The sequence below is a fragment of the Nannobrachium achirus genome (assembly GCF_963921795.1).
Source record: "Nannobrachium achirus genome assembly, chromosome: 8".
Lineage (NCBI taxonomy): Eukaryota > Metazoa > Chordata > Actinopteri > Myctophiformes > Myctophidae > Nannobrachium > Nannobrachium achirus.
Genome location: NC_137817.1, coordinates 4224384 through 4296472, shown reverse-complemented (window position 1 = coordinate 4296472; position 72089 = coordinate 4224384). Strand labels below are relative to the sequence as shown.

General features: G+C 43.4%; 3 protein-coding genes across 4 annotated transcripts; 2 read left to right on the top strand and 1 right to left on the bottom strand.

Annotated features, from left to right (window-relative positions):
- Positions 1-2430: 2430 nt before the first annotated feature.
- Positions 2431-6003, top strand: ostn (osteocrin; the record flags this gene model as incomplete). The annotated part of the gene is made up of 3 exons (XM_080731150.1): positions 2431-2442; positions 3892-4103; positions 5919-6003. 3 exons carry the CDS (start codon positions 2431-2433, stop codon positions 6001-6003), a joined length of 309 nt encoding a protein of 102 aa, XP_080587276.1.
- Positions 6004-20863: 14860 nt separating this feature from the next.
- iws1 (interacts with SUPT6H, CTD assembly factor 1) lies at positions 20864-58173 on the bottom strand. 2 transcript variants are annotated; one of them, XM_080731626.1, is made up of 16 exons: positions 58021-58173; positions 56277-56356; positions 55315-55756; positions 52559-53233; positions 49826-49894; positions 48230-48431; positions 43925-43979; positions 42789-42892; positions 41605-41755; positions 40789-40871; positions 39888-40017; positions 38528-38645; positions 37543-37654; positions 31798-31854; positions 27639-27750; positions 20864-22854 (listed from the first exon to the last, which is right to left on the bottom strand). In XM_080731626.1, exons 1-16 carry the CDS (start codon positions 58058-58060, stop codon positions 22729-22731), a joined length of 2556 nt encoding a protein of 851 aa, XP_080587752.1. In that variant the 5' UTR covers positions 58061-58173; the 3' UTR covers positions 20864-22728. The 2 variants fall into 2 exon arrangements, with proteins under 2 accessions (XP_080587752.1, XP_080587753.1); XM_080731627.1 differs by having other exon boundaries at positions 55321-55756.
- Positions 58174-59406: 1233 nt separating this feature from the next.
- On the top strand, positions 59407-67092 carry wdr74 (WD repeat domain 74; the record flags this gene model as incomplete). Its single annotated transcript, XM_080731149.1, has 5 exons — positions 59407-59485; positions 61651-61915; positions 63572-63934; positions 65850-66152; positions 66844-67092. The coding sequence occupies exons 2-5, from the start codon at positions 61652-61654 to the stop codon at positions 67090-67092; spliced, it is 1179 nt and encodes a 392-aa protein (XP_080587275.1). The 5' UTR covers positions 59407-59485; position 61651.
- Between the last annotated feature and the right edge of the window lie 4997 nt (positions 67093-72089).

Below are 72089 nucleotides of genomic sequence, written 5' to 3'. Positions count from 1 at the left end.
TTGACAAAATATTATATTTAAGTTAATATATTCATTGTTGTTGATTGTTGGTGTTACAGGGGTTGTTGGAAATGTTCATGTGTGCTTTCCTTCATTGAATGTTGTATTATATCTTATATTATTATTATACGTTCTGGCAACATTTATTGTAGGCAAAGTAATGTTATTTGATTGGACAAATAAGCCACCACAGATGGCCTTTGTCTGGACAAAATAAGGTGCTGTCTGTGGTGCTGAAACAAACAAAAGACTGACTTTGCATTTATACGTAGCTAATTATCAGACACTTATCAACAGACTTACAAGTTCAGAATCAGAATAAGCAAAGCAAGCATGAGCTCTGGTTAAAGAATAAGGTCAACTAGAAATGCACTCTGTCTAGATGCCAACTTGTGCCTTGCGCACAAGTAGGCCATGAGGTAGTGAATGAGGTGCACTAACTACTGGCATCACCACCTCCAAAAAAAAAGAAGAATACATTATGACTAATGTCTGTCTAGTACAACTGCTGTTCTAAATGCTGAGACTACCTGGTATACAACTGCTAGTCTAAATCCTCTTTGGGATTGAAGTAGAGACGTCATGAGGTGCGCTCACCACTGGCATCACCAGGAATACCAGTCCCTCATTGGCTGTTAATGATGACACTGCCAGAGATGCTGGTCCCTGATTGGGCTACGGTCTTAAACAAGAGAGGACACCGACATACATACATACTGTACATACTGTACATGCCCAGCTGATCGCAGTACTTGCACACTCTAATTTAAATAATAATAATGTTAAGGTTGGCCAATGGAATGGCTGGCAGCCCACGTCACTCTGACTTAAACAAACAAACCTGATACGCCCATAACCCATATATAGGCATATGTCACTATGACTCACATATAACCATAGATAAACCTGATATGCCCATGAATGGGGCATATGTACTGTATGCCTATAGTTCAGGCATATATGGAGATCCAGTTGTCCAGAACCACTGTTCCGTCCCATATGCCCCATATGGTGCATATGGGACTGACCAACTTCAAACTTGGCGCATGCATCGGCAAGGACTCAAGGTAGTGGAGTGACTCAAGGGAGTGGAGTGACTCAAGGTAGTGGAGTGCCCGTGCCTGCCATCAAGTCGTTTAGATATTTGTTATGAGCATGCCAATATATGGGCATACACTTGACGTCAGGGATCTCCATATATGGACATAAAAGGGACAGAGGTACTGTAGACAGATGGATTCAGAGATCTCCAGATATGGGTACAAAAGGGACACAGACAGAGGGGTTCAACAGTGGTTGGATCGGTGGTGTGAGGGCCGCTACAAACTCTAGATGTGAGGATCATGTAGGAGCTCTAACCTAGCCGCCACTTTGCACAAGATTGTTGGCACTGATCGGTCCAGCGAAATATCTCCAGATCGATTCTAGTTTCCTCCAGAGCCACACCCTAAAACCTGACATTAGGGGGTATGGTGGCACAGTCAGTAGAGCTGTCGCCTCACAGCTAGAGGGTTCGATTCCCGCCGGGGGACGCTGTGGGCGTGTTCTCTCCACGTCATCAGTGCCCATACCCTATGTGGGGTTGGTGAAAGGGCCTTTCTGTGTGGGGTTTGCATGTTCTCCCTGTGTCAAAAAACATGCAGTAATCCTGGTCTCTATACTGCCCCCCCTGGTATTCTTTCCATGCGTTATGTCCTACTGGGGAAACTCCCCCTGTCAGTTGATAAGAAGCGGCTTGCTCACTCCTCATGCATTGAAGGAAGCCTTAAGTTTAAAGATGTAAAACAGGAGTGATTTTATTTTTTTTCTCCAACAAGCCTCCATGAATTGGAGTAACAAAATAGATAATCATACAAATAGGTATGTCAAATAACAAGTCAGAAATAGGGTCAATGACATAAAGCTAGGGGCACGGTGGCGCAGTGGTTAGCACTTTGCCTCACGGCTAGAAGGTCCTGGGTTCGATTCCCACCCGGGGGATGCTGTGGGTGCTGGGGGCGTGTTCCTCCCTCCGCGTCATCAGCGCCCACACCCTAGGTGGGGTTGGCGATAGGGCCTTACTGTGTAGAGTTTGCATGTTCTCCCCGTGTCTCCTAGGGTTGATACCCTCACAAAAACATGCAGTAATCCTGGTCTCTATAATGCCTCCCCCTGGCCAGCCGGGGCGCCTGATGGAGGGGAAAGTAACTGGTTGGAATAACGTGTTCCTTCCACGCGCTACGTCCATCCCGGGGAAATCCCCCCTGTCAGGTGGAAAGAAACAACTTGGACTACTCATGCATTGAAGGAAACTAGAGGTCAGTCCGTTGTCTCCCCAGGCGCGGCAGAGGGAGAGCAGAGCACAGGATTACATAGGCAATTGACACTGGGTGAAAATGGGTTGCAAAATCGTGGGATAAAAATTATAGAAATAAAAAAAGAAATGACGTGATGCTGGCCTTGGTACTACACTTTTATTTTCTCGTATCCTTACATTACGTGCTCAAGAAGTGAAGCTCTGTCTTCACCATTCATCATGGATTAGAACGTTGTATTCCAGTATATAGACACATATTAAACATATTGTAAAGTATTGTATTGTAATATATTGTAGTATTGTATTGTAACATATTGTATTGTATTGTATTCCAGCACATAGACAGAGGTATTGTATTGTATTGTTGCGACCGTAGGGAGCTACTTACTGTAGAAACCTCCACCGGCTGTCCGTGGGTGAGTCAGTGAGTCTGTCAGTCCTTTGCCCTGCTCATATCTCCACAACCGGTGCCCCCATCCATGCCAAATTTTGCACACACACTCCTTGACTGCCAAACTACAACCTCCAAGGACCCCCGGAGCCCCAGGGACCCCCAGGTCCCTGGGGGACCCCCAGATGTAAAAAATGACCAAATGTGCTCACACGGCACACGTCACACTTTTTCCCTGCTTATATCTCCGCACCCGTTGACCCGATCCATGCCAGATTTTACACACACACTCCTTGCCTGCCAAACTACAACCTCCAAGGACCCCCGGAGCCCCAGGGACCCCCCCCCCCAGGTCCCTGGGGGACCCCCAGATGTAAAAAATGACCAAATGTGCAAAAATGACCAAATGACCACCCCAACGGGGCTGCTCACGGGGAATTCCCGGGGACCACCGACTCCTGGTGCTCCAGAACGGATGCAAAAGTGGTGGCGCCCCCAGTGGAGGACCCCCTGCCACTGCAGCGCACATAAAATGCCGTAACTCGGGCTAGGAGCGTCCGGGAGAGCCGGGGCCGGTACCTATTCGTCCGCCAAGGCAACGCGGAGACCCCACCCCTCATTTCTCACATGGCCCTATTGTAGCGCCACCTTCAGGCCGATTTTTAAAACACATTTTTGGACACTGCTCCTACAGTTTTTGCCCTAAAATCACGAATATCACTACACAGCATGTCTACACTCATGTCATCAACATGGATCAGGAAGATTTTGGAAAAACAAATTTTTGCCCTATTTGTGGAGATAAGCCACCTACGGTCGCTTATCTCCCGATTAGGGAGTCTTACTGGTAATATATTGTATTGTATTGTAACATATTGTATTGTATTTTATTCCAGTACATAGACAGAGGTATTGTATTGTATTGTAATATATTGTATTGTATTGTAACATATTGTATTGTATTGTATTCCAGCACATAGACAGAGGTATTGTATTGTATTGTAATATATTGTATTGTATTGTAACATATTGTATTGTATTGTATTCCAGCACATAGACAGAGGTATTGTATTGTATTGTAATATATTGTATTGTATTGTAACATATTGTATTGTATTGTATTCCAGCACATAGACAGAGGTATTGTATTGTATTGTAACATATTGTATTGTATTGTAACATATTGTATTGTATTGTATTCCAGTACATAGACAGAGGCGTGCCACTGCAGCCCCGGCCCACAGCAGAGAAGACGGGGGAGGAGCTATCCTCTAAGCTCCTCCTACTGGACCACATGGTGCGGATGGAGAACGAGGTGATGGAGCCGAAGAGGAAGAGGAGTTTCCCCGGCAACAACACGCCGCTAGACCGCCTGTCAATCAGCTCCATGGAGACCAAACAGGGGACAAAACAGAGGTAACGGACGGGCCGCTGGTTCCAATGTTGTTCTTGACAGCAGTTTTAGTCCTAGTCTAGTAATCATCTAAAAAGTTTTAGTTTTAGTCTAATTTTAGTCGACTAAATATCATAAGGTTTTAGGCAACTAAATCTACAGTTGATTTAGTCGACTAAAATGTATTTTGGCAGGCCTTGATGGGATCGTAATGACTGATTTTACACTTGGTTGCGTGCTGAAAATAGCAGATCTACAAGCTCACAACGCGTAGGATCTACAAGCTCACAACGCGTCGCAGCGCGACGCGTTGTGAGCTTGTAGATCGGCTATTTTCAGCACGCAACGTATACCTGAGAGTAACCAAACATAAAATGACTCTCTTCTCCCTAACGTTTTAGTCTAGTTTTTATTTTGTTGACGAAATTGTCAATTTATTTAGTCTTAGTTTTTCAGTCGACAAACATTTTTCGTCATAGTTTTAGTCGACGAAATCAACACTGGCTGGTTCTCAATGTCGGGGTTTATTCACAGTCATCTTTATTGTCACGTCTGTGGGTGAAATTAGCTTTTGTGCAAGCTCCACCATTTTGATTGTTTCCAGAAAGGAGAAAGAAGAGGCGGCGTGAGCTTGTAGATCGGTTATTTCCACTATAAATGTTCTTTTTCCAAGTGTAAAGTTGTCAAATATGTAAGTAATTCCTTAGTATATTTAGGTTATGTGTCATATCTGCCATGTGCAACCTCAAAGCCTACAAGCCAAACAGGAATGTAATTGTCAAAAACACAATTAAATCGTTAATCGCAAATTATTTGAGTGACAATCAATCATGTAAAATGTCATAATCGTGACAGCCCAAAGCACATCCTGACATGTACAGTAAATGGAACCAAACAGTCCATTTGGTCCCCAGAGCCACCAACTGTACCCTTGGTGGGCCCTGTAACCCACCATTGGGAAACAGATCATTCGGAGGCACGTGACGTCCTGCCCCTGCCAACATGACAGATCTCGACAGATCGATCTCGCTATGAAACATCAGCAGCAGACATGTTTTACTGTGTTTGATTATTAGTTCGTAGCGCTCCTATTCTGCCAGTTTCTTTGGTTAGCAAGTAGCAAGCAATAGGCTAGCCAGTCACATAGCTTTGCTACTGTTGTGATTGGTCAGGCGGTAAACCAATCGCAGAAGACTGCCACTTTGGCACCGCCCCCCATCCCAGAAACGGCTGTAGTAGGAAGGGCTTTCAGACTGAATAATGGAGTGAAATTTAGGCCTAGAATTATTGAATGCTTTAACCAGTGAAAAATAGCAGATATACAAGCTCACAGCGCGGCACCGAGTGCCGCGCTGTGAGCTTGTAGATCTGCTATTTTTGAAAAAGTCGTGAAAATGTGTGCAAATCTTGAGATGGGGGGTCCGTGGCTAAATACATATCATTTTGGGGGTCCTTCACATGAAAAGGTTTGAGAACCACTGACATAGTAGTCTCTCAAGAACAGACTAACTGAGCTCCAGTTAAGTGAAAATGACCTTTTCTTTGACGATGGCTGGCCAGATTGCTGACATAGAAACATAGGGTTTTTCAAAAAATCTTAGAAGGATTCAAAAGACACTTATAGAATCGTGTCAAAATTCTAATTTTCAAGATTTTTCAAAAATAGCAGATCTACAAGCTCACAGCCGCGCTGTGAGCTTCTGTATCTGCTATTTTTCAATAGTTAAAGCATAAAATAATGATACACAATAATGTGTGCCCGTTCTGAATGGGTTATTAAATGAACCTTCAGGCTGAGTGTCAGGCCAGGTTGAAATGGAATCCCACCTGTTTTTCAGGAAAGTGCTGGAGTCGCCCAGACGGCGGGTCAACGTTCCCATCGACAGGATCGGCATCAGTCGTCTACCCAACAGCCGAGGATAGGCCACGCCCCCCTCGGTTAACTGGCTCTCCGCTGCCCTCCACTGGACAGGTAGAGTACTACGGGACCTCAGACACTAGACAGTGGATCAGGCCGATAAAGAACCGCCTTAGCTGATGAGAGAGAGATGTAGCATGAGGGACCCTCCACTTAAACACAAATTGGCCTTAGCAACCTCATGGTGGCGCTAGAAGAAGAGGGGCATGTGAGAAATCAGGGGTGGAGGTTGTGGTTTGCCAGCCAAGGAGTGTGTGTGCAAAGTTTGGCATGGATAGGGCCAACGGTGACGGAGATAAGAGTAGGGACAAAAGTGTGGCGTGACGTGATGGACAGACAGAGGGACTGACTGAGCAGGGACTGACTGACAGCCGGTGGAGGTTTTCATAGTAACTTGCGTCCTGATGGTCGCAGACTTTGTTGACAGCACTATCATCAATGTAGTGTAAATTTATGTTTATTCTTTCTTTGTAATATTTTCAATCGATAGGTTGGATTCATGTCAATGTGTTTTTATTATACATTGAACCACTTAAACCATCGATACTTAGTAAACTTTGCTCTGTACTTGGTGTAGCCTACTCTTTTTTCCCCTCTACCAAACCTCTTAAAATAAAATAAGCGATCTACGAGCTCATAACCTGTCGAGCTGCGACACATTATGAGTTTGTAGATCTGCTATTCCCCCCGTAATAGGCGCTGGGATGCTAGGGTTCAAATGGTTCATGTATAAGAAAGAATCCCACCCAGTGTCAAGTGAGTGGTGCTATTTATCTACATGCGTTGCGAGCATGTAGATCTGCTATTTTCACAATGTCTAATATTTGACAATTTGCCCAATGTTTAATTTATATTATATTTTTATTATTTTAGAGGTATTAAAAAGTCACTTTAGAAATGTGCAGAAACCTTCTATGTTATGTTATGTTATGTTATGTTATGTTATGTTATGTTATGTTATGTTATGTTTTATTTGACATGGACATCACAATCACATTGGACGAACCAGATGCATTGATATAAGTGATTATAGCATAAGTGCTAATTCTCATCACCTGTCCACAGGAGGCTTTTCTATTTTACAATAATCAAATCTAACACCCAGTCAATTACAGTAAACATTAATACTAGTCTAAAACCCAATCAAGTACAAAAACAATAATACTATTCTAAAACCCAGTCAAGTGCAAACAATTATTGCGACCGAAGGTCGCATATACTCTGAAGAACCATGTCGCTTGAGTGACCTTCCGTATCCTCGTGACCGTCCTTCCGTATCCTCTGTGATGTCAGTGTGATGTCAGCAAGTTGTGACATCACTTCCTGTACAGGGCGGCTACACGAAATGTGGATAACACTATATATGGAGATAGTCCAGTCCATCATGTCATATGGGACTACCGTCATAGAAAGTAGCCATTGTTAGGCCGGAGTCAATGGCTGTCTGTCTGACTGTCTGTACAGGAAGTGATGTCACATGACATACTTTTTATATAATATGTAAATATGGGGGCGTCTGTGTTAAAAACGTTTCGTTGTCAAGCTCAACATTGGGCATTTGGACCTATACATGGAGAAATGGAGCGAATCTGTTTGGCCTAAACATGGAGATGTGGAGAACACGTTGACAGTATTAGGCCTGGATCCAACTTTAAGTCGACGCACATGATTCCAGAAGTGTAGTGCTTATTCGCTCTTGTATCAAACCAGTACTCGAAACGTACTTAGAATTTAACATATTTTCTAAAGTAAATATGGGGCGGCTGTGTTAAGAACGTTTCGTTGTCAAGCTCAACGTTGGGCATTTGGACCTATACATGGAGAAATGGAGCGAATCTGTTTGGCCTAAACATGGAGATGTGGATAACACTATATATGGAGATAGTCTAGTACATCATGTCATATGGGACTACCGTCATAGACAGTAGCCATTGTTAGGTCGGAGTCAATGGCTGTCTGTCTGACTGTCTGTACAGGAAGTGATGTCACATGACATACTTTTTATGCCCATATATGAGTCCTTCTGTACCACATCTCCATGTTTAGGCAAACTCCACACAGAAAGGCCCTATCGCCAACCCAACCTAGGGTGTGAGCGATAGGGCCTTTCTGTGTGGAGTTCGCGTGTTCTCCCCGTGTCTCCTAGGGTTGATACCCTCACAAAAACATGAACAAACTCCCCCCAGAATGACAACAACTAGAATCGTCAGAGAAACGCTGTGGTTGGCCAGATTGTCAAGAATTGGCGCGACCTCGCCCTTTAGGGCGAGGTTGCATGTCACCCTGAGGTCGCATTCCACCCTTGGGTGTCTTACTAGTAATATGCGATTACTAATAAGAACTAACAATCCACAATCTGACCCATCAGTCTGTAGGACATACAAAATCATAAGTAGCCATAATCAATTCACACAGCAGGTAAGGAACAGAAACTATTCATGTGAGCACAGTTGATTTGATTTCAACCATAACTTGAGTCCTCTGTAAAAGACATTACCATCCGTCTCTAGTTTTAAGACGGTTGGTAAAGAGTTCCAAAGGTCTACCCCCTTTACTGAGAAATAGAGAGATAGGCCTACACTTAAACTTTATGTTGGTTTGTTTTCTGTCGAGTGAGAAAACAATGTTGCGCATTAAGTTAATCATCTGGGGACCCCCCCCCCCCCTCCCCCCAAATAATGTGGGGGGGTCCCCAGATGTGGGGACCCCTGTTGAAGAACCATACAGTAGATTCACGTTCCTGTTCATTTGTTCTCATGTCTTCTCAGGGGATTTCATCACAGAAGCATGAAATGCACATCAGTAGCCAACAACCAACCAATCACCTGCCTTCACCCGCCGCCTCCCACACCACACACACACACACACACACACACACACACACACACACACACACACACACACACACACACACACACACACACACACACACACACACACACACACACACGTATTTAACCTTATAGCCTGTGGGAGCAGGTTTTATATTCACACACGTTGCTCACAGCTGACTGGAGGTAAACGCAGCTCTTCTTGCCTCGACGCTGCTTGTTGTCAATCTGAATGTGACTCGACTTGACTCCACAGTCTGTCTAGAATACTGTCTCTAAATGTCTCTAAATCCAGACTGGATTAACACATAGAATACTGTCTCTAAATCCAGACTGGATTAACACATAGAATACTGTCTCTAAATGTCTCTAAATCCAGACTGGATTAACACATAGAATACTGTCTCTAAATGTCTCTAAATCCAGACTGGATTAACACATAGAATACTGTCTCTAAATGTCTCTAAATCCAGACTGGATTAACACATAGAATACTCTCTAAATCCAGACTGGATTAACACATAGAATACTGTCTCTAAATTCAGACTGGATTAACACATAGAATACTGTCTCTAAACATCTCTAAATCCAGACTGGATTAACACATAGAATACTGTATCTAAATCCAGACTGGATTAACACATAGAATACTGTCTCTAAATCCAGACTGGATTAACACATAGAATACTGTCTCTAAATCCAGACTGGATTAACACATAGAATACTGTCTCTAAATCCAGACTGGATTAACACATAGAATACTGTCTATAAACATCTCTAAATCCTGACTGGATTAACACATAGAATACTGTCTCTAAATGTCTCTAAATCCAGACTGGATTAACACATAGAATACTGTCTCTAAATCCAGACTGGATTAACACATAGAATACTGTCTCTAAATCCAGACTGGATTAACACATAGAATACTGTCTCTAAATCCAGACTGGATTAACACATAGAATACTGTCTCTAAATCCAGACTGGATTAACACATAGAATACTGTCTCTAAATCCAGACTGGATTAACACATAGAATACTGTCTCTAAATCCAGACTGGATTAACACAGTGACACTCAGCCTGCCCAGAGGGGCAGGGCTGCTAGCACAGACACTAACAATGCTTCAATTAAAGGACTTCTTCATCCCCAAACGGAGTCAGTTACTCACCCTGAGAAGCCTTGAACTGATGGGGGAGTATTTCTTTGTGCTGCATTCCTTCAAAATGAAAATATTCGCTGGATTGGAAGAAACAAATAGATGAATAAATCAACTACAACGATAATGACAGTGATAGAGGTCCAGTGTTAACAAAAGTAAAACTAAATGAAAGAAATCTGCAACACAGAGACTCAGAGAATACATCATCCAAGTGTTTCGTATCCAGCCTCACAGTCTGTGTCCTCATTGCATCTAAAACACAGAATTTGTTATAAGACATGAGCCTTTTCAAAAATAGCAGATCTACAAGCTCGCAGCGTGGCACCAGCGAGCTTGTAACTCTGTTTTTCAATAGCTAAAGTATAAAATAATTAAGGCCCCTCCACCTTGGGACCTAATAACTTAACTCAGTCCCACTGTTACCCCCCTTGTGACGCCCATGGTGTAGTGGGATCACAACGTGTTGCATCACAACCCGTTGTGAGCTTGTAGATTGACTATTTTAGGGGGAAAAAGGGATAAACTCTGAGAGTGTTGGCGTTTATAAACAGATGTTTTATATAAATGTAGTTTCAATTCATCATCACTCACTGTGAAGGAATGTGACAATACGAAACATGTGGGAATGCAAGGCTTCAACAGGGTGAGTTGCAATCTGTTAGAAAACCAATCAGTTTGGAGGTGAAATATTCATTTAATTGATGCTTCGCCGTACGGCGAAGAATGGCCGGTCTAAAGCTCATGACACGTTCAGTGTTGCCATGTCTGCTTATTATTAAGTGCCTTTGGGCTAGTTTTTCTGTAAAGCCTCTTGTAAATATTGGTAGGTGCGGTTTGTGTTTTTTTTGGGTTTGTTTGTTTCTTTTTATTTTTATTATTTTATTTTATCCTGTGGAAGTGAGTGAAATGAGACGAGCAGACGGAGTATGGGAGTCTCTGATCTTTACTTCCAAACAATTCAAGTTACACAGGCAGGTTCACCCCTCCCTCAAGTAACCTCGTATCTCCGCCCATACCACCCAACCAGTGTCCATTCTGAGGTGAGATACCTCCACCTAGTGTCCACCACACAGGCCCCCCCCGAACGCTCAGAATTGGCATTACATGGAACACATTAAACATTTTACCAACCCCCCAAAACAATACTACACCCCGTGTCAATAGTCCTTTTTAGGAGGTCTGACCACCCGGCCAAAACGACTGTATTTCACAGGCAACGTGGAAAGTTCAGGGGTCAGGGCAGGGGGGCGTCCCCGCCGCCGACGCGGAAGGGTAGGGGCCTCCATGGATGGAGAACATGGGACAGGGGCAGACTTGGGTGGCCGGCCGCGACGTGGGGGCTGAGCCAGCTCCACCGGCTCGTCTGGGATCACGTGAGCAGGCTTGAGCCGATCGACTGATATCTGCTCCTTATTCCCCCCCATGTCCACCACAAAAGTCTTTGGGCCTGCCTCCAGGACCCGGAAGGGCCCATCGTAGGGAGCCTGCAGCGGAGAGCGGTGAGCATCATGGCGGATGAATACATAGCTGGCAGCCATCAGGTCCTTCGGAATATAAGACTGGGGAAGGCAGTGATGTGTGGGAACTGGGGCAAAAGCTCTCGCTGCATCCTGGAAGGCGGACCGGTGAGATGTAGTGGCCCACGGTGTCGAGGGACCCGGGAGGAACTCCCCAGGGACCCTCAGTGGTTGACCAAAAACGAGCTCCGCTGAAGAGGCCTGCAGGTCTTCTTTCGGGGCCGAACGCAGTCCCAACAGGACCCACGGCAGACGGTCGATCCAATTGCTGTCAGTGAGAGTGGCCCGGAGAGCAGCCTTCATAGAACGGTGAAAACGCTCACACATCCCATTGGCCTTTGGGTTATAGGCTGTGGTACGGTGGAGTTTCACCCCAAGTCTCTCAGCCACAACGCTCCACAGCTCAGAAGTAAACTGAGATCCCCGGTCCGAAGTCAGGTCCAATGGAGTGCCGAACCGGGTCACCCAGCTGGAGATGAACGCCCTGGCCACCTCTGCAGTCGTTGTAGAAGAAAGGGGAACAACCTCCGGCCACCTGCTGGTCCTGTCCACCATGGTGAGGAGGTGCGTGAAACCTTGGGACGGGGGCAGCGGGCCAACCAGGTCCACATGGACATGGTCAAACCGCCTCTCAGGAATGCGAAACGGCTCCAGGGGGGCCTTAGTGTGACGGTGTATCTTGGCCCGCTGACACGCCACGCAGGAGGCCGCCCAGGCCCTGACGTCCTTCCTAAGGCCTGGCCAGACGAACTTTGCCCCCACCAGCTTCACCGACGCTTTTACCCCTGGGTGTGAAAGAGTGTGTATGGCATCAAACACCCGGCGGCGCCAGTCAGTTGGAACCATGGGGCGTGGCTGGCCAGTGGAGACATCGCAGAGGAGTGTGGCGCCGCTGTCGTGAAATGCCACATCCTCCAGCAGTAGTCCGGTCACAGCTGTCCTGAACGCCTGAAGGTCTGGGTCAGTGAGCTGGTCAGCGGCCATAGCTGCATAATCAATGCCCAAGTGCACAGGGCTGATGTGTGCCCGGGAGAGGCAGTCCGCCACTTGATTGTCTTTGCCTGCCACATGCCGAATGTCCGTAGTGAACTCCGATATAGCGGAAAGTTGACGCTGTTGACGCCCTGACCACGGCTCTGTGGTCTTGGCCATGGCAAAAGTCAAGGGCTTGTGGTCAACAAACGCAGTGAACTCCCGACCCTCGAGCAGGAATCTGAAATGACGTGTAGCAAGGAAGAGGGCCAGGAGCTCCCTGTCGAATGTGCTGTACTTCCTCTCTGTGTCACGAAGCTTCTTACTGAAAAAAGCTAGAGGCTGCCAGGCACCAGACACCCACTGCTCACACACCGCCCCTACTGCATAATCGGAGGCATCGGTCGTGAGAGCTATGGGAGCAGCAGGAGACGGGTGCGCCAGCATAGCGGCGCTGGCCAGAGCAGCCTTGGAGTCCTCGAAAGCCTTGATCCGCTCCGGGGACCAGTCCACGCCGTCGTTGTCTTTCTTCCCCTTTAGCGCCTCGTACAGGGGGCTCATCAAATGAGCCGCATGGGGTATGAACCGATTATAGAAATTAATCATGCCCAGGAACTCCTGGAGAGGCTTGATGGTGGGGGGGTGGGGGAAATCAGCAATCGCCTCCACCTTGGCGGGTAGAGGAACAGCCCCCTGAGGAGAGACATGGTGGCCTAAGAAATCAATGGCCGGCAGGCCAAACTGACATTTGGCCGGGTTCACAATAAGACCATGCTCGTTGAGCCGCTGGAACAGCTGTCGTAGATGTCCCCGATGCTCTGCTGCAGATGTGCTGGCCACTAGGATGTCATCGAGATAAACGAACAAGAATGACATGCCACGCAGCACAGAGTCCATAAGCCGCTGGAAAGTCTGCGCTGCACCTTTAAGACCAAATGGCATCCGCAAGAACTCAAACAGTCCAAACGGGGTGATGACAGCAGTCTTGGGCACATCGGGCGGGTGGACCGGCACCTGGTGGTAACCCCGCACCAAATCTATCTTAGAGAAGATGGTGGCCCCCGACAGGTGGACAGAGAAATCCTGGATATGCGGAACCGGGTACCGGTCAGGTGTAGTGATGTTATTTAGTCGACGGAAGTCGCCACACGGGCGCCACTTCCCATCCGCCTTGGGGACCATGTGGAGAGGAGATGCCCAGGGACTTTTGGATCGGCGCACAATGCCGAGCCGCTCCATTGTGGCGAACTCCTCCCTGGCTATTGCCAGCTTAGCAGCGTCCAAGCGGCGCGATCGTGCGAAAACTGGTGGCCCCACAGTGGGGATATAATGTTCCACGCCATGCTTGGCGACAGCGGCAGAGAAGGTGGGGACTGTCAGAGCCGGGAACTCGGCAAGTAGGCGCTGGTACAAATCCCCTGTGGCGAGCATATTGGCCAGGGCAGGCGGCCCGGGCCCCCCCAGTGTGCACGGGTATGTGCCAAATGACACAGAGTCAATGAGCCGCCGGTTTGCAACGTCAACTAACAGTCTATGAGCACACAAAAAATCAGCCCCCAGTATTGGCACGGACACAGAAGCAACAATAAAGTCCCAGCTAAACTGATGCCCATTGAAACACACAGTCACAACCCTAGTACAAAACGTACGGATGGCAGTCCCATTAGCCGCATCCAGCGGTGGTCCATGTGCGTTTCCCAACGTGTCCGCGGCAGATGCAGGCAGGATGCTCCTCTGCGCGCCCGAATCCACCAGCAGGCGCCGACCCGAAAACGTGTCCTCAATAAACAGCAGCTCATTGATAACGCCAGCGCTCATAGCCGCTAACGAGCGCCGGCTCTGGCGTTTCCCTGGTTACCAAAACAGCATGGTGGAACACAGCGCTTCGCCTTGGTGCCAAAACGGCGATGATAAAAACACAGTCCGCTGTCATCATCCCTCCGCGTCTGTTCCCTGCGCTCCGACACAGCAGCCACCGCTGGATCCGAGACAGCAGCCACAACGTACTGGCGAGAGGCCAGCAGTATCCTGTCCGCTTCCTCCGCTAATCCACGGAAATCCTTGGTGCGCACGAGAGGAGAGGTGGCCAGAACCGTGCGCACTGGAGTCGGGAGTTGCCGCAGGAACAGTTGTATAAAGAGAAACGTAGTGTCACCTGAACCCAAAAGTGCCAGCATGTTCTCCATTAGTTCAGTAGGTTTACTGTCTCCCAATCCGTTGAGTGACAGCAGGCGATCTGCGCGCTCCTCATCGGATAGCTGGAACAGACGCAGCAGCTGCTCTTTCAGAGCGTTGTATTTTCCGTCTGCTGGCGGCTCCCTCAGGAAACCCATGACGCGGCGGGTGGTTGAGGAATCCAACGCGGCGACGACATGGTAATACTTGGTGTCATCCACCGTGATTCCGCGGAGGTGAAACTGTGCTTCAATATGTTGAAACCACGGGGCAGGATCATGTTGCCAAAACTCAGGCAACTTGATTGTCGCCGCATACACTGCAGGAGCAACGACAGGAGCAACGTTCTCTCCGTTCATGTTCTTAAACTAAACGTCAAGGTCACCACTGTGGAAGTGAGTGAAATGAGACGAGCAGACGGAGTATGGGAGTCTCTGATCTTTACTTCCAAACAATTCAAGTTACACAGGCAGGTTCACCCCTCCCTCAAGTAACCTCGTATCTCCGCCCATACCACCCAACCAGTGTCCATTCTGAGGTGAGATACCTCCACCTAGTGTCCACCACAATCCCATGATTTTGTAACCCGTTTTTCACCCAGTGCCAATGGGCCTAAGCTGTAATCCTTCTGCCAACCTGGGGAGAACATGAACATGCTATCCCTAAATGCATGAGGACTGAGCAGGAGTGGTCTTCTTATGTCCTTTAAACCTGGTGGTAGTCAAACATTTTCATGTCAACGACCCCCAAATTAATATGTATTCGTCCACAAAATACTTTGTCCCAGGGACGCCCATAGATTTGTTTTGTTAAAATATTTCAAAGAATAATTCAAATGGGTCACTTTCTCTCCTTTTTTTTCCCAAGATTTTCTTTTTAAAATAGCCGATCTACAAGCTCAGAATGTGAACTCACACGCTGTGAGCTTGTAGATCGGCTATTTTCAAATGTATATGTTTAAAGTGCTCATGTGGCCTACAGTATAATAGTTGCTTCATTTGGGCTTGTTTTCATAGACCTCGTTGCTTATTTCTCTTGCCAAAATCTGACAACAGAGCACTCGTTGTGAGTTGGTACGACGAAGCATAAATCAGGCGTAATGGGATTACACGTAATGTAATCAAATGTGATAGGTTCTAATCGTAATATTGCTTTTATATAAAGAAAACATAAAATGACTTGACTTGATTACGCTTGCTGTGTTGTTGGGAAGGGGCCTGTCAGTGACTGTAAAAATGTCTTTACATTATGAATGCTAGCCTACTTGTGAAAACAAAACAAAGAAAGGGAATTACTTTTTGGATTTACTCTCGAGCATGTTTGAAGGGAAATGTCTGTTATTCATCGGTTAGGCCTACTTAAGACATTTGAAGGCGATTATTATTATTACTTTAAAGAGAGTGATATTTTTGATAATTTAAGTGTTAAATAGCTCTTTATCCTGTTAGTAATCACTGCTGTAGAGTGCTTTTCTCCCTTCTCTCCAGCACATTTGTAAAACAGAAAATAGGTTGGGATACCAGTTTTATCCAATCAGAACCCAACAAAACGTTATAGTTGTTCCACTTACATTCATCACTTCCAATTTCATTCATTGTTCCTGTGTCAAGTATGCGTTCTCTCTCCTGATTGGATGAAATTGGTATCCTGACTTGAAAATTTATTTTCTGTTTACTAAACAGCTGACAATTAGCCCTATTCACGACCCGCCCACCCAGCAAATTTCTCAGCATCCCCCGGGTGCTGACATCAATTTAGAAGGGGAAACTATAACAGAAATAGCTGGACTTAAAACCAACAAATCATTATTTCGAATGGTAAAGTAAAGTATAATGCTTTGTGCCTTTTACTATCATGTGTTCTTGATCATGCTAGCCGTATTTTATACTTTACTATTCGGAAATTGCATTAAATTTGCGATTTCTGTGTTAACTCTATAGGCTTATAGTAGGATTTTCCCCTTCAAAACGTGACTTCAGCACCCGGGGGATGCTGAGTGGGCGGGTCGTGAATAGGGCTAATAGCAATTATTACTATAGGACTATAGTTATACCGTTAACCTTTTTTATTACCGTTAACCCATTTTGTAATGGATTACATGTTGAAAGTAACTGACCTAAACACAGCACAGCCTAAAAGTAACCAGTATCTGATTACAATACATAGTACGAGTGCTGCGAGTAATCTAAGAAATGTAATCTACTACATGGCAGATTAAAATGTTAACACTTCTCTAGCCAGTCCTGGACAGCTCACATCTGGACGTAATCTAATCAATAATCCAGGGGTCCTCAACGTTTTTCAGACCACGGTAGGACCCCTTAGCTGAGAGACATGAAGCAGCCCCCCCCACCCCCCATATTACATATTGGATTTAGGGCATTCACCAAATATTCGAATATCAAAGTCACTATTCGATGTTGTTCACCAAAGTCGAATATTCGCTTTTTTTTTTCTTTAAAAAAAGATATGTTTTTTAAAGCTTGGCTAGATAGGAAGTCATGGTGGATGAATTTGTTAATGCTCTATACCAGGGGTTCATATTTGAACTGGGGGACCCCCACCCTGACAAGCACTTGGAATTGTAGTTATTACATTTAATGTGACTCGGTTCCGCAGATAAATATTGTGAAAATAGCAGATCTACATGCTCACAACGCCTCGCAACGTAGATCAGCTATTTTCACAATGTTCACCTCTTGCTTACTTAATATTTGACAGTTTGGCCAGTCCTGTCGAATATTCGAAAATTCGAATACTTTGAGGTCGAATAATTTGAATACTAAAAATCACTATTCGTGAATGCCCTAATTGGATTCATGTTAAATATGTATTTTCAGACACCACTTAAGCCCTCAATACTTGGTAAACCTGACTGGCTCTGGACTCTGTCTACTCTTTCTTTCCCCTGTACACCAAACGTCTTCGCCGAAAACAGCCGATCGATCTATAAGCTCGTAGCATGTCTTCTCGTAGATCAGGTATTTTCAGCTAATGTTCCCCCAGAATAGGGGCGCAAGTGGTTTATGTTATGTTAAAAAAAATGTTTGTTAAAAAAAAGAAATCCGTATCACAAAGATTTGAAAGGTTTTGGATGTAATGAAGACAGACTGTATACTGAGTGTCTGCTCAGTATGCTATATATATTTTTTTAAGTGCCTTTCTGTTTGTCTAATCTGAACTCTCTTGTTTCTGTGTGAATCCAGTGCTGTGTTCTGTGTTTTAATGCGTGTTACCAGCTGACAATAAAACTACACAATAAAAATATACTCATTCAATGTTCAACGTTTTCCTTTTTATGTCAAAGAGCAAATGTTTTGTTTCTTCAATATTATTGCAGATTAAAGCCCTTTGCACACAGAACAGTTGCGTTTTCTTTTCTTTTTTTTTTCGTTTGCTGCATGAAAAAAAAACACATTGGATTTGGTGTGCAATGCTGTGCGGAATCGGTGCTGCGGATCCCAAAAGGAGTGCTGAGTTTTTTACCGCATGCGACAAGACGCACAAATCGAACTGGGTTCGATCGAGAAAAAAACGCACGGCCGTAGCCACTCGTCGCACGGCTAATTCGGATCCGGTGTGCATGAGGTCGTAGAGAATCATTGTTTTCTTTAAAAAAAATGAAATTGTCTGTTTTATCCGTGCGGATAAACGCGCCTGTGTGCAAAGGGCTGAACAGTCCAACAACCAATCAACCTTATTACAGCCAGGTAACAATGTGCAGTTCAAAGAGTGATCTAAAAAGTTAGAATCCGCCCTCATAGGTCGAATTCTACTTTGGTGTGATTGGGGCTGTCATGATGATGACATTTTACATGACGATTAATTGTCACTCGAAGAATTGCGATTAACGATTTAATTGTGTTTTTGTCGTTGGCAATTACATTTCGGTTTGGCTTTTAGGCTTTGAAGTTGCACATGGCAGATATGACACATAACCTAAACATACAAAGAAATGACTGACATATTTGACAACTTTATACTTCAAAAAATAACGTTGATAATGGAAATAGCCGATCTGCAAGCTCACAACGCGTCGCATCGACGCGTTGTGAGCTTAAAGATCTGATATTTCCACTATTTTAGTTTAAAACATTTTTTTCAACATGGAAATGATTATGACGATTATGAAAAATATCACGATTATGTCAAATAATCGCGATTAGACGATTATGAAATAATTGTGACAGCCCTAGGTGTGACTGTACACGAAGGACACGGTGACTGTCTTAGATTAGAGGTTATCATGATTGATTATGTGTGACGTTATAGAGTAGATCATGTGTTCATTGATTATATTAATATCTAGGTCTGTATGATGATACTAAAACCTGATAGTTAGGAGTAGAGAGGCCTTCAGTAGGCCTCAGTAACTATTGTTTTGGTAAAGCCTATCTTGTTATGGTACAGCTCGTTCCAGAGGCATTGAAGCCACACAGTATAACTCTAGAGTTTGACCATTCTTCTTGCAGAACTACTTTACCACTGCCCAGTGTTAAACTGTACTTCTGTCCATGAGATCATGTTACATAAACTTGACCACCACCACCACCTACCTGTAATATAATTGTCTTGTCTCCTCATTTTCTCATGATTACTGATTGACCTGAATTCCACAGCAGTGACACTGCACTTTTATTCTACCTGTGAGGGCGGATTCTGACGATGCATTTCAATGGGAGTGGAGAGGTTTGCTGCCATTTGCAAAGACAAAAATCAGAAATAAAATGCAATGGCAGAGTCTGCCCTCATACAGTAGGTGGAATACAAGTGCGGCGCGGCCGACCGTGCCCTAAGACAACAATTAACAGTGATGGTTTTACATTGAGATTAGATTTCTGTCTAGATTTGGCATTTCCTCCCACATCAAACGGCAACGCATGCTAGATACTCCTGGCGGTAACCCATCCGGTCGCCCTCCCAGCCGTTCGCCCTGATTTTTGTATACTTGTATTGGTTTTACTGAGGATAAGATGAGAAATAAGTTAATGGTTGGACAGTTTAGAGTTACCAGCCATGCGAGCCAGCCACTGCAGAACAGGATCTAGACTCGGTATAAAATAGCCAATGACATGAAGAGTGGGGTAAAATAACTGTACTCAAGTAGAATTGAGGTATTTTTCACTTTACTTGAGTATTTCCAATATCCAATACTTCTAATCCACTAAATCTCAGATCAAAATATTGCACTTTCACTCCACTAGAATTATTTGAAAACGTCTTGTAATAATAATAATAATAATAATAATAATAATAATGTATTTATTAGCCAGACACATTGCACATTGTGATTTGAAATTTGTTCTCCGCCTTTGACCCATCTCTTGGAGCGGTGAGCTGCAGCCGTGCCGCGCTCGGGAATCAGTAATGGTGATCAGCCCCCCCCAATCCAACCCTTGATGCCGAGTCTTTGGTATGACCCGGCCGGGGGGAATCGAACCCTCGACCTCCCAGTCTCAGGGCGGACACTGAGCTCATGATGAGCCATGTCTGCACCGTGTAGAGGAGAGGAGACAGAGAATTCCCTTTATCAAGATTTCACAAAATGTATCTATATCATCCACACAAGTAGGCATAGGCCATGTTATAATAAGTTGCCTACCTTGTGTCAGTTAAGTTATAGACTATATCATCACCACCAGCCAGTCAAAGGATACGATTTGAAATCAAAGTGAGACTGATTTGGCTGAATGAAAAACGCCACGAGTCACTTCCCTCTCTCGGTTGTGGTGATTAGCCTAATCAATAACCAACAGGATTTAATATTGCCCGTCTTAAAATACAATGCCTTAGATTGCCTAGACAGATCTTCCATCAAGCCGAGGCTAACATTACCACAGGCATTCGTGTTGGGAACACACTGGAAAAGGAGAAAGTGTTTCGGACATGGTAGCAAACATTATTTTATTTCTTTTTTTGCTGCTTTTTGACGACCCTGAGCGGAGCGCGGAGTGCGCAGTGAGCGAGCGATACGCAAATCAAGGTGAGCAGCGGAGCGGAGCGGCGGGAGGGGCGACATGAGCGAAGGGTACCATAGACCCCTGGAGCGCGGAGCGGCTTTCTGTCCCGCTCCACTCTGCTCGTGTGCTCTGGTCCCCGAGCACTGCAGAGTGGCTGCTCACTGCTACTTAGGACGAGTTTAAAAAACGTACAGGACACATTTCACCCACAGTAAAACAACACAATAAAATCAAACAGGAGATTAGAGCAATGTTGAGTAGAACCCTTTATTATGAAAAGTATAGTCCAGTCCAGTGAGTCCAGTGCAGAAACACAGTATCACACACAATACACAACCTTCTGGTACAGATTAAGCCTCACTGGTATCCATCAGAGTCAACTCCTCACTGGTACAACATATTTCAACAGAATAGTCACGGTCGAGTGGACAAATTGTACGTCCAAAAAAAAGAAAAAAAGCAATAATAGCAGATGTACAAGGTCACACACGTGTTGCATTACGACTCGTATGTTGTGACCTTTAACGTCAGCTATTTTTGCTACTTTTGTAGGGCATTCTTTTACGAAAAAAACTAAATATTTGAAATATGGAGATACAAGGTTTCTCCATAATTATTTAACTTTCACTCGGTACGGAGCAGAGCCGACCCTTACTGCACTGCTGTCGCTGCAGAAACCTTGCACCTCCACATTTGAACGTTTTATGTTGCATTATTAAATGCCTTACTTTTTCCTAATGAGCGTTGCACAAAAAGCAGTCTTTGTAGAAAAATCGCCAATCTCACAAAATCGTCACAAAGGTGGCACAGCCAAAACTGACCACTACACGATTAAGCCTGCACAAGACAGTCATACCAAGACACCCAATGCCACACTGGCAGCCAAGAATAATATTGTGGTTGTCGGGTGAAAACCTTGTATGTCCAAAACCGTTCCATTTTGCATTTTTCATTTTAAAAATGATTTAAACTAGTGAAAACAGCCGATCTACAAGCACACAACGCCTCGCGCTGCGAGTCGTTGTGTGCTTGTAGATGTGCCGTTTTCACTACTTTTGTGGCCTTGTATGATGAAGCAGGGCTTTGCTTTGCGAAAACATTTACAAATTTGAAACTTGGAGATACGAGGTTTCTGCCCGAGAGTGACGATATGTTCCGGCTGGAGGCGCAGGAGAGAGTATTCATCTTCATCACCCCAGATAAACAATTAGGTTTCTAAAGGACAAGTGAAGATGGACAATCTCACGTGTCACAGATGACTCGAGAGCTTGTAGTTGTGGCATTTTCACGAAATGTAAAAAAAAAATAAAGTGTTTTTTTTTTTTTTTTACCTTTTCATCCCAAGAAAAAGGAAGGCCAGGTTCTAAGAGGTCAGATCTTTCCGTGAGGTTCTCTCTCTTTTTTTATATAAATATTGAACGAATGAAACGTATTGAAAAGAGCTCTTTGAACACCGACCGCTACTTTCTGGATTTGTTTTACAATGTTGCTGAAAAGTAACGGTTTGGCATGTACAAGGTTTTCTGACCCGACAGCAACGATATTTAACCCTTCACTGCATCTCTGACATCTTCTCTAGCTGTCTGAACAGAGCTGGGGGGGGGGGGGGGAGGAGGAGGCAGACAGACAGACCGACAGACAGGTAGACAGCCCAAGACGCCGGCTATAGAAATATGGATCTTTTTCTAATCACAGATTTTGTTGTGTGATCGGGGCTTGCAGCCACACCAAGCTGGAGATTTCGGCCGCTTTAAACCGGTTCTTTTTGTAACCGGATGAACAAATGAAGATTTACAAACATATCCAGATTCAGTGGATCTGTGTAGGCATGGATTGTTTTTCAGACCCAGATATTTTTGTCGTGTGGACGTAGATATTTTTCTATGCAGATACACGAAAATCTGAGTTTAGAAAAAGACCCAGATTAGTGTAGCCTTGGTCTATTGAGAGCAGCCAGCAGGGCCATGTATGTCTGCAGTGGCCAGACGCCTCACACACCTGATGAATCTGTACAACCAACTAAAAGAACATAGCAGGGGGATTCGCTGTGAAATAAGAAACTAAAAAATAAAAAAGGTTAAAACTAAAAGGAGGGAGACGAAGCGTGGGCTCATCAGAGAGGCATGTGGTTCCCCTGAACGCTGATCTTCACGGCGTGACCCACCTTGGTCAGGCGACGGATGTCCTGAAAACGACGGAACTGTTTGTCCACGCGAGACAAGCCTTTCTTTAACGGCCCCTGCAAGAGAGAGAGAGAGAGAGACTGAAGTTTATATACAGCCTGCGGAGTCAGGGCCGTGCAGCGAAACATTTCTAAACGGGCCTTTTGGTGGGATTATAAAAAATAGCCGACCTCCAAGCTCACAACGCGTCGCAGCGCGACGCGTTGTGAGCTTGGAGGTCGGCTATTTTCGGTGCTTGATACCACACTCAACTAAGCATAATCAAGTCAATACTGGAGATGTGACAGCATGGATTTCTACACAGAGAGGGCAATTCTTTCAACATAAGATGCTGCGTTCAAGTTCAGGAGAGTTTGGACAAGGCAATTCTCTAGAACGCTGCCTTCAGGTATGGCATGGAAAGAGGGCATTTGCATTTCTTTCACCGTAGTGAAAACTGCATTCCTGGTCTGGAGAGAGGGCACTTCTTAAAGACTGATAAAAGGGCAGGGGCTCAAGCCCCCTTTGATGTCCATGTGTGCACGTGCCTGCGCGGTGTTCTCAAACATCTCCATCACCACACTGTCCACAGATTCCAGTCGCAGTAAATCGTTCCACTGTGCCCTCCTTTACATTTATATAGATTTAGAGTAATAACAGCACTGTTATAAACGTATGTGATCCAAGATAAATTCATTACATTTAAGTGTTGGTGGAATGTGATTTTTATTTTTTATTCTTCTTTAATTCTTTATCCCACAATTTTGTAACTCATTTTTCACCCAGTGCCAATTGCCTATGTAATCCTGGGCTCTGTTCTCCCTCTGCCGCGCCTGGGGAGACAACGGACTGACCTCATGCTTCCTTCTATGCATGAGGAGTCCAAGTTGCTTCTTTTCACCTGACAGTGGAGATTTCCCTGGTTTGGACGTAGCGCGTGGAAGGAACACGTTATTCCAACCAGTTCCTTTCCCCTCCATCAGGCGCCCCGGCTGGCCAGGGGGAGGCATTATTGACACCAGGATTAGTGCATGTTTTTGTGAGGGTATCAACCCTAGGAGACACGGGGAGAACATGCAAACTCCACACAGAAAGGCCCTATCGCCAACCCCACCTAGGGTGTGGGTGCTGATGATGCGGAGGGAGGAACACGCCGCCAGTGCCCACAGCGTCCCCTGGCGGGAATCGAACCCAGGACCTTCTAGCTGTGAGGCGAAGCGCTAACCACTGCGCCACCGCGGTGGAATGTGATTTTGTGGTTGTATTTGTGAATAAATAAGCTTATGGATATTATTTATAAACATATCAGCGTATCCAGCAGATACTCCTGCCCTGGGTTGGATAAAGAACATGGACTCATCCATAAGTGTATGAAAATGTTACGTTACATGTGGGAATCATTTGGCAATGCTGTTCAATACAAACTGCTAGTAAACAAGACACATTAAAGCAATCATTAATACATCACGTAAACTATACGAGCAACAAAGTCGCCTTCCATTCCGTTACCAAGCAACCAATAATGAAAACATAATCAACACTGCACACTGTCAGTCAGATGCAGGCCCATGCAGTAAGCACTTAGTGTCCTCTAGTGGCAACAATAGGTACAACACTATACTTTGATAATGGTTGGTTTAACAACTTAAGCCATTTATACTTCGTCAAACGACAATTCGGGTAAATGGATGATCTATAAGCTCACAAAGTGTTGCGAAGTGATGCATTGTGAGCTTATATACATCTGCAAAAAAAAAAAACATATAAAAACATATATATAAATTATACACACACACACACACACACACACACACACACACACACACACACACACACACACACACACACACACACACACACACACACACACACACACACACACACACACACACACACACACACACACACACACACACACACACACACAATATTTTACACTCAGCAGGGGCACAGGCCAGGGTTGCAGTTTATCCCCCATGCTCTTCGGCAGCGACGGTGGAAACGCTATCTATGGCACTTAAATCTGCCAGGTTCACCCAAAGGTTGGGAACACACTCTGTCCTTATATGCAGAGGATCTTATTATTATGTATTTCGCATCCGCTAACTGTTATTCCTCAGACAGTAGAACTGTTGAACAGATTGTGATCTTTTTCAGGCTATAAACTGAACCTCTCAAAGGAGTGAATGCTTCCCGATAGATAATTTGTCTCTCCAATTTCCAGAAACATCTCTTCCTTTTAAAATGTCAAAAAAACTATTTCATATCTTAATATGATATCTGTAGAAATGTACCAGACCTCCACAAAAATAACTTCCCACCTCTAATGGACAAGCTTAAGAATGGTGGAATAGTTTGCATATAACCCTTGAGGGGAAAGTAAACTGCATCAAAATGAATGTGCTTCCACGCTTTCTATATCTTTTTCAAAGCCTGCCAGTCTTTTTACACAAATCTTTTTTTTGTAACAGTAGATAAATTAATCTCATTGCATTCCTTTGGAAAGGAAAACCCCCAACAATAAGGAAGGAGTTCCTACATAGACATAGCTCTGAAGGTGGACTGGCATTGCCTAACTTAAATAAAAACATTTCAGCCTATAATGACACATCAAAGACCAGACACCAGGTTGAACGTGGTTAAGATGCATGTTCAGGTAAAACAGTGCACACTGCAGAACCAGCAGGTTTCAGAGTTAGCGTTGGTATGAGTGCACACTGGCAGGCCAGACACAGCCCAGGCAGATGGGGACTTACTGCCCTCTAGAGGCCAGCAGCGGGCTCTACAGGGGCATTCTGTTGCCCTCCACACTGATCTTCACGGCTCCCTGAGGACGCAGCAGCTTCCTCTGCTCGATAAAACGACGCTTGTGCTTCTCCAGACGGCTGATGCCCTTTTTCTGAGTCTAACAAGAGGGACCAATCACATCACAGCTTCCTAAAAACAGTCTAACGAGAGGGGACCAACCACATCACGGCTTCCTAACACACCTCTTCCTGGTACAGGACAAGGTAAATAGGAGGTAGGGATATCACGTGACAACGGGGACGCGCCATGTCCAGCCATGAAGCTCACCATGGGTGCCAGAACTCGCACTGGAAGTGCGATAAAATACATGTCAGCGAAGCGACCGCAGTTTTCCCGATGACCCTGAGCGCAACGGTGGGGGCCGATGGGCAATAGGCTTCCCACACTCCCGCGCCCCCACCGTTGCGCTCAGGGTCGTTGGGAAAACCGCGGTCACGTCAGTGAATGGAGCCTGCTTGATCAGCTCATGAACAAACCTGGAACAAAAACTATTTATGAACGACTGAGACCTTTGTCATATAATCTGTTCAGGAATATAAAAGAAGACATATCAAAGGTATTTTTATAATCACTTGCTTTTCGATGTGCACAGTACATAATGAAATAATAATAATAATAACAGTAAATAATAATCGTTTCTGTCTCTGAAGTATCGTGAGATTTGGTTCCCAGACAGGAAACGGTGGATAGTCTCGCGATACTTGGCACGTTTAGAAACATACTTTTTGCTCTTTAGATACTGCTATAAAATGACATAGTGCACACATCGAAAATCCACAAAGCAGAAAAAAAATGTGTGACATGCCTTCTTTTATTTTCCTGAGTATGTTATAAAGGTCTCACTTTTTCATAAATAGTGTTTGTTCATGAACTTCATGAGCTGCTGGGAGGCTGCTCTACAGTCTTCCACCCAACCTCCGGCTGCAGTTTGGCACCCATGGTGCGACCAATCTGCAGTTTGGCACCCATGGTGCGACCAATCTGCAGTTTGGCACCCATGGTGCGACCAATCTGCAGTTTGGCACCCATGGTGCGACCAATCTGCAGTTTGGCACCCATGGTGCGACCAATCTGCAGTTTGGCACCCATGGTGCGACCAATCTGACGGTTGGAATCGCGCGAGAGCGAAAGGGGCGTGGCTGTCTTCACCTCCTGTTTACCTTGGTACAGGATGAATGTTTTACCTCCTGTTTACCTTGGTACAGGATGAATGCTTTTCATCCTGTTTACCTTGGTACAGGATGAATGCTTTTCATCCTGTACCAAGGTAAACAGGATGAATGCTTTACCTCCTGTTTACCTTGGTACAGGATGAATGCTTTTCAAAGAACGACTGCCCCGTTTTGATATGTATTCATTAGGGCCACGGAAACCATTGTATATGCTTTTCATCTCTGGGACCCAATTAGTCATTTTTTCTTTTAGTCAAAAAAAGAAAAGAAAAAAAGAAGAAATCACTTTGCCCTGCTGCTGCTAGTTAACCAAAATGATTACTCAATTATTAAATAAAACTAGATTAATAGACCGTTTGGTACACGCACTTGATAAACTATGAACTATAAATGTCATTTTTTAGACTCTAGTTATAGTGTAAATAAGCCCTCAGGCTATGACTGTATTTCAGGAAAGTGCTAATGTGCTCTTTTTATGTAATATATATATCGCCAAATAAAATAAAATCAATCAATGAATGCTGTAAAATCTAATTTAGCTAATTTAACATAATGTGTACTCCAGAGTATGCTCTTCACTCCGAGTTCATTTTTGTTCCCAACTTTAAACCATTTAGCAGTTGGATCATCTGAAGCTCCTCAAGGACCCCTGGGGGTCCCCCAGACCCCATGCTGAGAAGCTCCGGTGTCGTGGGAATCTCGGGCCAACAGAATGGCCATGAATGAATTCATATCAAACAATCGAGTTCCAATGCCACAATCGTCAACCGATTTAGGTCCAGGGCTGTGCTGGGGGATCTTGAAGTTTGAGTTCAGATACCAGTATGGGAAATGACATAACGACCAGATTGGAGAGAAAAGAAGTGAGGAAAGACACTGACCCTGGCCGACTCCACCTCGATGTTCCATTTGGGTCGAACCACGTAGTCTTTGTTAGACGGCATGGGAACCCGGGCTCTCGCACAGAAACCTGGATCACCTGGCCTCAACGCTCTGGGGGGGGGGGGGGGGGGGGGAAGAGAGAGAGAGAGAGAGAGAGAGCGAGAGCGTTAATATCATTGTCCTCATCTCGACTGCTGTAGTTAGGGGTGGGCGATATGGTGATAATTATCGTTGAGACGATACAATGTCTCCACGATATGCCTTTTCAGAGATATCGTATATATCGTGATATTATCATTGCAGAATTCAATTTAAACCTGCATTTTGGTCTAAATCAGTAGTTCTCAAACTTTAAAATGTCAAGGTCTCCACTTAACTCTGACAGTATACAAATTAAACCAAATGGACCCGAAACCAAATGGACCCGTAAGGGTCCATTTGGTTTCATTTGTATACTGTCAGAGTTACATACTTGTAAAGTTCAATTTAGACCTCCCAAAAGGAACCCAGAGAGTCTAGTTTTCGTCAAGTACCTTGAAAAATAAACATAAAATATTGTGATATTGTATTTTTCCATATCGCCCACCCCTAGCTGTAGTCCTCACAGATATCACTGCCGTCGCACAAAACCTCATCAATTTCGCCGCAACGAGGAGCTGTTCTTTTCACCATAGTAAAAACACGCACTGGAACTCTCCGACAAATAATGTTTCTTAAAGGAAGAAAAATGCATTGCGGTATCCAGGACACATACGTCATCGACCCATGATGCATTTCATTGGCCATGAGGCCGGAAAATGGTAAAAACTACAGGATACACAAACACACTTATTGCCAGGATTAAATATAGGCTAATGTCCCTCACTGCCAGTCTACTTCTATGTTTTCCTCCCTTTTGATGATCTCAAAGCGTGTCCATCGTGCACGAAACGCGTGCACGATTGTGCGTTCGTGAAAGCTGCAGTAATCCATGAGACAATAAAAAAAACTCTCTACATGCTACGAGCCCGAAGCTAGAAGCTAACGAGTTGGCTGTGCCATGATAGCAGAGCAGACGGACCAAGGCGGGACAAAGACAGAGATATGGGGCCGTTTTCCTGCCAGCTTTAGAATGGGAGTCAATGGAGGACCGGATACGGAGACGGATTCCAAACCCGATGTGCTTTTTCCCGGTGATTGGAACCCGATCGTGGCGCTATTTAAAATAAATATTCTTTATAAATGTGAAATATAAATATGAAATAAAACTAGAAAGACTGTTCCTTCGAAACAGTGTGGGCTCGCTTCCAACCCAAAACAATAATAGTAAAAGTGTCAAGTTCCCAGGCAATGCTCTCTTTCATTTTACTGACGTAAAATGGTAATGCAAATACAATGTAGACAAGCAGTGTTATTACATGAACTTAAAGGACCAGGTCACCTTTGGGACAACCAGATCTTATTTTATTGTTGTGTGGGGACACGATCAACACAATGTTGAGTTATTTTTTGTGTTCAATCTGTGTTTTTAGATATTTTAGTATTTCAGTATGCTACAACTGGTCATATGATGCATTTTGCATCATATGATGCATGAGATGATGCAATATCATGCTACAAAGCATCATATGACCAGTTGTAGCATGCTGAAATACTAAAATATCTAAAAACACAGATTGAACACAAGAAATTACAGGATTGTGTTGATCGTGTCCCACACAACAATAAAATAAGATCTGGTTGTTGTCCCAGAGGTGACCTGGTCCTTTAACGGTATGGGGGGTATACGTTTTAGCATGAAAATATCCACCTGTTTCCGCGAGAATTTACTGTAGCATTATGTGTGGGACACATCCGGAGAACAGCAGACATACAACCTCACACCACCTGCACAATGCACGATGGGACGTTGGAAACGTGTGGATACTACCATGTTAAGTGCCAAGCAGGAGGCACATGCTCAGCAAGGTTTACTTAACTTACCGAATAAAATTTATTCTCATTTTCTGAAAATAGCACATCTACAAGCTCATAACGTGTCACATTGTATGTCAGATGCACAGTGTGTGGTTACTGTATGTTTTGTATTAATACAATCTGCAGGAGATACTACTATGATAGATAAATAAAGAAATAATTAAGATAACAATAAAAACAATGTGGACGGGTAAACAAACAAGTTCGAGACCAGTAGCATGTTGAGAACTGAAGTTATGGCTCTTTAAAGCCCGGCCATTTGGGAATTCGCAATGCTCCCCCTGGAAACAGCTCAGGGACCCACCAGAGGTCCCCGAACCACACTTTGGCAACCAGCCATGGACCCCCTGGAAACCTTTCAGGGACCCTCGGGGGTAACCGAACCACACTTTGGGAACCAGCAATGGACCCTCAAGGACCTCCAGGTTTCCCTATGTTTTGTATTAATTCAAAAATCTGCAAAGTAACAAGTAACTGAAGCAGTCAAATACTGTAATTGTAGTGGAGTATAAGTAACAAAAATGGAAAGTAAGATATGATGAAAACATAATAAAAATGGTGTCATTCTTTAGTGCTGAATTGTGCCGTAAATTTTATAATTTGTGCTGCTATCATTATTGAGATATTCTACACGACACCACTGTTCTGCTGCTATCTTCTACAATGAAATACTGCTGCACCGGCAATCAGTATACTGCTGCTAAATCTGCTAATTCATAACCATATAAATATTTATATATATAAATATATATAAAAGCACAATTGATGATTTCAACTGCACAAATTAGAGCACATCCAGCACAAAAAATGTAGACCATTTTTCCCGATTTGTAGCCAAACAATTGGGGTGCAAGCCTAAGCAAAACTATAACTTAGAATAATCCCTTATTCTTTTTAAGTAAAATTTCTAAAACACTACAAAACATGTCTCAAAGACAAATACAAGCAAACGTCTCCACAGTAACAGTTGTTTGTGTGTGTGTGTGTGTGTGTGTGTGTGTGTGTGTGTGTGTGTGTGTGCGTGCGTGCGTGCGTGCGTGCGTGCGTGTGCGTGCACATTGTAGATCAACTTCATAGCAGTATTAAGTGGTCCATCTATGTTTTTTTATTAATAATAAAATCTGCAAAATAACAAGTAACTGAAGCTGTCAAATGCTGTATTTATAGTAGAGTATATGTAACAAAAATGGAAAGTAGAATAAAAGTACCTCAAAATTGTACTGTAGGTACAAGTACTTGTATATACTTGAGTAAATGTACTTGGTTACTTTGCAGCACCACTAGCCTTACATTAAGACGTCTCTGCCGAGACTTTCGCATTGTCACTGCAGGGCCGAATTATGTAAGGCTACATCACCACAGAACAGCCAATGACAGCCAAGCCTTTAATCACAGCTGTGTCAATCAGTAGAGTGTAGAGGGACATTTATTTATAGTTTTAACTATAACTATAGTTTTATACATCACACAGCTTAGACATTTGGATCAAATCAGACAGCAGACCTGTGTGAACACATTGATATGAATAGCATATCTGAAGTGTGAATATTGCAGCCACAGCGACTTAATATAAACATGGGTCCCTTTCCCCTGTCTCACTCTCTCCCCACTCACTAAACCCATTGAAAATGCATTGGGTGCTTAAAGTTAAACATTTTTATTTTTTTATAATTAAACTACAAAACATTTCAAAACCAAAAGTACAAGCACACGTGTCCTCAGTAAGCTGAACACATAAAAATTTGAATGGTGTTTAAAGGTGTAAGCGTTTAGGAGATGAATCGCGCCAAAGTTTTGAGGAGATACTGACTGACTGACTGACTGACTGACTGACTATAAATAATGAAGATAACATACGTGTGCTCGCCTTCCAGGCGAGCACACAATTACTCTCTCAGGAAACTGGTGTTTGGCAACGGGGGTGTTAATTTAACCTATTAGACCTGAGGCTGATTCTACAAATGTATTCTAAATCCTAACGGTTTCCTGAAAAACTCAAGTTGCTCAAACTTTATCATATTTAACATTTTTTCTTTTTAGTTCAAATCTAAAATAACACAGATGCTTTCCCAGACTTAAATCTCAAGTGTTCTGTATGTCTACTGGTATTGCTTGTATTACTAATTATGGACATGTTAATTGCCACTAATAACAAGAGGAGATGGTTCATGGTGAGTGTTGGGTTCAGTGACACAAACTTACTTCTCTTCTCCAGTAAGCTGCTTCTCCAGGTCTCTACGAGGTGTCTGACCTCCAGAACTACACAGAAAGACACAGAGATAAATCAAGAGTCAAGGTCTGCAATCAGTCATAACTGGCTTGTAAAGCTCTTGGTCCTTTGGGGTCAGTGTTCAATAGAAACAAGACATTTAATCATCACCATTACAGACACAACGTGGAGTCACTCCGAACCTGCCAGCAGTTAGTTATTATCACACACACAATAACTCATATCGTACTGATACCAACTCAGTGCTTCATTTACACATTAAAACCACAAGACAGAAAGACAGACAGACAGACAGATAGTATTATTAAGCTGACACAGACAGCATTAGAGCTAAATGAATGGATGGAATGAATGGCAACCAGAGGAGAGGGGTGTGGTCAGACCAGAGGAGAGGGGTGGGGTAGCAGGGATCCCATTCTAGATCCTAAGACCCCCTGACATCAGAAACTGCAACTCAATCACCACATTTCAAACCCATCTCAAAACCCACCTGTTTAGGCAGGCATATGACCAACCGCTTTGAGTTCTGTTGCTCTGCTGCAAACTATCGTTTCTGTTTTTATTGTGATTTTGTATTAACTGTTGTTTTTAAATTGTTGTATTATTACTATTATTATTAAGAGAACTCCTCAAGAACTTCTATTGGACCGTGTCGTGGGACATGTACCACCAAGGCCGGCCGTGAATTCCTAGTTTATGGGTTGTACGAGTCTGAACATTCTGTCGCATGACGGTGACATCACTCACCAATCCTTGATAGTCTTTACAGGGTTCCCACACATCTTTACCAATTAATTTCATTAACTTTTCCAAAACTTTTCCAGAATATTTAACCCGATTTCCAGGACTATATAACAATAATTCAGCTAAATAACGAGTCGCTTACTCCTATGCACAATGCCCAAAGACAGCAGATCTACATGCTTGCTCACAGAGCATGTAGATCTGCTATTTTCACAATTTCTGCCTCTAATATTTGACAATTTGGCCAATGTTTAATTTGTCATTTCAGACAAAGACAATGCATAGCTATTTTCCAAGACCCTTGATCAATTCCAAAACTTTTCCAGTACTGGAAAAATATTTTTCTAATTAAGTGTGCCTGCCATGCAACGCAATGGCAAAACACTTATTGTAATCCGCCATACTTAATTAAGTCCATAGTTTCGCCACAAATTTCTGCACGTAATAACTGCCGCACAATTTACGCCACCCACGCAATATATACATCAAAACGTGCGGCTCGGCCGGGAATAGGTTGCTATTACTTTTCTTTCCGATCCGCGTTACCATTGCGACGTAATTCGCAAAAAACGACGCCCAAAAACCCCATTGACTTAGAATGGGGGAAACTTCGGCACGTAATAACTGCCGCACGATTTACGCCACCCCCGCAATATATACATCAAAATGTGCGGCTCGGCCGGGAATGGTGTGCTATTACTTTTCTTTCCGATCCGCTTTACGATTGCGATGTAATTCGCAAAAAACAACGCCCAAAAACTCCATTGACTTTGAATGGGGGACTCCGAAAAAAAACCAGAAACTTTGGCGCCACATAACTCTGCCATATTTTTGCCTAGCAACGTCATTTAAAATGTAAAATGCTCACACAACTTTGGTCTTTTTCCGACCAATAGGGATGAGCTGGAATTGATTAAGCCTCGCCCCCTCTTTAACAGGAAGTGCCCTTCACCAAACAGGAAGTGCCTCTATAACTCATGAACCGTTTGTCGTACAGACTTGCGGCTGGTGTCATACCTTTTCTTTTTTTCTCAATTTTTTTTTTCTCAATTTTTTTTTTCTCAAATTTTTTTTTCTCAAATTTTTTTTTCTCAAAATTTTTTTTTCTCAAAATTTTTTTTTCTCAAATTTTTTTTTCTCAAATTTTTTTTCTCAATTTTTTTTTCTCAAAATTTTTTTTTTCTCAATTTTTTTTTCTCAAAATTTTTTTTTTCTCAAATTTTTTTTTCTCAAATTTTTTTTCTAAAAATTTTTTTTTCTCAACATTTTTTTCTCAAAAATTTTTTTTTCTCAAAATTTTTTTTTCTCAAAATTTTTTTTTCTCAAATTTTTTTTTTTCTCAAATTTTTTTTCTCAACATTTTTTTCTCAATTTTTTTTTTTCTCAATTTTTTTTTTCTCAAATCTTTTTTTCTCAAAAATTTTTTTTCTCAAAATTGTTTTCTCAAAATTATTTTTTTCTCAACATTTTTTTTTCTCACACTTTTTTTTCTCAAGATTTTTTTTTCTCACAATTTTTTTTTCAAAATGTCTTTTTCTCAAAAAAGTTTTTTTCTCAAATTTTTTTTCTCACAAAACAATTTTTTCTCAAAAAACTGTCGTTAAAGTGCGACCCGTGATAACGGCCAAAAATGCTCCAAAACGCCACTAATTAGTCGAAATGGCTGACTTCCTGTTTGGTTTCTGATTGGCTGCTGGCCTTGTGACGTGGGTAGAGCTGCGAGGGCCTGGTCATCGCTGCTTGCAGCTTTAATTCATTAATCGTCCATGACCTTAATTGGGGCCTATTTCGCCAAACAGGAAGTGCCCCTCACCAAACAGGAAGTGACCCTTGATCTCGTGAACCGTTTGTCATACAGACACGCGGGTTGCGTCAAATGAAATAACGCTAATGCTAACACCAACCGCTACACAAGGTTGCACAGACTTAGCGAGCTGCAGGCACACTTAAAATTTCTTAGAAATTTTCTCTTCTAGTTTCAAACTATTTCCAGGAAATTCATGACAGTGGGAAGCCTGTCTTTATAACCAGCCTCAAAGCCTCATCCGTGCTCGAGCCGATCCCATCCTCGATCTGATCCTTCCTTACTATTGGCCGACTGGAATCACTGATCTAGGATCTAACTAGTGATGGAAGACGTATTGGCATGTTTTACATAACGCAATGTAAATGTAAGTAAAATTCCAAGTATTCAAAATGTACTTGAGCAAAAGTACGAAAGTATTGACATCAAAATATAATTAACAAAATCAATAACCAAAAACAATGCATAGCCATTTTTTCCAGGACCTTCCAGGATCCTTGATGAATTCCAAAACGTTTCCAGTACTGGAAAAATATTTTTTCTGATTTCAAAATATTTCCTGTAATTTCATGACCGTGGGAACCCTGGCTGTAACATAAAAACGGCTGTATCCCTGAATGAGGTGAAAATAACACAGAAAAGCGCTCTTTTTCACAGCTACACTCTTCCGTGATGGTCGGCCCCGGTTAGGATTTTAGTTCCGCGACCGTTTGTAAACAAACTGACCTCCTTCCTGTAATCGTCAGATTACACAACATGCACACGCACGTGGCTTCCGGGGGCTCTTCAAAATAAAACGACAGTCTATGGTGGCAGCAGACAAAATGTTAAAGTACCAAAAGTAAAAGTACTCATTGTGCACTGGATCTGAGTTGTTGGTAGTTGACATCTTCAGAGCTGAATGTAATCAGAGACACAAACCCACAAAAACGGTGCATTTATCAAAACCCATCGCTAGCTATAACGATGATTAACTATTCATCAGATCATTACATTCACATTAGTGTCTTCGTGCAACTGCAACAACACACAACCTTTACATCCTCTGACGAATGGACCTTCAACCAATAACAATACAACGACAGGGTTCCAACTCAACCAATCAGTGCAAAGAGGCGGGACTAGCAGTGCAACCATGCAATGAATGGACCTGCTTGGAGGAGGAGAGAAGACATCGGGCTCCTCCCTCTCTGCTACCTTCTGGGGTTGACTGGGGGGGGGGGGGAAGGGGGGGGGGGGGAGGGAGATGGAGGGAGGGGCGATGAGAGAAAACAAAGACAGAAGAGTGGAGAAAAAGACAACGCAAGAGAGAGATGGAGCTATATAATGTTACGGCAGAGGTATTCCAACAGGGGTTCAGGCCTCCCAGACCTACTAGGGCAGGGGTCTTCAACTGGGGGTCCTCAGAGTTACTACAGGGGGTCCTCCAAATCTTTGAGTGATAGAAGGTTTTTTTTCTCCTTTTTTATATTAACCACTTGAACCCTAGTGTCTATATTCTGAGAACTTTAGCCCAAAATAGCAGATCTACAAGCTCACAACGCCTTTCGGCAAAGAGCTTTAGTGTAGAAGGGAAAAAGAGTGTATTGACGGTTCAAGTGGTTAAATATCTGAAAACACAAATTGACATGAATCCAAAATACACTGATGATTGTGCTGTCAAACAATGAAACTATATGGAATCTATGAACAGGTTGTGGGGGTCCCTGCTTCATCTCTCTCTCCACTAAGGGGTCCTTGGCCTGAGAGATACTGCAGGGTAGCCACCAAATCTTTGTGCGATAGGGACTTTATTTTATTTTTACATAAACCACTTGAACCCCATTCTGGGGGGGGGAATATTAGCAGCCCACTACAAGCCCACAACGCGGACACGTTGTGAGCTTGTAGATCGGCTATTTTTCGCTAAGAGGTTTTGTGTAGAGGGGGGGAAAAAGAGCAGACCAAGTACTGAGTCAAAGGTCAAGTTTACAAAGTATTGAGGGTTTAACCCATTCAGGCCGGGAACACATTTTAGTGTATGGGAGGGGCTTACAGTACATGTACAGTATGTAGAAAAAATATTTGTTTTTGTAGGCTAATTTCTGATTTAGGCCCAATAGGTTAGGCCTATCATTTAACATGACATTTGTAGTGGGGGTCCCTGCTTCATCTCTCTCTCAACTAAGGGGTCCTCGGCCTGAAAAAGGTTGAAGAGTTAAGGGAAAAGTGTGCACAAATGAAACTTGAATGATTGTGATGATTGATGATTCAAGGGTGAATGCCAGAACATTCTATTGTGTAGGAAACAAACTGAGATGAGAGGGAGAAAGCAGGAATAGATGATAAAGACAATCTAAATATGTAGAATTATTAACCCATTTAGGCCTAGAATTATTGAATGCTTTAACCAGTGAAAAATAGCAGATATACAAGCTCACAGCGCGGCACCGAGTGCCGCGCTGCGAGCTTGTAGATCTGCTATTTTCAAAAAAGTCATGAAAATGTGTGCAAATCTTTGAATATATGTATTTTCAAAGCGAACGGTTGTAACTCAGATTTTGCTTCTGGGTGGTCCCTGGAACTAAATATTTTGAGATGCGGGTCCGTGGCCAAATAAATATCATTTTGGGGGTCCTTCACATGAAAAGGTTTGAGAACCACTGACATAGTAGTCTCTCAAGAACAGACTAACTGAGCTCCAGTTAAGTGAAAAGGACATTTTCTTTGACGATGGCTGGCCAGATTGCTGACATAGAAACATAGGTTTTTTCCAAAAATCTTAGGATTCAAAAGACACTTATAGAATCGGGTCAAAATTCTAATTTTCACGATTTTTCAAAAATAGCAGATCTACAAGCTCGCAGCGCGCGCTGTGGCTTGTAGATCTGCTATTTTTTTATATTGCGTCATAATGTGTTCAACATAGAGTTCATAGAGAATACACAAAGGGTTCTAGGTTGAAGGCAAGTGTCAGTTGTACCTGGATCTGTTTCACTGTTCTAGGTTTAAGGTAAGTGTTCTAGGTTAAAGGTAAGTGTTCTAGGTTTAAGGTAAGTGTTCTAGGTTAAAGGTAAGTGTTCTAGGTTTAAGGTAAGTGTTCTAGGTTAAAGGTAAGTGTTCTAGGTTTAAGGTAAGTGTTCTAGGTTAAAGGTAAGTGTTCTAGGTTTAAGGTAAGTGTTAGTTGTACCTGGATCTGTTTCTCTGGGGCATCTGCTGGTCCAGGTCTCTCTGCTGTCTCTCCTCTCTCGTCATGCCCTTGTAGTTTGACGTCAGGCCAAAGATGGGCCGCGACCACTCGTCTGGAGAGAGAACACGTATCTGGTCAATAGATCACACCGGACTAGCTCATTACCTAACCAGTAAGACTCTCTAATCGGGAGATAAGCGACCTTCAGGTCGCATACACAAACTTTAGAAGGCAGTCGTAGGCAATCAGGAGGGAATATGGGACAGATCCATGTTGATGACATGACTTTAGAGATACTGTGTACCGCTTTGCGTGATTTTAGGGCAGAATCTGTAGGAGCATCGTCTAAAAATGTGTTTCGCAAAAAATGGCCTGATGGTGGCGCTAGAAGAGGACCATGTGAGAAATGAGGGGTGGAGGTTGTGATTTACCATCCAAGGAGTGCGTGTGGCATGGATAGGGCCAACGGTGGCAGAGATAGGAGTAGGGCAAAAGTGTGACGTGACAGACAGACTAACAGACACCCGGTGGAGCTTTTCATAGTAACTGTGACCTGACGGTGGCAACAACAGTGATTTGCACCTGATGTCCATATTATTTGTAGTCCAGGCACACTGATGAGTCTAACAGGTAATGTTCAGGTACTTACTGATGAGTCTAACAGGTAATGTTCAGGTACTTACTGATGAGTCTAACAGGTAATGTTCAGGTACTTACTGATGAGTCCTACAGGTAATGTTCAGGTACTTACTGATGAGTTTGAGTGCCAGGTCCTTGTTGGATCGGGCCTCTTTGGGGTGTTTGTAGAGGAACATGTTCAGGTACTTACTGATGAGTTTAAGCGCCAGGTCCTTGTTGGATCGGGCCTCTTTGGGGTGTTTGTAGAGGAACATGTTCAGGTACTTACTGATGAGTTTGAGTGCCAGGTCCTTGTTGGATCGGGCCTCTTTGGGGTGTTTGTAGAGGAACATGTTCAGGTACTTACTGATGAGTTTGAGTGCCAGGTCCTTGTTGGATCGGGCCTCTTTGGGGTGTTTGTAGAGGAACATGACGGCACGTCCGATGCCACTGTGTTTCAACGTCTCCTGACTCACACTGGGCAGCTGCAAGGGAAACGTGTGCCATCATTGATATACAGAATAATAAAATTACATTATTTTTTACTACAGATGGCCTTGAAAGAGAGAGAGAGTAGGGGACCCCTAGGGGGTCCTCAGAGTTACTACAGGGGGTCCTCCAAATCTTGGTCGAAGCTTTTTTTTTTTTATATTAACCCTAGCGTCCACATTCTGAGAACTTTAGCCAAAAATAGCAGATCTACAAGCTTGCAGCACGAGTTGTTGTAAGCTTGTAGATCAGCTATTTACGGCAAAGAGGTTTGGTGTAGAAGGGGAAAGCGCAGACTAAGTAGGCCTACATAGTGAAAGGTCAAGTTTATTAAGTATTGACGGTTCAAGTGGTTTAAAGGACCAGGTCACCTCTGGGACAACCAGATCTTATTTTATTGTTGCGTGGGACACGATCAACACAATCCCGAGTTATTTTTTGTGTTCAATCTGTGTTTTTAGATATTTTAGTATTTCAGACGATTTCAGCATGCTACGACTGGTCATATGATGCAAAATGCATCATATGACCAGTTGTAGCATGCTGAAATACTAACATATCTAAAAACACAGATTGAACACAAAATATTATTCAGGATTGTGTTGATCGTGTCCCACACAACAATAAAATAAGATCTGGTTGTCCCAGAGGTGACCTGGTCCTTTATCTGAAAACACAAATCGATGCGAGGAGCACTTCGCTGTTACTACGAGTCACTAACCCTCCCGACGCTCTTTTGTCGAAATGACAGTCGTTCGAAAGAGCGAGATTTCCCCATTCACGTGAATCAAAATACACTGATGATTGTGCCGTCATCAAACGATGAAACTATATGGAATCTATGAACAGGTTGTGGGGGTCCCCGTTTCATCTCTCAAGCAACTAAAGGGGTCCTTGGCCTGAAAATGTTGAAGACCCCTGGTGTAGACCGACAGTAGTACAGCTGAGAGAGACACGGTGTTGGAGAGACCGATTATCAGTTACATTGATTGTTATAGTTTGGATATGGCTTTGGGCGTATTATGCTGCGTGTATTATTGTAATGGATCAGTATAGGTAGTAGGTACAGTAATGCTTTGCACTAAGAGCACCAACGTTCATATATGCACTTTCATACTTAATATTATTGAGAGGGGCGTTTCCGCGAGGCGGGTCTTAACTCAAGCCTGGTGGGTTTAGGAAACACGCGTTGGAGAAACAGACAGACAGACAGACAGACAGTAGAACAGTGTTCTTACTTCCTGTAGAATGCCCAGTAGTTCCTGTCTGATGCGTAGAGCTGGGAGGCTCTTATCTGGCAGAGGACTGATCCACTCTCTGATGGCAGTCATCACTCCACTGTCTATGAAGGTGTCCTTCAGATCCTGTCTGCATTTACACACACACACAGTTTACAGTTTAGGCATTTAGCAGACGCTTTTAATCCAAAGTGACTTACAATAAGCAGGTAATACACCACTATAATAAACAAGATAATATGTCAGAACATCAACAACATATTAACAAATGCATAGGAATATCAATCTAAAAAACAATATGATCGGTAAAGAAAAAAGGATTCTAAAAAAAACTAAAAACAAATGCTAACTAGCTTCCTGTATGGTCATTGAGTGTTTCAGTAGTGCTATGGGTTTAGGTGGAGTCTGAAAAGGTGAGTCTTCAGTCCACCGCTAGCGAGTCCGTTGATCTAAGTGCGACGGGGAGTTTATTCCCTGACACACACACACACACACACACACGCACACACACACACACACACACACACACACACACACACACACACACACACACACACACACGCTAATGTTTGGATGAAGCATCAATTGAGTTGTTGCACCCATAAACTAGTATGTTCCCAGTCCCATAACCACTTCCACCCCATATGGTTCTCCACACGTTGTGAGCATGATGTAAAATGGTGAAACATAGCTTAATGGACTTGTTTTCATAGACCTGGCTGTATGTTTCTCTTGCAAAATGACACCTGCAGTGCTAGGACCAAAGTGACCACATATTGTATGAAGCAGCACACAAAAAAACTCAACATCGCCTCCCTGGAGAATGGCAGAGAATAAGGTGAATATAGAATTATTCATCAATAATAATATTCATGTGTACACTGTTATAATAATACATTACTTCTTCAGGTGCATGACGACGATGGGCAGCAGAGTTAACTTCTTCAGCGCTGGTTTCTTCTGAGCGTTGAGCGTTCTGTCCTCCTGGGAATCAAACCAGCGGTCAGATAAGAACGGTACACCCAACATATCTGAGGTCACTGTCCGGCAAAAACCACACATCTCCATATTTCAATATTGTGTTTTTTTTATATATACATATATATGGACCACTTCATTGTGTAGAAGTGCAAAAATAGCAGAACTACACGTGTCACAATGAGACATGTTGTCAGCTTGTAGATCCATTTTTGAAGAAAATAAATCTGCGTGAATAGTCGGGGGCGTTAGGGAGACAACATGGTAATTTCGTGCTAATTAGTCTAAAAGCGCCAAATTTTGCACAGATGTAGCCCAGGGCATGCTCTAATGATTTAGCTAGAGCGCCTGAGCCGCCGACTTTTGGGGTCGCCACAGCGGCCAAATCAAGTTGGGCTCCCATCGACTTTCTATACAGGAGGAAAATACCCAGAAAACCTGGGTATTTAAGTAGGATGTGAGGGGTCTAACTAGGGGTTTGTCATGATGCTGAATCCATTGCAAGCATTTGTTTTGCACAAAAAACATTCCTTGGGAATGAATTCAACGCTGAGACTTTTTGTCAATCACTCACTGCCTGTATGCACTGCCTGCGGTGTATGTGCAGTGCACGTGCACCAACGTTAGAAAATGGGCACACGTGTGCGCGGCAATGTGCGCAAGGCATTTGAGGGTCCCCGGTTTTAGGCAACAGTGGTTCGCGTCCCGGTTTGAGCGGCTGAAAACATGGTCACCCTACCTCTGCAGCTTCGTTCATCTTGGTGATCATGGCGCTGACCACGTCGTCGGCGTCGCTGATGAAGGTTCCTCCGTCTCTGTGCTTCCTCCTCCTCCCGCCCTGGGCCTTCTTACGAGCCAGCATCAGGTCAAAGTCTGACATGAAGCTGAGGCTGCGCGCGCGCACACACACACACACACACACACACACACACACACACACACACACACACACACACACACACACACACACACACACACACACACACACACACACACACACACACACACACACACACACACACACACACACACACACACACACACAATGGGAGGAAGTGGGACTGAGTTACTAGGGCCCAAGGTTATTTTATGAACTCCTTTTAACCCCCACTCCCACTTGCTTTAAACATCTGCAAAAATGTAAATCTAAGGTGCCCTCCACACTACAGGCGGTTGCCGTCGGGGCTGCCGCTAGGATCAGCGGTGGCCGCGCCGCGGTGAGACACAAACACACTCGCTCAGTGAGTAAACACCGCACAGTATTTCACAAAGATGAACACAATCCATCTCTCACCGCCCGTGTACGCATGCACAAACGAGCACGCTCGGAGGATTTCACGGGACCGCACCCACTCGCCTCGTCACCCCAAAACTTCGCTGCACAGCCGAAAAAGCCGCCCGCCTCCCATTGAAAATGAATTGCTAGGAGGCGGTGACCGCGCCTAGTGTGGAGGGCACCTACCACTTTTTGTGGTCACATGTTCAGATACTGGATTCTGATTGGCTTAAAACAGTGGTAAATCAGTCAACAACCTTGAGTTGGCTCATTGACCCCGCCCACTGTTGTGTTGCAGTTGTATAACTAAATAACCTTGCAAGTTTCAACTGTGTTTTCTTTCATTTATATGGTACAAGTGGTAGAAAAGCAATGGCACACGGCTTCGCCTCGTGCCACAACCCTGAAACAGTGGTAAATCAGCCAACAACCCACTCCCTCTCATGGTAAATGGCTTACTTCTACGCTGTTCAGTATGCTGCGTGCAGCGAGAGAGAGCGGGAGGATTACAGGTAGAGAGAGATAGAGAACAAGAGAGCTAAGGGGAGAAGGGGAGAAGAGATGAGAGGTAGAGAGGATGATGAGCTGGTCCAGGGTCAGTGTGGAGATACCTACTCTTCAGCACCCCCTAGTGTGCAGATACCTACTCTTTAGCACCTCTCACGCCTTCATCAGAGTCAGAGTCTTCCTCTGGGGCGGCAGCCTCCTCCTCCTTCTTCTGCTCTCCCTCCAGCTCCTCCTGGTTGAAGCCCTGCACACAGAACAACCACATTAAGGTGCCAGCTACACAGAGCTGGATATTTCTGAAGCTAGACATTTGCTAGACATTTTTTTGTGCGGTTGGGGCTTGCAGCCACATGAAGCTGGATATTTTGGGTATTGAAAACATATCCGATTCACTGGATCCGTGTAGACATGGTACCCGGATATCTCTTAAGACTTTACTGTGTGTGTGCTTGTCCCCCTAGTGGAGGTCTGGGGACTCAGATTATTTTAGACCTAGATATCTTTGTCGTGTGGACCTAGATATTTTTCTATGTGGATATCTGAAAAAACTGAATATATGAAAAATTCAGCTCCGTGTAACCTGTGCCTTAGATTCACATGGACACTGGGGTATTAACGAAAAGGTTGACAAGTCGACTTCATTACACAAGTCGACTCCCACCAAAGAAAGTCGAAGAAAATAGCAGATCTACATGCTCACAATATATATCTGACAATTTGGCCAATGTTTAATTTGTCATTTTAGAGGTGTTAAAAAAGTCCTTCAATAATTGAAGTGCACTTTAGAAATGTGCAGATACCCTCTATACACTTACAACTTTATGTTGGTTTGTTTACAGTTGAGTGAGAAAACAATGTTGCACATTAAGTTAATAATCTGGGGACCCCCCAAAATAATTGGGGGGTTGTGTGTGATGTGATGACATCATCAAACGATAAAGTCGACTTCAACTCAACTTTTTACTGAGTCGAGTCGACTTGCAAAAATCACAAATCGTTAATGCCCTAATGGACACTACAATTTAGGCATTTAGCAGAGACGCTTCTCTTTCCTGACTGGTTGAAAATGTTATTCTCTGCGTTTTCTAATGAGATGGAAAAACGGGTTACAGTAAGGAACACTATTTAACACTTATTTGTACTTTTTTTCAATTACAGCACCTTTAAGCCCTTTTTTTACTACTTTATACTTGCTGCTATGTTCTCAGTTTGAGTTGAGAGGAAAGTATTGCTATGAAACTCCTTCTAAAAGAAGAGATTGTGTGTATATACTTACTGTAAACTCCTCTTCCTCGTCACCAGACTCTCCAAAGATGTCTGCGATCATTTTCCTGTTGAGAAAACAACCAACAACTCAATAGAGAACAGTCATAATAACTAAATAATACAGTAATAATTAGAGCCCGACTGATAGATCAGTCTAGCCGATATGATTAAGTAAGCCAATATATCAGCCATTAACCTTTTGATGACATTGATATCGGCAATTAAGTAGCCCTATATATAGTAGTCCTATAAATATAATACAAAGAAAATACATTGATTAGATTTGTGCCCAAGCTGCCAGACTGCTATTTTGCACTTGACAAAATATCAGTCAAAACATTGATAATCGTGCGGCTAGGACTCTTGGCATTGGTCGGACCCAGTCATAAAATCTAAACAACATTTCATTATAGCCTATACTATGTTCGCATTGTTAAAATGTTGAATAATCTTGATTGATAAAATACATTGCCAAATGATGCACAACACATGGTTTGGAAGGAAAATTAGAAAGCCACTCTTTTTTCGCCACTAGGGTGCAGCCAATGCCATGACACAAGTAACCCTGTTGGTTAAATCAGTGGTTTTCAAATATTTTCATGTCAAGGAACCCCAATTTGATACATATCAGGGGGTCACCTTGTGACGCGTTGTGAGAGTTATGCATGTCCAGAATGGGGACACCAGGTTGAAAAGAGGTTTAAAAAGTAGGACGTATCGGCTGCATTACTGCAGTTACCAATGTCATCCAAAAGCTCAAATAATAGACAATATATCAGATAAACACAGGAAAAACAGCAACAAAGCAACTAACAAACAGTAATGACATCAGTAAGGGGCCTTTTCCACCGGCAAAGAACCGGTTCCAGAACCAGTGCCGGTTCAACTTTCTTGGAACCTTGGTTTCTTCTTGCGAAGCGGCTTGCATTTCCACCAGATTGAACCAGAGATACCAAGGATTTTGTGGTTCCCATTCGGAACCAACTTTTACGGTTCAGAACCAACTCCGGTTCTCGGTGGAAAAGCTCATAGGCGGGAGAAAGAACCAGAACCGGTTCTTTGCCGGTGGAAAAGGCCCCTAACACTACTAGTACTCACTCCTCTCCATCCTCTCCTCCGTCCTCACTGTCGCTGCCTAACCGTAATGACATCAGTAACACTACTAGTACTCACTCCTCTCCATCCTCTCCTCCGTCCTCACTGTCGCTGCCTAACCGTAATGACATCAGTAACACTACTAGTACTCACTCCTCTCCATCCTCTCCTCCGTCCTCACTGTCGCTGCCTAACAGTAATGACATCAGTAACACTACTAGTACTCACTCCTCTCCATCCTCTCCTCCGTCCTCACTGTCGCTGCCTAACCGTAATGACATCAGTAACACTACTAGTACTCACTCCTCTCCATCCTCTCCTCCGTCCTCACTGTCGCTGCCTAACAGTAATGACATCAGTAACACTACTAGTACTCACTCCTCTCCATCCTCTCCTCCGTCCTCACTGTCGCTGCCTAACAGTAATGACATCAGTAACACTACTAGTACTCACTCCTCTCCATCCTCTCCTCCGTCCTCACTGTCGCTGCCTAACAGTAATGACATCAGTAACACTACTAGTACTCACTCCTCTCCATCCTCTCCTCCGTCCTCACTGTCGCTGCCTAACCGTAATGACATCAGTAACACTACTAGTACTCACTCCTCTCCATCCTCTCCTCCGTCCTCACTGTCGCTGCCTAACAGTAATGACATCAGTAACACTACTAGTACTCACTCCTCTCCATCCTCTCCTCCGTCCTCACTGTCGCTGCCTAACCGTAATGACATCAGTAACACTACTAGTACTCACTCCTCTCCATCCTCTCCTCAGTCCTCACTGTCGCTGCCTAACAGTAATGACATCAGTAACACTACTAGTACTCACTCCTCTCCGTCCTCTCCTCCGTCCTCACTGTCGCTGCCGAACAGTAATGACGTCAGTAACACTAACTAGTACTCACTCCTCTCCGTCCTCTCCTCCATCCTCACTGTCGCTGCCTAACAGTAATGACATCAGTAACACTACTAGTACTCACTCCTCTCCGTCCTCTCCTCCGTCCTCACTGTCGCTGCCTAACAGTAATGACGTCAGTAACACTAACTAGTACTCACTCCTCTCCGTCCTCCCCTCCGTCCTCACTGTCGCTGCCGAACAGTAATGACGTCAGTAACACTACTAGTACTCACTCCTCTCCATCCTCTCCTCAGTCCTCACTGTCGCTGCCTAACAGTAATGACATCAGTAACACTACTAGTACTCACTCCTCTCCATCCTCTCCTCCGTCCTCACTGTCGCTGCCTAACAGTAATGACATCAGTAACACTAACTAGTACTCACTCCTCTCCGTCCTCCCCTCCGTCCTCACTGTCGCTGCCTAACAGTAATGACATCAGTAACACTACTAGTACTCACTCCTCTCCGTCCTCTCCTCCGTCCTCACTGTCGCTGCCTAACAGTAATGACGTCAGTAACACTAACTAGTACTCACTCCTCTCCGTCCTCCCCTCCGTCCTCACTGTCGCTGCCGAACAGTAATGACGTCAGTAACACTACTAGTACTCACTCCTCTCCATCCTCTCCTCAGTCCTCACTGTCGCTGCCTAACAGTAATGACATCAGTAACACTACTAGTACTCACTCCTCTCCATCCTCTCCTCCGTCCTCACTGTCGCTGCCTAACAGTAATGACATCAGTAACACTACTAGTACTCACTCCTCTCCATCCTCTCCTCCGTCCTCACTGTCGCTGCCTAACAGTAATGACATCAGTAACACTACTAGTACTCACTCCTCTCCATCCTCTCCTCTGTCCTCACTGTCGCTGCCTAACAGTAATGACATCAGTAACACTACTAGTACTCACTCCTCTCCATCCTCTCCTCCGTCCTCACTGTCGCTGCCTAACAGTAATGACATCAGTAACACTACTAGTACTCACTCCTCTCCATCCTCTCCTCCGTCCTCACTGTCGCTGCCTAACCGTAATGACATCAGTAACACTACTAGTACTCACTCCTCTCCATCCTCTCCTCAGTCCTCACTGTCGCTGCCTAACAGTAATGACATCGGTAACACTACTAGTACTCACTCCTCTCCATCCTCTCCTCTGTCCTCACTGTCGCTGCCTAACAGTAATGACATCAGTAACACTACTAGTACTCACTCCTCTCCATCCTCTCCTCTGTCCTCACTGTCGCTGCCTAACAGTAATGACATCAGTAACACTACTAGTACTCACTCCTCTCCATCCTCTCCTCCGTCCTCACTGTCGCTGCCTAACAGTAATGACATCAGTAACACTACTAGTACTCACTCCTCTCCATCCTCTCCTCCGTCCTCACTGTCGCTGCCTAACCGTAATGACATCAGTAACACTACTAGTACTCACTCCTCTCCATCCTCTCCTCTGTCCTCACTGTCGCTGCCTAACCGTAATGACATCAGTAACACTACTAGTACTCACTCCTCTCCATCCTCTCCTCAGTCCTCACTGTCGCTGCCTAACAGTAATGACATCGGTAACACTACTAGTACTCACTCCTCTCCATCCTCTCCTCTGTCCTCACTGTCGCTGCCTAACAGTAATGACATCAGTAACACTACTAGTACTCACTCCTCTCCATCCTCTCCTCTGTCCTCACTGTCGCTGCCTAACAGTAATGACATCAGTAACACTACTAGTACTCACTCCTCTCCATCCTCTCCTCTGTCCTCACTGTCGCTGCCTAACAGTAATGACATCAGTAACACTACTAGTACTCACTCCTCTCCATCCTCTCCTCCGTCCTCACTGTCGCTGCCTAACAGTAATGACATCAGTAACACTACTAGTACTCACTCCTCTCCATCCTCTCCTCCGTCCTCACTGTCGCTGCCTAACAGTAATGACATCAGTAACACTACTAGTACTCACTCCTCTCCGTCCTCTCCTCTGTCCTCACTGTCGCTGCCTAACCGTAATGACATCAGTAACACTACTAGTACTCACTCCTCTCCATCCTCTCCTCTGTCCTCACTGTCGCTGCCTAACCGTAATGACATCAGTAACACTACTAGTACTCACTCCTCTCCATCCTCTCCTCCGTCCTCACTGTCGCTGCCTAACAGTAATGACATCAGTAACACTACTAGTACTCACTCCTCTCCGTCCTCACTGTCGCTGCCTAACAGTAATGACATCAGTAACACTACTAGTACTCACTCCTCTCCATCCTCTCCTCTGTCCTCACTGTCGCTGCCTAACAGTAATGACATCAGTAACACTACTAGTACTCACTCCTCTCCGTCCTCTCCTCCGTCCTCACTGTCGCTGCCGAACAGCGTCTTCTCGTCCTTGTTCTCGCCGGCGTTCCTCCTGGCCTGGTCCTCCTCGTCCTCGCTGTCAGAGCCCAGCTCCCGCAGCTTGGCGGCCATGCTCTTGTCAGGGCCGCCGTCCGAGCCTCCGTCACTGTCTGACATCGCTCGGATCCGCTTCATCGCTGAACACACGGGCAGACAATACAGTATTCATATATCGTTTTCACGTCAAGTTAACATCCTACTTGATCATAGTACCACAGCGTCACACAAGGGCATCAAAAGTGGCAGATCGACAAGCTCGAATCAAGCTCGTCGATCTGCTACTTTTAGAATTTGAATCCTGAAAAGTATGTTTTGGACATATGAGGTTTTCACCTGACAGAGACGATACATTATCTTTTTACATTTTGCCACCATACTGATGGTGTTGCTTTGACTGTGGCGTTCATACTACAGCATCACACACAAAAGTATCGATAGTAGCAGATCCGCAAACTCGCTTTGAGCTTGTTGATCTGCTACTTTTGCCATTTTTGAGTTAGAAACTGTTTTGGAAGATATTCTTTATGAAGCTACACGGGCCGTGGTTTGCTGTGATTTTAGATGGCTTAGAGCAGACCTGGGCATTGTGAGGCCCGGGGGCCGGATGGCGGCCCTTTGGGTCACCCTGACCGGCGCTTGTGGGGTTAAACACATTTTATAATTTTACCTCTGGAGTTAAGCTGCATTTTTTTTTTTTTTACGTTTTTTATTCACGTACATATGGACGCAATGTGTACATCAGCATGTGTGCGTGATCATTGGATCGTCTCAATAACAAGCAGGTGGTCAGACTGGTCACAAGTCAAGACGTCCTGCCTTACCTTACCCATCAAAAATGGCTAAAGTGGTTAAAAAAATCACACTCGTGTGAACTGAGCGGTGGTGTGTGTGTGTGTGTGTGTGTGTGTGTGTGTGTGTGTGTGTGTGTGTGCAACAGCACCCCTCCCTTAACATGTGTGGTCAGAAAAGGTTACTGCAGGCTACAGACAGACAGACAGACAGACAGACACGGAGACACGGAGACAGACAGACAGACAGACAGACAGACCCACACACACGGCCACGTATAGCAGCGTTGTGACCACCGCTCAAAAAGAAAAGTCGATGCCGAATGCCGGGTTTTTCAAAACAAAAAAAAAATGTATTTCTTTAGTCTGAGGTAAAGCTGTGTGTTTAGTTTGTGGGGAGCACATCTTGCTGGGAGCACTGCCTTTTGGCCCGGCCCTCCACAATATTTTCTGTTGTTCATGTGGCCCCATGGAAAAGATTATTGCCCACCCCTGGCTTAGAGGGCTGTCTCATGTACACTACATCTCGTGTGGCTTATTATCTGATTTTAAAAAACTTCTTTTAAATCCTTAACTAAGTTTTCTGAAAATCTTCTAATAATAAATAAAAATCTGGTTATATAATTTACATAGTAACATCTAAAATAACACAGAAGCTTTACCGGTTTTAAAGTTGTAAGAACTTAATAACTCACTCGTTGATGAAACCAAAAACACTTCCTGGTTCTTAGAGGCGGTCTTACCTGGTTTGTCAGCCTTGTCCTCATCATCCTCCTCCTCGCTGTCTGACAGAACAGCCTTCTTCCTCTTTACTGGACAGACAGACAGACACAACAATCCATGTTCAGAACATGTTAGTTTAGGTCAGGGGTTCCCAAACCTTTTTGTCTCAGGGCACCGCATAAATATTTTTTGAATCCGATTCCGAGGCACCCCATACAAGGTCTCTGCCCGACAGTGACGATATTTTAGTGATTATGTTGCGAGGAAAACGTTGAGATAATAGCCATTTTGGTTAGAACTGACTGAAAATAACTTTGTACTTCATGTTTAAAATTATACCAAATAATATTTTTTCAAGTGTCCAAATAAATTCCAAATATTATCAAATGATCTCGAGGCACCCCTGGACTGATGTCACGGCACCCCAGGGTGCCCCGTCACCCACTTTGAAAACCCCTGGTTTAGGTGTTAGTGTGCCACGGAGAAGTGAGTGATTAACTGGACTGTAATTGTAAAGCTGTGAACAACACAGAACTGTCAGACATGTCACTGTGACCCCAGAGAACTTTACTGTTGTTAACGACAAACTAAACAGGAATATTAACTAGGGATGGGCAATTAATCGCTCATCACATCAGCCGATGTTGGCCTTCAAATTCTATATCGGTATCGAATCATTATCAAGATAATAGATTGTTTTCTGCAATAGTTTACAGTAATGTTATTTAAAATGTAAAAGCCTGAAAAAGCCATTTGTGATGATGAAGGCTGCAGATTCTATCAGTGTTTTCTGGGGAAGCTTTCAAAAGGGTCAAAATGTTGGAACATTTGTAAATAAAAATACATTAAATCTGTTTATGTCGAGTAATGGAGCATTGTTTTGGAACAAATTCAGCCTTTTTCAGAAAGGAATGGAATTATTATATATTTTTTTAATACATAATGAAATCATATCGTCATCGGTTATAGGCCATAACAGCAATTAATTATATGGGATATCGATATCGGCCGGCCATTTCATATGGCCCATCCATAACATTATGCTCATGTTGTCAATTCACAGTAATCAACCATTTTAAAGGACAGCAATACGGTTGTGCTCAAAATTATTCAACCCCCCTCCCTCTGCAAATCTGGTGTATTGGACTAAATTGATGACTGAATGAAACACATAAACCATACAAGAACAATGTAAATAGCTCAACAAAAGTAAAATTTGTTTTTTTTCCAAATTCAATGCTAAATGCCACTTTAGCCACTTTCACTTTTAAACTAATTATTAATTACACCTGAAAACATCTGTAATCAACTGCAATCAATTAACCAAGGGCTTAAATAGTTGCATCAGATGTGCAATCTGGCCTGACTAGAAGTGTGTTGACTTGTTGACTGTGATTAGAGCAGTTAGAAACATGGCTAAGTTTAAGGAATGGTCAGAAAAGTTCAGAGAAAAGATTGCTTTTTACAAAAAAAGGAAAAGGATATAAAACAATTGCAAAGACACAGAATGTTCCTAAAAGTACAGTTCTGAGCAGAGTTGACAAGTTCTAAGTCAAAGGAACAGTGGTTACACTAATGAACACATTTGTCAGAGGGGGTTGAATCATTTCGAGCACAACTGTTAGCTTAGTGGTTAAAAGAGGCTGTTTGTTTATCAGAAGGTCACTAGTTCGCCTGCCGGCCTGCCCTCGTCTGCTCATCCTCGAGCAAAATAAATAAGTACAAAATAAATGTATAAACTTTAAATCAAAATCAATGAAACAAAACACCTATAACCATCGCTTTTCTTTCATAACCAAAACATCATAATCCCCACAGTCCCCATTAGTCTGGTAAAATATAATTTGTTGTGTTGTGTGCATTTGTTTGTGTACTAAAAGAGTGACTGAGACCTGTTTCACTTCCACGTCAGGGGAGAATATTTGGGATCAAGATATCTCGCCAATATTATTAAAAAGTGTCAAACATGAAACCTTCAATAATAAACAGCCCCAAACCTGGACATGTCGTGTATTGGCTTAAACTTGGTTTTTGACATTATCAAAACGAAGCGGATAAAAGTGTCAAACTTTTTTGTAGGCTTCTTTAAGACCCAACGATGGATTTTAGCCTTGGGTACCAAACTTTATTTAGTTTAGTTAGACCCCTCACATCCTACCTAAAAGCAGATTTTATTTCTGGGTATTTTCCTCCTGTATATAATGTCGATGGGAGCCCAACTTGATATGGATAATTCTATGGGTAAACATCAAAATAAAGTTTGGTACCCAAGGCTAGAATCCATCGTTAGGTCCTAAAGAAGCCTACAAAAAGGTTTGACACTTTTATCCACTTCGTTTCGATCGAAGCCAATTGAACAATTTGAACTAGGGATGGGACGATATGAAAATTTCATATCACGATTATTATGACAAGAAATCTCGATTTACAAAATCCATTATCCTGGGGCGGAACATTTGCCAAAAAATTGCAGATCTACAAGCTCACAACGTGTCGCTATTTTTTAGCAAAGACATTTGATAGAGTGCAAAAAAGACTGTATCAAGTACCTTTTACCAATTCCAGAGGGTTTAAGTGGTACCGGATATGCAGCTCGGCAAATAAAAGGTGAATTGATCCCAGTGCATGACGGAGGACGATATCACGATAAATTAAATCTCCACCATACGATTATTTAGAGTGTTTTTTTTTTTTTTTTATCACGATAAACCATAACATCGCGTATCGCCCCCATCACTAATTTGAACGAGTACCTGGTTTATCTTCATCCTCATCGTCGTCACTCATTCCTTTCTTCTTCTCCTCCTCCTGCTCAGCATCGCTGCCAGCCTTCGTCCTTCCTCCTCCCTCTTCCTCATCCTCGCTGTCAGACTGCATCACAGCCTTCCACTTCCCTCCTCGTTTCTTCCCTGGCCCCGCCGCCGCCGCCTCCGAGTCAGAGTCAGAGTGAGTCTTTGCATCGTCCTTCTTTGCTTTCTCCGTGTCAGAGTCACTGTCCGACATTCTCCTCTTCCTCCTCGTCGTCGCCGTCCCCTCTTCTTCGTCCTTCTCAGAGTCGCTGTCGTCTGCGGCGACGGCTGTCGTCTTCTTCTTGCTCTCCCCGACGGCGGCCTCATCCTCCTCCTCCATGTCTGAGGAGCTCTTGCTCCTCGGTCTGACAGGAGGAGGAGGAGCTTCCTCCTCGTCGTCTGAAGCGCTGGCGGCGGCGCCTCCTCCTGTGTGTTTCTCTGGGGACGGGGAGGCGCTGGCGGTGTGTTTGACCGCCGGTGACGATGGTGACTCCTCCTGCTCAGAGTCAGAGCGGTGGCTTGTTTGGCCCCTGGGCGGGACGGGGGCGTCCTCCTCCTCTGAGTCAGAGCGGTGGCTTGTTTGGCCCCTGGGCGGGACGGGGGCGTCTTCCTCCTCTGAGTCAGAATGGTGGCTTTGGCCTGGGGGGGGGGGGGGGGGGCGATATGGAAAAAATACAATATCACCATATTTTCCAAAGCTGTATCACGATACACAAGTCTTATCACGATTCTTTTTCGTGTTGGTTTTTATGGTTATTTTTTAAGTTACTTATTTAATGCCACCCTTTCACCACTAGAGGGTGCCCAGTGTGCCATAGAAAATCCCATAGAGATATGCTGGTATATGCAGAAGCCCTGCAGCCATGACTTGCCTGAACACTTTCCTTTGTGCATGTACAGGAAGAGGATGAAGTTAGCTTGAAGTTAGCTATTGGCTACCAAGCATTTTAAAAGCCTTATTTTCGTCAACTTAGCCATGATTAAACCTTGCACACCTCATGCATGGGAAAAAAAACAGAGAAGAATGAGCTCTAAAAAATCCAATGCAATCCTGGATTGCATTGGAGTGGATTTGTGCAGTTTGTTCACAGCTTTCAAACAAAAAAATCCGATTGGAAATCCGTTCAGGCATTCTTGAGATAATAGCCATTATGTTTTACATGTTATGTAAACAAACATGGCTGCCCTGTATGTTAGATGGGGTTGTATGGGGTGGAACCAAGCCCCCAGAACGGCTTGTAAATATTGAAGCAGCCGCCCTACTGGCCAAAGCTGGAATTTCAGGCGGGGTGAAACATACATGCACGAGCATAAGAGCGCGGCGCTGGGGTCTACAATAGGGTTCAATGGACGTCGACGTCGTTCGTGACGTCATTCGTGACGTTTGGCTCCACTGCGTAGTGGAGCCATTCCCCAGAATGCACCTGGATTAGCTACATGCTAGCACGTAGCCGTTGCTTCAAAACGCCACTGAGCACTTGCATTGAAATGATAGTGGGGGCGGGGCTCGTCCGCTCTCTATTTGCCAGACCCATGAAATGGGTAGGCCTACATAAGCAAATGTCGGTCTGTCCGGGTTTTCTATATAAAGGGTATATATGATGATGACATGATGATGACATGCCTACAAAAGGCATGATGTCATAAATGATGATGACAGACAGGGGGTCTGGCACAACCAGGTTGACCTGGTCTAGTTTATATATACTCTATGGGTGGAACATGCAAAATCGCGATTGAAATCATGTTCACTAGATTTGATGGGGTCAAAAATAAAAAAATTAAAAAATAATTTTTCAAAATTTTTTTTTTTTTTTTTTAAATCCCGAATATACTCGTGATTGGCACTATGGGATGCGCTAATATATCCCGAGTATATTCGTGATTGGCATTCAATGAGTTAACACATCTGGTGCCAACCCTGAGTTTCCCGAGTTTGGGCCGTTTTTGAAGAAAAAAAAAAAATATATATATTTTTTTTTCCAAAAATGTTTTTGGACCTCCAGAAATGTATTAGGCATGATTGCGATCGCAGAATTGCATGTTTAACCCCCATACCAACCCATTCTTTCAAACATGGCAGCCATGTTTGTTTACATCTGAAGAAAACATGGCTGATAAATCATGAATGGCTGATAAATCATGAATGCCTGAACGGATTTCCAAGCGGATTTTTTTGTTTGAAAGCTGTGAACAGTGTGTGCACACGTGGTACATCATCTAGGCATGGGCGTGCACGATCCATGCACTATAAATTACATGGAAGTCTATGGAGACCATGGCATCGCGGGATATTGAAGAGAAGAAATCACTGCAACTTAAGTGTTAACAGTACAACCAACTACAAGGTAACAAAAGCTAAAAGAAAAAGGAGTAACAGATCATTTATACCAGTGGTCCTCAAAGTGGGGTCCAGGGACTCTCTGGGTTCCTTTTGGGAGGTCTAAATTGATCCTTACAAGTATGTAACTCTGACAGCATACAAATGAAACCAAATGGACCCGTAAGGGAGACCTTGACATTTTAATGTTTGAGAACTACTGATTTAGAAAAAAATGCGGGTTTAAATGGATTCTGCAATGAATCTCTGCATTAACAATTCAACAGGATGTTTTATAAGGCTCTCCCTCAATTGTATCACGATATATACGATATCTCTGGAAAGGCATATCGTGGAGACATTGTATCGTCTCAACGATATTTATCACCATATCACCCACCCTTACTTTGGCCCTTGGGTGGGATGTCCTCCTCCTCTGAGTCAGAGCGGTGACTGGGGACCCTGGGGGGAACCGTCGTCGTCTCCTCCTCAGAGTCAGAGTGGTGGCTTGTTGGGCCCCTGGCGGGGGCCTCCCCCTCCTCCTCAGAGTCACTGTGATGCCTGTGTCCCCTGGGTACCACCTCCTCCTCATCTGAGTCAGAGTGGACGTCGTGTCCCCGGCTGGGAGCCTGGTCCTGGTCCGAGTCGGAGTGGACGTCGTGTCCCCTGCTGGGAGCCTGGTGGTCCTGGTCAGAGTCGGAGTGGTTGCTGCTGGGGCCCCTCCTGGGGGGGGCGTCGTCCTCAGAGTCGCTGTCCTGGTCTGGTCTCGCTGCTCTGGGCTCCTCGTCGTTGTCCGAGTCGTTGGTCTCCATGGGATGAAGACCGTCACTGCCGTCCTCGTCCTGCACACACACACACACACACACACACACACACACACACACACACGTCAGTCCATGGAATCCACTCTTTGTCAAATCCCACCCCATTTTGCTCTGTTACTAGGTGGGACAAAAAAGCCAGGGCAGATTGTTTTTATGATGGACGTGAATGGGGGGAATTTTTTTTCTTCCATAGCCTCATTATTGCTATTTAAAGTACCAAAAGAAAAACATCTACGTGATATTAATAAAAAAAGAACAAAAAGGTACAGTAGTTACATTGCAAAACAGTGGTTTTCCCCCAAAAATACATGTTTTAATTAGTTTAAAAGTGAAAGTGGCAAAAGTGGCATTTAGCATTGAATAAGAATAAATTAAAAAAAACAAATGTTACTTTTGTTGAGCTATTTACATTGTTCTTGTATGATTTATTTATTTCATTCAGTTGTCAGTTTGTGAATTTAGCCAATAAACCAGATTTGCAGAGGGAGGGGGGTTGAATAATTTTGAGCACAACCGTATGTGTTCAGGCAGGACTGACCTCTGACTGATGCTTGTCACTTCTCATGTCGTCATCTGAAGCTGGGTGCTCATCCTGAACCGGGGTCCCACCGCCGTCATCTAACACAACACCAAGTATCACAATGTTAACATTGATTTCCCTAACCAATTCCATAATACCTTTTTTTCTTTAGTTTAAGTGTCATAATGTGTTCCCGGTTCAAACCTGCTACCGAGCCAATCAAATTAAAGTATGTGGAAATGAAAGGGAAGGAGTATGCTGCTACCTTATGCTACAGTTATTAAGCACAGAGCCGATACATGAAGCGATAGATAAACACAGCAGCAGTGTTGATTTCGTCGACTAAAACTATGACGAAAAATGATTGGCAAAAAAAATGTTTTTCACTGACGAAAACTAAATAAAAACTAAGCAGTGATGACTAAAACTAAGACTAAATATATTGACAATTTCGTCAACAAAATAAAAACTAGACTATAACATTAGGGAGGGACTAGTGGAGAAGAGTCATTTTTTGTTTGGTTGCTCTCAGGTGTTGCGTGCTGAAAATAGCAGATCTACAAGCTCATAACGTGTTGCGCTGTGACATGTTGTGAGCTTGTAGATCGGCTATTTTCAGCACACAACCCAGTGTAAAATCAGTCATTACGATGCAATCAAGGCCTGCCAAAATACATTTCATTTGACTAAATCAACTGTAGATTTAGTCGACTAAAATTAGACTAAAACTAATACTTTTCAGGTGACTAAATTATGACTAAAACCAAGTTACATTTTACTCAAAAGACTATGACTAAAACTAAATCAAAATTTGCTGTCAAAAACAATACCGCACAGCAACAGCACCTCTAAAAGTCAGTCAGTGAGTGATCAGTCATTATGAAGTGTTTGGCCCTGTTTGGCCTAGCTCAGACCTACTCTAGATTGGATACTTTAGTACCCGTTTAGTACCACTTTCACACCACTCTACCCAGGTCCTTGTAGTGGAGAACCTGGCACAAGTGTGCGGTGTGGTGTGGAGTGGTGTGGTGTGCTGTTTTGGCCAGTGGAAAAGGGGCTTTAGTAAAACCACGTTGTGACAATCAGCTCCCATGTGTCGGAATATGATCTGTTTTACGGCTTTAAGCGGTCTGCGTCATACAACGGTGGTCTCTCTCAATAAAACTCTTCAAGTATCTATCACAATATCAAATAACAACCAAATATGAGCTTGTAGATCAGCTATTTTCGGCTAACGTCGTACACAACACAACCAGTGGTGAACTGTAAAGTAACTAAAAGTACATTTAGGCCTACTTAATTATAATCTTGAGGTACTTTACTTTCACTTTAATGGAGTAGAAGTAAAAGTACTGAAAATTGGAAATACTTTATACTCCATTGTCTCCACTACATCTCGGATACAAGTTTTATTCCACTACACTACAGCCAGTAGATCTGCTAAGTGTTTTCAAAAGATATTATATTGCGATATCAATTGCAAAATATGCGAGTACATTTTCCACCACTGAACACAACAACCTCACTGAAGGTTCCAAATGGAGCAACAAAACAACTACAGTAAAAGAAGGGCACAACTCCATTCATGGTGGTAGATTATTTAACCCTCTAGTCTACTCCCACTGTGTAAACACTGAAATGTTCAATAAATGTTATTAAACGTGTATTAAACATTATATCTTTACGGCACACCGTTGTTGTTGTTGTGTTTGTTAGCCGGTTTCTACTCCAACATGTATCTATCTACTAATAGTTGTCTCACCTGACTGGTTCCCCGACATGAAGTCTTCCTCTACGTCCATCAGACGTTAACAATAAGTCTACAAATGTACAAATGTGTTGTTTTATTCACAGTAAAATACAATAAAACACGTTGTTGACTGAGCTAAGCTAAGCTAACTGTTCAGTTCTGAGGTGTTGAGGAAGCAAAATGGTGTCCGTCTTAACGCGCATGCGCACAGAGCCACGGGTAATTTGTCCCTGTGGAAAGTCTAACGTCGCCTCACCAGGCTTTCCCTGGAAAGTCTGGGACTTTTTTATTTGATTTTTTTTTTTTTTTTTTTTTTAATTCAGTTTATTAAATATTGAACATGAACAATTTGGTCTTTAAAAATATATACGCCTACGTATCTATTTTATATTTTGTCCAGTTGTCATTTCTACACTCTTGATTTTACAATATAAGTTGGGGTCTTAGAGATAGACGGGTTCTTGAAATTACAATGGTTGGGAATCACTGCCGGAGTCCGTACAAATCTTCTCTTATGGGGGTCCCTGGCATATATTTTCAAATGGGGGTCCGCAGGGCTAATAAATGTCAATTTGGAGGTCCAGGTCCTCGAAATGGAAACGTTTTGTTTGTTTATGACATTGCCCATATTACATACAAGGAAATAAAACACCTTAGTACCATTGGTAGGTAGCCATAAATTACAACTCATGTAGAGGATGTTTTCCCTACAAAACGTCTTAAAAATAAAAGGACTCTACAGGAGTTATATCATTTATGGCTAGGTCTAGATTTAGGCGCAGTCGTGCATGAGACATTTGTAGTTTTGCGATAGATTGTAGCAAAGATATTTAATTAATGAAGATAGCTCATCCTCATTGGATCCACTAGAGTGCGACATGGTACACAAATCCTACAAATTGACTCCTAAGTGGGCGCTGGCTCTGACTGCAAATCTCGCGCACGTCCTGTTAACTGGTGCTATAGATCCCGCGAGAGTGTGTTGCTGGGACAGCTAAAGAGCAATAATAAAGTTGATTTTCTCCTTTGTTGTGTCGATGAAAAAAGCCACTTTAGTATGACAATTTTGTTAATATTATGAGGCTTGTGATGATCGGGTCCAATATTTAGTTCAGTGAGCATAGCTTCCGAACTATTATTTTGATCTGTGTTCACGTTAGCTCTCTCATTGGAAATGAATAGACTCCAACCTGCTTCCGCCTCCTAAAAAGGTGTCCCCCCTACGTCATGCAGAAACGGGAAGTACGGGTCTTTTGCACCCTCTTGCTATCGCCCTCTTGGATTGTAGTCAACGCGACGCTGTAGTCCACTTCCGCGTGCGTCATGGTGACGTCGTAACAACGCGACGCTGTAGTCCACTTCCGCGTGCGTCGTGGTGACGTCGTAACAACGCGACGCCACAGAGTGAGGAAAGGAACGCGTGTTGAACAACTTCTAGCATCACATGTTTACAACTCTGTGATCTGTCAATAATAAGGTAATACAGACTAAGAAATGCATGTACACTGTAAACCTGATCATGATTGTTGCTGTACATCCTATCTATTACAGTTAATGTGCTATGAGAGAGAGAGACACACACACCACATTTTGTATCATTATGTTTCAGTTTAACCCAATCTTTATGCCCAAAACAGGGACATCATGGTTAATATGGTATACTGTATCATGTGATGTTTATTTGTTGAAATAAGTATTACAAAATAAATCTATATATTCCGATTACAATCAGGAGGAAGGAGAAGTCGTTCAGGATACAGGGGGGGAAAGAGCAGACACGATTGGAATTGGAATGTGGTCTTTGGAACACTTTAAAAATGAATCTGATTATTGATATTTGTGGGGTTCTCTCTCTCTCTTGATTGGATAACATTGCAGAACGTTACTGAACAAGTATCTCTATGGCTTTGATTATTACCAGTCTGTCAGAATATACCTTTAACTTTAAAATACAAAATAAAACAAAATGTCACTTACACTACCTTTAATCATGTATTTGACTGGGGTCTCCCAGGGCTCTATACTAAGTCCCCAACCTTTTCCCCTCAACCGTGTCAACCGTGCCCATTGGTCCTAAGGTTCATTAGTCCGAAGGTTCATTAGTCCGAATTTAGTTAGGGTTACTGAGGTCGGAGTTAGAGTTAGGCATAGTATTCTTAAAAAAGAATTCGGACGAATGAACCTTCGGACTAATGCCAAACTGATCTCATGTTGTAAAACATTTTGAGCTTGTCGATCTGGTTGGCAATATTTGTCGCCCCCAAAATAGGAACCCTAGGGTTCATGTGGTTACAACCTTCTTGATGCTGTGTTTGGAGAGCATAAAGCATTGTATGAATTTAATGTCAGACAAGGTATGACCAAAAATGTTATGTTAATAATCAGCCCTAGAATTGCTGTGATATTATTACGTAGATTTTGTGTATTCCAAATACACAGCCATAAATACACACATTGTGGCACTGTGTGTGTGTGTGTGTGTGTGTGTGTGTGTGTGTGTGTGTGTGTGTGTGTGTGTGTGTGTGTGTGTACTGTAACTCAAATTCTCAAAGTCTTAGCGTCAGATATTGTCCTCTAGTTTCATTTGAAAGTTCCACAAACGGCACACTGACAAGATTCTCTGCCTGTGACAGGCTGGGTCTGAAAAGATTGCTGGACTGAACAAAATATGAAAACTTCCTTTGGGGAGGACAATCAGGACATATGTATGGGGCACACAGTTCAAAGGTGTGATTAATTACCCCACGCCAATCGCAACTGGTGGAAACTTCATATGTCCAAAACTACTTTTCAGAGATAGCAAGAAGAGATGGCAAAAGTAGCAGAATCGACAAGCTCAAAACATGTCGTTTAGCGCCACGTTTTGAGCTTGCGGATCTGCTACTTTTGGAAGCAGCAGGGCATGACATTAAGGCTTGTCCTGTTGTCCTGGACAACGAATACATCTTTATGGACAAGTTTATTAAAAACGTACTTGTCTGTTGGACAAGTGGCTTTTGGTTTCACTTTTTCTGTGACGCTCCTGACTGCTGTATGCAGACTATGGATGGTGGAGTGGAGGGGGCCAAGGGGGCGTCTTATTTATTTGTCAAATAAATGAAAAAACAGAAAAATAAATGACTGAAATGGCAAATTTATATCCGGACAAGTGACTTTTGTGCCTGAACAAGTGAATGGGAAATGTACTTGTCCAGAGGATAAGTGACTCCAAAAGTTAATGTCAAGCCCTGCGTAGTGTGTTAATTCACGAAAAATAATTCGATAATGCGAGCTTGTAGATCTTCTATTTTTAAAATTTTAAATAAAAAAAAAATACTTTTGAATATATCTTTTTAAAAGCGAACATTTGTAACGTGGTGGTCCCTGGAACAACATATTTTGAGATGGGGGTCCGCGGCCAAATGCATGTCATTTTGGGGGTCCTTGACATGAAAAAGTTTGAGAACCTCTGATTTAGAAGAAGGATTTAGAAGACATTAATTTTATGGAATCGGGTCAAAAATATTCAAAGACTTGCACAAATGTTTTTCCAAAAATACAGATCTAAATATCTGTTAATGGTTTAACAGTTAAAAGCATAAAATAACGATTAAAGTGGTTTAAATCTAAAGTCACACATTATTTGTAATTTGTTTCTTTCAGCATGGCGGCGGTGAGGAGTCAGAACATGAACATCTGGGTGGGCTCAGAGACGGGCATCCTGAAGGGAGTGAACCTGGTGAAGAAGCAGGCGCTCAACTTCTGCCAGATGAGCTGCCTGTCACGGGGCCAGGAGGTGTGCGCCCTCTGCTGGACAGACCCCACAGAGACGGAGGTCCTGGTGGCCTCACTGGACGGGACCGTCAAGACCTTCAGCACAGAGAAGGACCTCTTCACTGAGAGCAGGCGATGTGGGGACGCCACGCAGGTACAGTATATACAGTAAGACTGTGGGCTGTATTTTCATTGTCTGAAGTACCAGCTCTTATGCCTTAACTTAAAGGCCTGTCCATATTGTCTCTGACCACCGAACCTTTCAGGTACGGTTCAACTACAAAATGACGTCACTCTAGCATTACCCCGAATTAGAGTTCGGAAAGCTGCACGTCGGAAAGTCAGAACTCTCCGACGAAAAGTTTGGTGGTCGGAGACAGTATGGACAGGCCTTTAAGTTAAGGCATAATAGCTGGTACTTAAGACAATCAAAATACAGCCTTATGTCTCTAATCACCACTGTTTAGTTCAGTGGTTCTTAACCTGTGGGTCGGGACCCCCCCAAATTGTCAAATATTAGAAGCAGAAATTGTGAAAATAGCCGATCTACATGCTCATAGATCGGCTATTTTCACAATAGAACAGAGTTATACAAAAAAATGTAATGCCTCACCTCTTAGTGCTAGTCGGGGTGGGGGGGTCCCCAGTTAAAATATGATTATTTTGGAGGTCGCGGCCACTGGTTTAGTTGACAATTTGATTGATTGATTGAATACTTTATTAGTCAGAAATGTAAACGGTGCGTGGTACAGTAAAGACATTAAAGCTAAAAGGAGAACACCATTTCCATTGCGGTCCTATGTATTCAATTCATCAACATAAAGCATACAATTATAACACAATAATAGGTGTCTTCAACAAATACAAACACTATGGGCTCTATTATGATCCAGGTCTTACAGTATGCCTTATGCCTTAACTTCTTTGCCTTTTTTTTTACTATATAGACACATTTTTTAAAATATTTCAAATAGCTGATCTGCAAGCTCACAACTTGCAGATGTAGATCAGCATTTGAAGTATTTAAAAATGTTTTTCAAAATAGTAAAAAAAAAAAAGGCAAAGAAGTTAAGGCATAAGACCTGGATCATAATAGAGCCCTATATGTATAAAGGAGAAACAACAGCAGTGAAGGACGCCTTCATTTCAATGGGAATGTCCATGTACCTCCCCTTGTGGTCTCCTGAATGTCCATGTACCTCCCCTTGTGGTCTCCTGAATGTCCATGTACCTCCCCTTGTGGTCTCCTGAATGTCCATGTACCTCCCCTTGTGGTCTCCTGATATGTGTTTTTTTAGGCCAGTTTAGAGAGAAACCAGTGATTCACATGGTGTCAAAGTAGCAGGTGATTAATTATGATTGCAACACACTCTGGCAGAATCCCTTTTATGCCCATATATGGAGTTCCCTGATGTCATAAATACTAAGCCCATATCCAACAAGACTTCATATGGGAATGCCCATACAGTATATGGAGGCCACATCGGCCACACTACTAACAGAATCCATATATGGCCAAGACAGCCCATATCTTTGTGGCTGGTTCTATAGACAGGGATCTCCATGAATGAGCATAAAAGGGTATGATGTCAGATGACTTTCACATTATGGGCTCTCACAGCATATCTCCATATACAGTACATGGATCTCCATATATGGGTACCAGGGGTCTCCATATATGGGTAACTGGTCCGATATACCATCACTGGCCAGATGGCCAAGACATGGTGCGAGTCGTGCGACCTCGCCCTTTAGGGCCCTGAGGCGTCTTACTGGTGTAATAACTGTGCCGTGTTCTTGTGCCCTGCAGGGTCGCTTCACGGGCCTGGCGGTGGTGAAGGACTCGGTGGTGACGTGCGTGGAGACGGGCGCGCTGCGGGTGTGGGGACCCGAGACCAGCGGAGCAGACGAGCCCGCCGGCCACGCGCTGGAGATAAACGCTGGGGCCAGCGTGTGCAGGATGCGCCAGAACCCGGCGCAGTGCCACGTGGTGGCCACCGGGGGCAAGGAGAACGGCCTGAAGATCTGGGACCTGGAGAAACCCGACAAACCAACGTTCAGCGCCAAGAACCTGAGGAACGACTGGCTGGACCTGAGGCAGCCGGAGTGGCTCCGAGATCTGGCCTTCATCCCTGACTCTGACAAGGTGGTCACCTGCACGGGGCATCACCAGGTCAGTACCATGCCTTTAACCCATTTAGGCCTAGGATTATTGACTACTTTAACCAGTTGTAGATCTGCTATTTTTGAAAAATCATGATTTTTCTTTGCAAGTCTTTGAATATATCTATTTAAAAGCGAACATTTGTAAATCAAATATTTGCTTCTGGGGGGTCCCTGGAACAACATATTTTGAGATGGGGGTCCGCGGCCAAATACCTGTAATTTTGGGGGTCCTTGACATGAAAAAGTTTGAAAACCACTGATTTAGAGGAAGAATTTAGAAGTCGGGTCAAAGATCGGGTCAAAGATATTCATAGACTTGCACACATTTTCACGATTATTCAAAAATAGCAGATCTACAATAGTGGTTAAAGTGGTTAAAATCTAACGCGACTCGGGCGCGTTCCAGGTATTTGAGAGTTAACCCATAACCCATGTAGGCCTGAGAAATCCCTAAAAATGTCCTCTGAATCCTAACAGTTTTCAAAAAAACAAAAACATGTTTCTGTCAGTGGTTCTCAAGCCTTTTCATGTCAAGGACCCTCTAGTATTATATGTATTTGACCATGGACCCCCATCTGAAAATATTTTGTTCCAGGGACCAAGAGAAAGAAGGATTTGCGTAATACAAATGTCTGCTTTAAAAACATACGCATTCAAAAATGTGCACACATTTGATTTTTCAAAAATGGCAGATCTACAAGCTCGCAGCACGGCACTCGGTGCCACCCTGCAAGCATGTTTTCATTTACATGTTTTCCTTTATTTCTTTCTTTCGTTTTAGCCATTTTAGCGAGTTTGATTTCAGTGGTTGGAGGCATGCGTACAAGTGGCTAAGTGTCTTTTTAGACACAATAAGCCCATCCCCTACCTACATTATTTCCTTTCATGGTTAGTTGTGACTTATGGGGGCTAGTAGTGTTGCTGTAAATAATAAAGAATTTGTCGGCTTATTGTGTCTAAAAAGACATATTTAGCTACTTGTAGTTGTACGCATGCCCCCACCCACAGAAATCAAACTCTCTAAAATGGATAAAACGATGTAAAGAAGTAAATGAAAACATTTTAACACTCATCTTTTCTTTATACTAACTACAATCTAAAATATGAACCCTTGATGTTAAAAAAAGAGTTGTCCTTTAAGCATTAAGAGGAGAAAATAACAATAAAGTACGTACATCCACTCACTAAAAACCAGGTGCCTGGCCGAGGTGAGAATCCACAAAGAAAAGTACACTGGATCATGCTCCAAACGTTAAAGATATATTTACTGTAGGTTCCTTTTACACCATGGACATGACGTTTCCCGCCCGGCTCTTCACCCTGATTAAATTACTACATTACTGTGTTTTTCTTATCACGATAAACGTTAACACAGCGGGTGCCCAGAATTATTCAACTTTTAATTTGCTGGTGCCCATGGCAACCCGCCATTTTACCTACCTTTGAAGTACTGGCGAGAAAAGTAATCCGAGTAAATGTAATCCAAGCATGTCCTGTTTATTTCGCGAAAATCTTTTCTTTCAGTCAGGACCGTTTTTTATCAATTCTAAGCCACAGCGTTTGTGTTACGGCCGGTAGAAGAGGCCGCCGTTTTGAGAAAAAAAGAAAAAAGGAAAAGAATCCGGAGAAAACAGCATTTTTGTGCAGCCGCTAAACAGGAAGTCAACGAGACAGACAGACAGCACGTCCGGGTGACATAATTTCGCGCTGCATGTTGGGAAATGGAGTTGTTTCATCACCACGGTAGCCAAGTACAGTAGCTACAGTACAGTATAGTTTACTGTACAACACGTCAACGCGTCGTTGGGCACTCGTAAACATCAAAGAGATTGGCGCGTGGGCACCACGTGGGCGTTTAATGTGTTAATATCACTTATCGTCCCATCCCTAGTGGTCAATTGATAACCCCCCTCCTTTTTTAGGTCAGAATCTACGACCCGTCGTCGCCGCAGCGTCGGCCCGTCCTGGAGGTGAAGTACGGAGAGTACCCGCTCACCGCCCTGTCCCTGAGCACCGACGGCCACACGGTGGTGGTGGGGAACACGCAGGGACACCTGGCCATGCTGGACCTGAGGAGGAAGGGCCTGGTGAGCGGCTGCCTGAAGGGCCTGGCCGGTGGGGTACGCAGCCTCCAGTGTCACCCCTCCCTGCCCGTGGTGGCCTCCTGTGGCCTGGACCGATTCCTGCGCGTCCACAGCCTGACCGACCGATCCCTGCTGCACAAGGTCAGTGCTGGAGGAGGAAGAAGTAGTACTTTTCTAACAGTAAAAGTTGCAATACAATAAGTAAAAAGTCCTTACATTTTTTTATTATAATTTGTATTTAATTTTTTCCATTTTCCCAAATAATTATTAAAAATAAATGAAAAAAAGTTATGGATAAAACACGGCCTGCTCATCTATTAGGAGGGTAGTATGAGTCACCAGAAAAAATAATGGGTGTTTTTAATGAATCTATCATGGTTAAAATGGAGTTTGAAGTTACAATGTGTGTGTGTGTGTGGAGAAAAGCCCATAAAGGTGTTTCCTTGTTGTAAGTGGAATACCCCTTTAAGTGAAAGTACAAACCTGTTAGCATCAAAATATGCTACCACCGGCAAAGAACCGGTTTGGGTTCTTTCTCCCGCCTATGGGATGACAACTTTCTTGGAACCTTGGTTCGTTCTTGTGAACTGGCCCCGAACCAACTTTTACGTTCTCGGTGGAAAAGCTCACCTCTGGTTCATCCCAAAGTGGATTCCAGGGACTCTGTGGGTTCCTTTAGTGGGGTCTAAATTCACCCATAAAAGTCTTTTAACTCTCACAGTGCACAAATGGACCCATTTGGTTCCATTTGTACACTGTCAGAGTTGAGGGGAGACCTCAGAATTTTAAAAGTTTGAGTTTGAACCACTGCTTTCTTTCTCCCCCTGTGCAGGTGTACCTGAAGTCCAGACTCAACTGCCTGCTGCTGTCCAGCAGAGCCATGGAGCAGAGAGCCAGCAGCACGGGGGAGGCGGGGGAGACGGGGGAGGAGGTGAAGGACGAAGAGGGGGAGGATGACGAGGTGTGGGGGGCCATGGAGGAGGTGCAGGAGGAGGAGGAGGAGAGGAGGAAGAAGAAGAGGAAGGAGGAGGAGGAGGAGGACGGGACGGAGGAGAAGAAGACTAAAAGAAAAAAGAAGTGATGGACATGTGAAAACTCTCATCTCCAGACATTGGGAGGCTGGAGGAGGGATTCAGTGATACAATACAACAGAGCAGGATTCCCCAATAGGGGCTACTGTCTGGCCCCCACCAACCCCAGTAATAATGGTGGTATAAGAGCAGCAACAACAGAAGTATATCGTCATTGCCGGGTGGAAAACCTGTATCTCAAAATGTGTATGTTCTTTCGCAAAGTAAAGCTCTGCTTCATCAAACAAGGCTGTCGCACAAAAGTAGTGAAAACAGCCGATCTACAAGCACACACGAGGCGTTGTGTGCTTGTAGATCGGCTGTTTTCACTAGTTTAAATCATTTTAAAATGATAAATGCAAAACGAACGGTTTTGGACATACAAGATTTTCAACCGACAACGACGATATCTGAACTGTCACTGGAGTAGTGGGAACGCCACCGTCGCCCCCTGCAATGCTGTGGCCCTCGGCTTGGTACCCTAGACATAATTTGGCCCTTGGGGAACCCTGAAATAGAGGTTCAGCTCTTGCAGCAACAGGGCTGCTGTTGCAGCTGCGGTGCACACATCGCCGGTCAGTGACCGCTTCAGCCAAAACCCATGCATCGGTCAGGCCAATAATCAGTTATTCAAGTTTTTTTTGTGACATCGGTATCGGCAATTACGCAGCCCCCATGTGTGCCGATTGTTCACTACTTATTTTCAACCTGGTGTCCCTTTTTTTAATAGTAAATAGCCAAACTACAAGCTCAAAACACGTCACGACTCATGAGTCTGACGTGTCTATTATTTAAACGTAAGTGGTTAAATATATTTAAGTTCAGTTTGTGTGTATTTTACATTTACTTGTGAAAACATCTGTATTCGGTGGTCAAGGACTCTGCAAAGTTGTGACCCAAAAATGTGTCACGGGTCGAGTTGTACGTGTGATCAAGCTTGATCAAGCTTTACAGTTTTGAATAAGGACAAAAGAAGGGACATTTGTGGTGAAGTTCTAACATGCCAACCAGTACGTTACATCACAGTAAAACAGTCGATATAAAAAGTAAATGAAAAACCTGGAGAAACATGAAACAGTTTATTGTGCAACAGCATCAAAATTAATACGTGAAATAAAATATACATTTTTCACAACAAAGTGAAAAATCCAGGTTAATATCATTTAGAATTCATATTTAAACTGTTTAGCTGACTAGCCTGTTAGCCTGTTCAGTGTGTCTGCCAATGTTTTTGTCTTGAACTCAAATCACAGTTAATATGAGTGCATCCTGCCTCCAGTTTTAATGTGTGTTACAAGGCATGCTCCTTCCCAAGTGTTCAGAAAGGGAGGTGATAGAACTACGCCCCAGATGTCCTGACGTTCTGAAATAATTAGGAAAGCCTGTCCGAATTGGACTTTTCCTACGTGGGAAGGAGCTTGTATTGAGGCTTTCTTCAGGCTGCAGGCAAATCCTATTTGTTGTTCAGATGTGATGTTTAGGACTGAATGTCCAAGTAGGGGTGGGCAATATGGTGATAATTATCGTTGCGACGATATGCGATATGCCTTTTCAGAGGTATCGTATATATTGTGATACAATTGAGGGAGTCTTGTAAGAAATCCTGTTTAATCGTTAATACAGAGATTCATTGCAGAATTAAATTTAAACCTGCATTTTTGGTCTAAATCAGTGGTTCTCAAACTTTAAAATGTCAAAGTCTCCACTTAACTCTGACAGTTTACAAATGAAACCCTGTAAGGGTCCATTTGGTTTCATTTGTATACTATCAGAGTTACATACTTGTAAAGTTCAATTTAGACCTCCCAAAAGGAACCCAGAGTCTAGTTTTTGCAACTTGAAAAAAACCAACGTGAAAAGGAATCGTGGTAAAATCGTGTATCGTGATATAGCTTGGGAAAAAAATCGTGATATTGTATTTTTCCATATCGCCCACCCCTATGTCCAAGTGATCAAATGGATCACAATCAATCAAACAAAATCAATCAATGTGTCTGTTCAGACATCATGGACCCATCTACTGTACACTGGTTGCTGTGGGAATGATGTAATAGGGTTATTATGTGTTGAGTAATGCTTAACTTCTACTTGTGAGAATCACATTTCCCTGGGTTTACTTTCTTTAAATGAAGATCTGATTTGTGTTGCCAGTATGAACATAACCTTACAGCTGCTCTAGGGTCAGATCTCAACCTACCAAGACAAGGACCCAACCTTCACAGAAACACATGATGTATACCATTACATTTACAATAGACATTAAAGTTGTGTGTCAGAGAACTTTGTTTCTCAAGTATTCTACGTACTTGTAACTGTTTGAAGCATTTGTAAAGTATTAAAGTATATCTGCTTTGGGATTTCCTCTGATCTTTGATGTAATATTTTATTGACATTGTTAGTGGTACAGCAGTGTAACAGGTTAAAAACCGCCAAACGGATGAGAGATAAAACAGTGTCCAACAAAGTATATATGGTTTAAATGGTTAAAGGTAAAGTCAGTCAGCTCGTAAGACTCTTTATATCATACGGTATATAAGAAAGAAAGCTGGACAAAATGTATTCACACAAAAATAAATCCTTACTGATGTTATTTCTTAAAACCGTTTTCAATGGACATTTCAAACTCATAAGTACTATGATCAGACTATTAACAGAAGTGTGTGTTAGGGATGGGACAATACGCGATATCGTTTATCGTGATAAAAAACACTCACGATAATCGTATCGTGGAGATTTAATTTATCGTGATATCGTCCTCCGTCATGCACTGGGATCAATTCACCTTTTATTTACCGAGCTGCATATCCGGTACCATTTAAACCTTCTATAATTAGTAAAAGGTACTTATAATATACGTACTTGATACAGTTTTTTTTTTTCACTCTATCAAATGTCTTTGCCAAAAAATAGCCGATGCGACACGTTGTGGGCTTGTAGATCTATTTTTTGGCAAATGTTCTGCACCAGGATAATGGGGGGTCCGTGGACAATGGATAATTTTTATTATCGCGATAATATCGTAAATAGCGATTTCTTTTGTCACAATAATCGGGATATGACATTTTCATATCGTCCCATACCTAGTCCTATGATGATGTATCTCCACGGTGCTAACATAAACCCTATGATCATATGACAACAGAATATCCATATTAGTCTCACCAGCCAGACTGACGCCAACCTGCCTCCCACAATGTTCAAATGCTTCCGTCATACAGTCTGGAGTAGGGATGGGACGATATGAAAATGTCATATCACGATTATTGTGACAAAATAAATCGCGATTTACGATATTATCACGATAATCAAAATCCATTATCCTGGGGCGGAACAGTTGCCAAAACATAGCAGATCTACAAGCTCACAAAAGCGACGCGTTGTGAGCTTGTAGATCTGCTATTTTTTGGCAAAGACATTTGATAGAGAGTGAAAAAAGACTATCAAGTATGTATATTATAAGTACATTTTACCAATTATAGAGGGTTTAAATGGTACCGGATATATGCAGCTCGGCAAATAAAAGGTGAATTGATCCCAGTGCATGACGGAGGATGAAATCACGATAAAATGTCCGCGATACGATTATCGTGAGTGTTTTTTTACCACGATAAACGATGATATCGCGTATCGTCCCTAATGGGTACACCTTCAGGAAACTCAGTTGTGCACAGAGCCTGTTTAAGACGGACACATTCAGTAAAGGCACCAATGTTACAAGACAGTTTTTAGTCATCACTGATTCATGAGTTCTGTAGAGCAGTGGTTCTCATCCTTTCAGGCAGCGACCCCCACAATAATCATATTTTAACAGGGGACCCCCCACCCTGACGAGCAAGAGTTGAGGCATTACATTTTGTTACCTTCTCTATCTTGTGAGTGGCATCGTCCAGGTTCTATTGTGAAAATAACAGATCTACATGCTCACAACGCCTCGCGTTGCGAGGCATTGTGAGCATGTAGATTGGCTATTTTCGCAATTTCTGCCTCTAATATTTGACAATTTGGCCGATGTTTAATTTGTCATTTTAGAGGTTTTAAAAAGTCTTTAAATTGTCACTTAAGAAAGTTGTAGATACCCTCTATACACTTAAACTTTGTGTTGGGTTGTTTAGTGTTGAGGGAGCAATGTTGAAAACAATGTTGCACATTAAGTTAATCATCTGGGGACCCCCCAAAATAACTTGGGGGCCCCACCCACAGATTGAGAACCACTCCTGTATGAGCACAATTTCCCAAACACAATACACATCATTACCAACAGACACATCTTAACACCAGATGTAGAGGTGGCATACTGTACATACTGTACTGTACATAACTATGGAAATTCCATTTAAGCCACAAACACAAAGGCACACGGGTTACAGGACTCCTACAAGAGTTCTCTACAAGAGCACTTTCCCTTTAAATTGATATTGGTCCACTTGATCCCAAGTAATGGTCTTTTATAACCAAGGACACTTTTTCAGACTCTCACTCTCACTGAAGTGAGCATGCTCACAACAGCATCCATAATAGAACAGTGAAGTCATGACGTGACTCGCTCATCCCCCGGTTCCACGGAAGTAATTCTCTATGGAGAATAACATTAAGTCATCTTAAATCGTCTCATATAAGCATTGCGGTCCAAAAATAAACAAGCGGTCTTTGCGATATTGTCGGCGAGGTGGCTCTGCATGGTTTATGATAAGTCAGTCACTCATATTTAATAAAAGCCTGTTTCTAGCGAAAATGTAACTAATTCCGCGACAGTAACATTAGCGTTTTCTCACCATCAGTTGATTCTTCATATCCATATGAGTCAAACCGCTGAGATCATTTGTTTATAATTGGAACACAGTTCTTATATGATGCGATATGAAAAAGGTCTATGGGAATTCAGAATGGGGGAAGGAAACCACGAACCAGGTAGGATGTGTAAATTACGTCACACTTCACTACTCTATTGTCCTGGAGTTTACCAGGAGGAACTGGTGTTCATGACATCATCATGCCAGGGTTCACCTTG

Excerpts from the sequence above, each read along its gene's own strand:
- iws1 (XM_080731626.1), bottom strand. The coding sequence starts at position 58,060 with ATGGACGTAGAGGAAGACTTCATGTCGGGGAACCAGTCAG. Across the intron at positions 41,756-42,788 it reads GGCGTGAGAGGTGCTAAAGA|CCTCAGCTTCATGTCAGACT; the intron begins GTAGGTATCTGC and ends GCGCGCGCGCAG. Across the intron at positions 37,655-38,527 it reads CCTGGCACTCAAACTCATCA|ACGAGTGGTCGCGGCCCATC; the intron begins GTAAGTACCTGA and ends TTCTCTCTCCAG.